The sequence below is a fragment of the Gossypium hirsutum genome, chromosome A05 (genome assembly GCF_007990345.1).
Source record: "Gossypium hirsutum isolate 1008001.06 chromosome A05, Gossypium_hirsutum_v2.1, whole genome shotgun sequence".
Lineage (NCBI taxonomy): Eukaryota > Viridiplantae > Streptophyta > Magnoliopsida > Malvales > Malvaceae > Gossypium > Gossypium hirsutum.
In genome coordinates this window covers 107,999,799-108,071,558 of record NC_053428.1, presented here as the reverse complement: position 1 = coordinate 108,071,558, position 71,760 = coordinate 107,999,799, and the positions used below count along the sequence as shown (strand labels likewise).

At 33.1% G+C, this 71,760-nt stretch overlaps 6 protein-coding genes and 2 long non-coding RNA genes across 9 annotated transcripts in view; 3 read left to right on the top strand and 5 right to left on the bottom strand.

Moving 5' to 3' along the window:
- Positions 1-4,580: 4,580 nt before the first annotated feature.
- LOC121229686 (glutamate--tRNA ligase, cytoplasmic) lies at positions 4,581-8,673 on the bottom strand. 2 transcript variants are annotated; one of them, XM_041114470.1, is made up of 7 exons: positions 8,368-8,673; positions 7,953-8,121; positions 7,755-7,851; positions 7,476-7,629; positions 5,963-7,065; positions 5,253-5,720; positions 4,581-5,037 (listed from the first exon to the last, which is right to left on the bottom strand). In XM_041114470.1, the coding sequence occupies exons 2-7, from the start codon at positions 8,093-8,095 to the stop codon at positions 4,819-4,821; spliced, it is 2,184 nt and encodes a 727-aa protein (XP_040970404.1). In that variant the 5' UTR covers positions 8,096-8,121; positions 8,368-8,673; the 3' UTR covers positions 4,581-4,818. The 2 variants fall into 2 exon arrangements, with proteins under 2 accessions (XP_040970404.1, XP_040970403.1); XM_041114469.1 differs by having other exon boundaries at positions 7,953-8,115.
- A 3,172-nt stretch (positions 8,674-11,845) lies between these two features.
- LOC107927569 (serine/threonine-protein kinase D6PKL2) lies at positions 11,846-16,016 on the bottom strand. The gene is made up of 2 exons (XM_016858660.2): positions 15,486-16,016; positions 11,846-12,820 (listed from the first exon to the last, which is right to left on the bottom strand). Exons 1-2 carry the CDS (start codon positions 15,968-15,970, stop codon positions 12,037-12,039), a joined length of 1,269 nt encoding a protein of 422 aa, XP_016714149.2. The 5' UTR covers positions 15,971-16,016; the 3' UTR covers positions 11,846-12,036.
- A 5,991-nt stretch (positions 16,017-22,007) lies between these two features.
- Positions 22,008-22,948, top strand: LOC121229685 (uncharacterized). Its single transcript, XR_005927606.1, has 2 exons — positions 22,008-22,175; positions 22,506-22,948. It is a non-coding gene; the product is annotated as an uncharacterized lncRNA (long non-coding RNA).
- A 7,598-nt stretch (positions 22,949-30,546) lies between these two features.
- On the top strand, positions 30,547-33,991 carry LOC121228993 (uncharacterized). The gene is made up of 4 exons (XM_041112056.1): positions 30,547-30,770; positions 33,129-33,202; positions 33,735-33,748; positions 33,848-33,991. Exons 1-4 carry the CDS (start codon positions 30,547-30,549, stop codon positions 33,989-33,991), a joined length of 456 nt encoding a protein of 151 aa, XP_040967990.1.
- Positions 33,992-34,482: 491 nt separating this feature from the next.
- On the bottom strand, positions 34,483-40,816 carry LOC107927538 (neutral/alkaline invertase 3, chloroplastic). The gene is made up of 7 exons (XM_016858626.2): positions 40,687-40,816; positions 39,605-40,401; positions 38,459-38,624; positions 38,152-38,363; positions 35,739-36,232; positions 35,609-35,657; positions 34,483-35,154 (listed from the first exon to the last, which is right to left on the bottom strand). Exons 2-7 carry the CDS (start codon positions 40,313-40,315, stop codon positions 34,840-34,842), a joined length of 1,947 nt encoding a protein of 648 aa, XP_016714115.2. The 5' UTR covers positions 40,316-40,401; positions 40,687-40,816; the 3' UTR covers positions 34,483-34,839.
- Positions 40,817-59,869: 19,053 nt separating this feature from the next.
- Positions 59,870-67,368, top strand: LOC107927541 (pleiotropic drug resistance protein 2). The gene is made up of 20 exons (XM_016858631.2): positions 59,870-60,522; positions 60,637-60,757; positions 60,859-60,947; positions 61,071-61,155; positions 61,277-61,567; positions 61,678-61,768; positions 62,045-62,945; positions 63,063-63,223; positions 63,418-63,521; positions 63,616-63,775; positions 63,860-63,994; positions 64,134-64,279; positions 64,401-64,733; positions 64,886-65,176; positions 65,257-65,340; positions 65,439-65,572; positions 65,655-65,882; positions 66,098-66,269; positions 66,359-66,613; positions 66,697-67,368. The coding sequence occupies exons 1-20, from the start codon at positions 60,110-60,112 to the stop codon at positions 66,964-66,966; spliced, it is 4,464 nt and encodes a 1,487-aa protein (XP_016714120.2). The 5' UTR covers positions 59,870-60,109; the 3' UTR covers positions 66,967-67,368.
- LOC121229684 (uncharacterized) lies at positions 67,256-68,203 on the bottom strand. Its single transcript, XR_005927605.1, has 2 exons — positions 67,775-68,203; positions 67,256-67,508 (listed from the first exon to the last, which is right to left on the bottom strand). It is a non-coding gene; the product is annotated as an uncharacterized lncRNA (long non-coding RNA).
- Positions 68,204-71,388: 3,185 nt separating this feature from the next.
- LOC107927578 (uncharacterized) overlaps positions 71,389-71,760 on the bottom strand; it is a 5,996-nt gene continuing 5,624 nt past the window's right edge. The window contains exon 3 of the mRNA XM_016858671.2: positions 71,389-71,760. This exon is cut by the window's right edge and continues 153 nt beyond it. Within this exon, the coding sequence (XP_016714160.2) occupies positions 71,564-71,760 (197 nt within the window). The 3' untranslated portion in view covers positions 71,389-71,563.

Genomic DNA, 71,760 nt, shown 5'->3' with positions numbered 1-71,760 from the left:
GCGTATATATAGTATGATAATCATATATTTAAAATCGAAATGTATATTTATGACGGTGCATGTTAAATTTATATGGCTTAAATATGATCTATAAACTCATGATTTTATAAAGTTTTGAGATGTAAAATTTGAAATTTATTTTGGAAGCCATAAATCAAAGATCCCGTGAGTATGAAATAGCAATATAAATGCTATTTAATGATTGGTTGGGATTAGTCTTCTGTAAATATGGGCGAGTTTGGACAGAATTTAAGCCCATATTTTGGTCTGGGTTGGACTTGGACAAACGTAAAGTATGTTAATATCATGCTTAGGTTTAGCCCGAACCTAACTCAACCCGATTTATGAACACCTCTAAATATATTGGACATATAAAATGTGTTTGGGGAAAAATTGAGCTCCAATTAGTGAACTTTGGGCTTGAAATTTTGTATGTGGGCTTGGGGGCCATTTTCATGATTTTTAAAGGAAACAAAAGGAAGAAAAAGAAACCCCCATCAGCCTACCTTTGCTGCTGCCCACTAGCATTCTTCTCCATGGAGTTCTCTTCATTTTTGTTCAATTTTCATGCTTTTCCATTGAAATTTCTTGGAGAATCTCATCACCCACATTAATTTCTCGTCATAGGCCATAAAAAAACTCTTTCATGAGCTAGAGCTCATCTTCAATCTTCAAATTTCAGCTAGGGTTTATGGTATTTCTAGTGTGAAAAAGTGAAAAGAGAAAGCTTCAACAAGAAAAGTTACGATGTATTCTACTTCATTAAGCTTAATATTTGAGAAACCTTTGGAAGCATATAAATATATAAATATATTAACTTTTTGTTGTTTTCATGAATATGGGATTATGTGATAATGGTGATAAATGGGATTTTCAAGCTAAATAAGGATGAAAAAAAGCGTTGGAAAGCTTGATTTGGTGTAAAAAGACATTCAAGAGATAAGTACTATTGGATACTCATACTTTACCTATACCATATAATGTATATTTGATGTAATGTCTTGAAAGTGGTTAAAATAAATAATAAGATGGGATAATGGCCTTAGTTATGGAATGTTGTACTAAGTAAGAATGAGAACTGATTGGATATAAGTGAATGTGTACAAATTATGATTTTAATAAGAATAATTATGTTATTACCATAACAAATTAATGATTAATATTTAATATGTTAATATACCATCTTGGTCAATGAAGGAAATTTGTTTGTGATAATATGTGCATGTTTTATAAATGAAAGTCTACATTAAAAATTGAATATAAAAGGGTTAAAAATAAATTTAGTATATGAATTTGTTCACTTCTTTCAAATTAGTATCTATAATTTTTTTATCCTAGATTAGTACTTAATTTTTTTTTCGTCTACTAGTTTGGTACATGAGCCCAACAGTGTTACGATTTTGCTAACGTAGCAACACTAACCACTCGTGTGCCGCCACATGTTGCACTCCTAATATCCCTTTGACCCGTGTTGACCCGACTCCTTGGAAAAAATAATTAAAGACCTCATTTATTAAAAAAAATACAAATAAATGTTTTCACCGATTACCAAATCGATTGAAAAAGAAATCTTTTTGATTGCTTAAAAACCTCTTGGGTTATCCTTGAAGATCAAAAGCCATATTTGATTTTACTTTATTGACATTGAATCCTTTCAATAGTCCCATTTCCATCGTTCGACATTTGTGCGAGTAAGGCTTTCGATTTCATCCTTCAGCCAAACCCTTCCGATTCTGAGAAATTCTTCACCATCTCATTGAAAGAAACCTTGTTTCATCATCGATTAGTCAGGCCTTTCGATTACCCAACAATATTACAAGTATTTGACTCAACCTTTTTGGTTTTTTTTTTCATCATCGATTATTGCATAACTTTTTATTGATTGAATAATTTTTTTTACCATATAGAAAGCATTTTTCATCTTTGTTGTGTTTTTTTGTTGTGTGTTTTTTAAAAATACAAATCTTTTGTTTTTGACCCATTCTCATAAAGTGACAATTTTTTTTAAGAACATTCAATTTTTTGGTTTACAGAAAGTTTAACAATTTTTCTTACTATAATTGATTTAGATATTTTATTGACAACTTTTTGTTTTTTAGATATTTTATTTGTATTATAATTGATTTCTAATTTTTGTTTTTGTTGCCATTCGTGTGTATGCAGAGAAGTCCATACTAAAAGGAATTTTTTTCGAGGGTTAAATAGATTGAGGCTGAAAGGTCATTTGGTTATGTATGTTTGTTATGTATATTACTGTTTATGTATGTATGTATGTATGTATGTATGTATGTATGTTTATCATTGTTTATAATATGTATGTATATTACAATTTATATTATATATGTGTAGTGTTTTATAATGTTTCAGGATAAATCTGTGGTGCATATGCATTTGGATGGAACTTTGTCACAAACCCTTGTGCATCTTATGTTGGAAGGAAAGTGCTGCAATGGGATTTCGACCCAAATTTTTTGTGTTATTACACTTTGTGTGAGATGGTAGTGGAAGCTGGATATAGAGTTGTGAGCAACTTTGTATATTGTGAGGGTGGGATAGATTTTAGTAAGGGATTGAGTTTTTGCTATAATAATTCATTATTCATAGCAATGATTAACCATATTAGAAAAAGAGGGTCCATATATGTATATGTTGAACACGAGGTAGACACACCTGATGTTGTTGATGATACCATGTTGTTGCTTGCCGCTACGGAAAAGGATGTAAACATATTGGGGTTGGCGAACCAAATTGTAATGAAAAATTAAATTTTAATGAGAAAGTTAATGGTAGGGCCAGGGAAACATTTACCGAGTTAGGTGTGAAATTTAATGTGGGACCAGATTTGGTTGGAAGTGATACATGTGCTTAAAGTGAGGAAAGTTCTTAAAGTAGTGGGATTAGTAATACAGACAGCTCATTGGACAGTGAAGAGGCTTTAAGGGTAGAATCTGAGGATGAAGAGGTGAGAAATATCAAGGCTTGATATAGAAAATATTAAGGAAAAAAAAATAAAAAAGAATGAGTAAATAAGGTTAACTTTGAGGGTCCAAAGGTAGGCGAAGGTAGTGAAAGGGAATAGAATAATTGTGAGGTTTCAAATCAATCAGGTGGAGGAATTGGTTATGTTGATTCATTAGATTTAGGGTCTTATGGAAGTGATTCAGATGGTGAGGTAGTCTGTTGGAGAAGTCGACATTTGTGTTTCGATCCTAATAACCTAATCCCACATTTAAAGCTTAGTATGTTGTTTAGGGGACCAAAAGAATTTAAGATTGCTTTAGCAAAATATGCAGTAAAAAAAGGGTTTGATATTGTCTATCTTAGGAATGCAAAGGGGAGGATTAGAGCTAGGTGTAGGAAAGATGGATGCCCTTTTAGAATATCTGCTGCTGTAGATAATAGTGATGGATTTTATAATATAAAAACCTTCATAAAAACCTATGGGTGTTCTACCACTTTTAAAAACAAAAGGGCACCTTACAAGTTTGTGGGGAACATTTCTTATGTAAAATTAGAGTGATTCCAAAACTGAAGTTAATTGATATGCAAAAACTAGCCAATGAAGAGTTGAAAGTTAATCTGAGTAAGGGTAAGCTATAAGTTTAGTAGACTATGCGATTATGCAAATGCACTTAAAAATATAAAAAAAATCAACTTAATATTTAAAGAAAATTAAAATAAACATGAAATAATATTTTCATATAAAAAAACATGTGCGAAACTTTATTTTATTTATTTTAATTTTCTTTAAATATTAATTATATAATGTTAACTTTTTATTTTTAATTAATAATAAAAAATAATTATGTTTAATTTTTTAATTAATATTAAAAAAGTGTCCCCACATTTTTATTATTGATTATTTTAATTTTCTTTAAATAATGTTATTTTTTTATTTTTTTACTATCATTAAATTGTATTTTTTTTTATTTTCCACTTTTGAGAGGGGCGAGACCCCTTTTTAAAATATATATTTTTAATTTTTAATTTTATTATATTTTTTAATAATTATGTAATTATTGAGGTAAAAGCAAAAAAACAAATATATGGAATACAAGCAAAAAAACATATCATTTTGGTAATTAATTTGTAACTATGTTTTTTTTTTCATAATTCTTATTATTATTGTATTATTTATATAAAAAACACAAATATAGAAAAATTATATAAAATTACATAGAATGAATATCTTTCTTATTAGTAATTGTATTACCAAAATACTAACATATTACCAGTCTTGTGGTTAACCACCATATTTGAGAGAGTGAGTGAGAAAAGAGAAAATTGTGTTATTTTTTGACATATATTTGAATGAGTATAGAGATAATGCTTCATATTTAATGTCAAGCCTATACCCATATCCAATCTAAAGAACATAAAACAATAAAGACACGTCTGGATATGTGTAACATAAAACAGGAACAAGAATTACAGGACGATGAGAGAAAGAGAACGTGGAAGTATCTGCAGGTAATACACCATCTGTATTAACATATCCAAGCTATGTTGGGCCTTATCCAGCCCAAGTCATATCTCTTAAAAACTAAGACCCTAGTTCAAATGTTTTTATCGCCTGTGTGTAATTGTGATCAATATAAGCTTTTATAAATACCATGTTGAACTGCAACGGAAAGTGGCACATTGCATGTTTCTCTAACAGGTGAGAGACAAATTTGTTCATAATGATCATAAAATAAACAGGAACCACAAAGTTACACCAAAAATTGTCATAAATACGCATGTCCAAGTATTAGCCAGAAAAGAATTGGAGGAACTTCCCCGCACTCTCCATATCAGAATAAAGATAGGGTAAAAGACCTACTTCAACAGGCTTTGTTGCCGCCCATCTGGAATTGCAATCAACACCACTGGTTTTGAAGGTCTAACAAAGGGAACATCACATCTGAAGTAGCCTTTCCTCTCCAGCTGCAATATCTCTCCTTGTTTCAAATTGCGGATGTTGGAATCTCCAATTGCTGCTGTCTCCTTTTTCGTACATGGGTTTAGTGCATCTAGGAAATCCTCCCCTTCTTCCAGCTGCATCCACCCCAAAAATAAAGTGGAAGAGAAAACAACCATGAGAGGATAATATAGTGAACAAATAATACAAGTCTGCAGTCGGTACTAATTTTCAATATGGAGGAGTACATGGGAACTATATACTAGTATTTAGCTTGTGCCAGAATTTACTAATAAAAAAGGACAAAATTGCACAAACAGTCGTAGATGTATGTTAAAAATTGGGAGCATACCTTCTTCTTCGTTATTAGATAATCAAACTCCACCAAGGAAAGGTTTACAAGTTCACTAGTTTCTGCAAGCCACGTGAGCTTCAATTTTGTTGTCTTGACAGATCCTTGAAGATGCAAAACACCTACCAACTGAGTTATGTTTCCATCCTGATCCTTGATTATTTCTTTCACGATGGCATTTCCCCAATCCATTAATGTTACCTCCTCATTCACTGAGATATACTCTGCATCAGCATAGTCTATCCATATCCTTTTAGTATAAGTGGTTGCTTTCTCTCCAGCACCATCATATTTCTTATGCCTTGGGATAATACGAACAAATGGCTCATCAGGACCATCAGTTAAGGTCAATAGTACCTTTCGTTCTTCAATTACTGCTGTATGCCTAGGACAAACAGGATCGATGATCTTCTTATTAATTGTCCAGAGTTTGTCCCATTCCATCAGGTTGAGATTTTTTGATGCCCCCTGGAACAAAAGGATGGAAAATATTAATCATTGAAATCAAAGCCTATGTTTAAGCAAACTATGACACTTTGATGAACATTCAGTCAAAATATGAATGATGCTATTAGAGTTAGAATGCTGATGCAAAATGGTATGAGAAGATGAGGCAGGTGCATTAGAGGCAGTATAAAATAGCCTATTTCAAGAAAATAATCAGTAACAGGCTTTGAATTGTGTTCAAGTTAACAACCATGCGAGCTTACCTGTTCCAAAATAAATTGTATCAAGGCTTCTATTTTCAGACCTCGACGAACAATTCCTTGGACAGTTGGGAAACGGGGATCATCCCATCCATCTACTTTACCCATTTGCACAAACCAGAGAAGCTTACGCTTACTGAGAAGTGTATAGACCATATTCAATCGACTAAACTCGTATATGTGCACCTTTCGCATTCCCATATCCTCTTGAATCCTATAGTACTGAGCATTGCGATCATGATACTCACTAGATCGTAGTGCATGTGTTATACCTTCTTCAGCATCAACAAATGGACAAGCAAAATCATATGTTGGATACAACTTGTACTTGGCTCCAATTCGATGGTGGGGAACAGGATTGCAGCGGTAGTAAACTGGATCCCTGAGAGATTTGTTTGGGTCTTGCATGTCCAGCTTCCCACGAAGACAGCACTGCAAACCTCTTTCAGAGCCAGCAATCATTTCCTTCCATAACTTTAAATTCTCCTCAACACTGTTGCTCCTACATTTTGATTCAATGCCATCCATCCTTTCTTTCTGCATTTGCTCACGTGGTGTATCATCCACATAGGCTTTCCCCTCCTTTATCAACTTTTCAGCCATATCCATTAACTTGGGGAAGTAATCGGAAGTATAGGTGATCATTTGATACTTGATGCCCAATGTCTCAACATCTTTTATAAGATTTTCTACAAATTCATTGCTTTCTTTGGTGGGATTGGTATCATCAAAGCGCAAGATTACTTCACCTTGGTACCGTTGAACAAAGTATTGATTTAATAAGGCTGCTTTAGAGTGCCCTATATGGAGATAACCACTAGGTTCAGGAGCAAATCTCAATCGCACCTTTCCCAATTCAGCACAAGGAAGATCTATTTCAGATGAGGGCCTGCTACCTAAGTTCACCTTATCAGAACTATTTCCATCTGCACTCTTTTGCTCTTTTGGTTTAGCTGCCACCTGCTTTCCCAATCCTTTTTTGCCAACATACAATGCAGTAACTTCATTCAAGGCATCGCTGTATTCTGCAGAAACAGAATTGTACCAGCGAACAAGGTTTGGGTACTTGCTTGACTTCCTCAAGCTTTCCCATCTTTGACCAGCTCCTACAAAGCATAGAACATTTGTTATATGCATACATGAGCAAAATGCACTTTTAGTCTATGATAGTTAGACTCTTCATTTTCACATAGGAATCAATATATGATGCTCCAAATTTATGGAAAGTAAAACTGATTATACCCGTGTTGGACACATTTGTTTCCAATATTCACCCCCAAGTCCGTGTAACATAGGTTTTAGTATAATAGATAAAATCCTTTATGAGCTAGTCAGTTAGGCCTCCTTTTAAATGAAAAATGAGAAGAGTTAAGAGCAGCAAATCATTTGCAGTTGGTGACTTGGTTGTCAGGGAAATATAGAGAAATAAGCTATGAGGCACGCATGATAAGGGGAAAAAGGTTGGATGGCTAATGGCATTGAAAAATAGCAAAAACAGATGAGTTTTGAAGTTTACCAGCAAGACCTGACCAGATAGCTATGTCAGCAATGGAGAAAGAATGAGAAACGAAAAATGTGCGTTTCTCCATATATACGTCCATGTAACTACAAGCATTCTCAAACTCAGAACCCAATAAAAGGGTAGGAGCATACTCCAGCCACTCATCAATCTGGGAAAGCAAAATACATATATTATTGTTAAGCACCACACACACAACTCGAAAGAACACTTGTTTCTTTTAAACTAAAAAGACAAGGAGAAAGCTGAAAAGATTCAGTGAAATGAAAGACATACTTGGGCAGCATGAAAAGCATCATCACCATAGAAGTTACGAACGGCAGCAACTCGACCGATGTAACGGAGAATTACATAATTTCCATGCAATTCAAGCCTATTTATTGGACATAGACAGACTGGATTAAATTTCATTTTAAAAAAATCCTAAACCCCAAAACAGAAATTAACACTAAGAAAAAAGATAAAAAAAAGTACCCATTTGATAAAGACAAGGTGAGAGATCCAGAGGTTGAAGTCTGAGTCGGTAAAGCAATTCCCGCAATCTTTGCGGCGGCAATGATGGAGAGTGGAGGGCTATCCGATGGAAATGATAATACCTTTATCCTTTCTTCCTCCATAGTTAAGCAAAAGACAACACCTGCAACTAAGAACAGTGAAAGCCTTGTACTTCATATTTCTAATAATCATAATATAATGATTCTATGGTGGACAAGAGATAAGCATCCAAGTTCATCCTTTTAATTTTCAATATATCAAGCTAAACACGCAAATCAACCAAGTAGAACAAAACAATTTCATCACAAACTTCAGATTTTATTATCGAAACGTTAATATAAAAAATTACTAACTAAAATTCCACAACGAATCGAAAAGTGCATGAAGAAATTACCAGATCAGATTGGTAAACGAAATCTACCAAACCCCTTGATTTTGGGCTATTTAATGAAGAGAGAGGTGGAGAATGAACGACGGAAAGGTGGAGGTAGGCGCCCACAGACTGCCTTGTCCAATGGCGGTTGCGGCGCCCAACGTCTATTGACGCTAAAGGAAGGGGAGCACGGAAGAAAGACGTGCAAACTCAGAAAATCGATCCAAGGAAAAACAAAATGACGGTGGTGGCGGCGGCGGTGACGAATTTGGGTCTTGACTGCAGAAAAGGCGGAACAAATGAAGAGCTTCTACGAAGAAATATTGCGCATTGGCTGGCTATCGCGTGCTTTTGTTTTAGGATAAATAAACTTTTAGCCCTTCAACTTAGCAAATTTTCTCAACTTGGTCTTTAAACTTTTTTTTAGTCCATTTAATTTTAGTATTTGATAGTTTTTTTTTTCAAAATTTGCTTAATGTCTGTAAAAGGGGCTTGATAAACAATTAACCATGGCCTTAAAAGGTAATTACACCAAGAGTTTAATGTCTTAGTGGATGGCCTTTGAATTCCCACTAATTATCCTAAGATGAAATCTTAGCCATTAGATGTTTTATAATTGTGCTTTTGATCTGATGGTAGAGCATTTTGAACTTCTTTATTTTGGAGTTTTCAGACCCACATATATGTTAGTGTCTTCTTAAGTATTACCTTGGGCTTGAAAATCCAAAAGTTAATTATAATTTGGTGTTTCTTAAGTACTATTTGACGGAGAAAATCTCGTCATGATGTCTATCTTATATTTTTCAAACTTTTTAATTTGGTCATGATTTAATTTCGAGCCAATTTTAGAACTTGTGTAAACTCGTACTAAGTTCGAGAAAGGTTTAAATTTGTAATTTGAATGACTTATATTATGATAGATAACTTGAATTATTTGTTAAAGGTTTGTAATTGTTCAATTTTGTATTGCAGCATTCTGTAGCTCAGTTCTGGCGATTGGGACGGGAGAGGAGTGTTACACGACTTGACTTAAAAAATGGGCTTAAAATTTTATCCAAGCTTGACCCAAATAAAAAATGTTAAATTGAGCTTGATTCGGTCCACTCGTATTAATTTTTTTTTAGTATTTTATATATAAAAACAAATTTTAAAAAATATAATGCGTCAAATACACTAAAAATATTGAAGTAAATATGTCTCAACAAATTGAAAATACTTTAAAAATAATAACAAAGTTAACAATAAAATAAGAGTTATACAATATCCAAACAATAATAACAAAATAGTAGCAAAACAACATGAAAAAGATTAGGCAAATTTGGGCCGAGCTCGAGCTAAAAAAGTTTACCTAAGGCCCAACCCGTTTAGAAAACGGATCTTATTTTTTGTTCAAGCCTATATTTCTATCCAAATCCTCCTACTTTTGAAACGAAACTTCAAACTTAAACTAATGACTCGACCCACTATGTAGGAGTAGGTTACATTCGTACGTACAGGAATTGTCAAACACTTGAATCAATTTGGATGAAGGTGGTGTTACTGATACCATCAAATGCCAAACCAAGGTTTCTTTTGGTTGATTGAAAATTTGTTAAATGAGCCCTGATATTTAAAATAGATGGGAATCCAATGGGATATTTTCTTTGCTGGTCCTTAAGCTATGGAAGCAAACAAACTATTTTATTAGGGACATATCTTGAGAATTTCTTATGATAATAACCAATGTGTTATGTCAAGATTGTATTTAGGCCTTCCTTTTATTATTTAAAATAATAATAAATAAAAATTCTTCTCAAATAGTAGCACTATTACTTTGTATCTGCTTTGTGAAAAGTGGCATTCGTATTAATTAATTGTTAGTAATTGAACCAACTTTCTACCTAACTTTTGTCCATGGAAGGCCGTAAAATTGCTTCCAATAAGGATGTTCTTCCCTATAGCCATAGCACTTTCTTTGTCAAGATATATCTCCTTTTTAGTATAACGAAGGATTTTTTTATGTCTATAAAGATCAATTTTTTTTAAGGATTTATAGTTGTCCTTTCTATTAATATCGTTTTCTTAAAAGTGTAGTATCGTTTGTTAGTATTATTACATTTATATATATACATCTTCCATTTATATTTTTTATTATAATAATTTAGTTTTGTTTATGCCTCATTTATTTCTTTAATAAAATCATACCATATTCTTTTTATAAGTGATAAATATTTGCATGCAACAGTAAATCGAACGAAGAAAGTTGTTTTACTCCTTAGTAGGAACAAGAGACAAAGAATTTATCTTTAAAAAGAGAGAAGAAAGAAAAACTTTGGGTGTTATCACTATGCTTAGTTTTCAACTATAAGAAATATTACAAGAGGAGAGTAAAATCTTAAGAGTAACGCGGCTTGAACTCAAACTACATCTAAAGCGATAAATAATTTGACTATCAGACTAACACACGGGTTCATTAAGAATAACATTAAAATGAGATTATGAAGGAGACCAAACATTTTGAACTTCGTGATGCTGTTAATTGCTTTAAATTTTCTTTTAACAATGACCACCAATGGAAGAGGATTATTCTTGCTCTCCTTAAGTTCTTTGGGTCTAAGAGTTTTGTTTCTGTATTTTTACATTTATTTGGAATGCCCACTGCGTTGGTGGTGTAGTAATTTGCACTAAGCCTTAACAATGGCCACTCTATTTTCCAATTAATACCGATAGAAGAGGACTTGTCTTGTTCACATGAAGTTCTCCCATTTCATTGGAATTTTTTTCCTACATGTTTGGGGCAATGTTACGGAATTAGAATTTCCATTTTGTAATCCGTGTGATATTAGACAATTATTTTTATTTCAAATTTGCTTAAGTCAATCCAGCAAAAGAATGGAAAAAAATCACAATAAAACAACACCTACAAAGTTTTTGAATAAATGCTCTCAATGTATATTCACTAACTTTGAATGGAATACAATGGGATGGTTATTAACGAGGCAGGAAAACTTTTATTTATAGTTGAGCTTCCCTAAATTCAATGGTACAATTTACTTCACATTGATAGTTGAGATTAATATCTATCTACAATTGATATTCTTTAAGGGATTTACACAATCCTCTAATACAAAATCAAATATTATAAGACTACAGATATGTTAAGATTACTTTCTATATTTTTCATTGCAACCCTAATTTTTCTTAAACGCTTACACTAGGTCACCGAGACTTCAAGTAGATGGGTTTCTCCACATATTCCATAAATTGAGTTAGTTCAAATAGATCGAATGACCCTCATTTAATCAATTGACCTTCATGAGTAGTTTTGTGCGCATTTATCACGGGTTTTAATTTGTGACCCGTGAAATAGAGATACCCAATGTGAACTATGGGCACCTACCCTAATATTATAATAAAATGGGTACATCCCATAGGGAAAAATTAATTAACAAATAAATTTGTATATAATTACAAATGTTTGAGCATAAAATAAACGAAACTTTTTGTTGAAAGAACAAAATAAACAGAAGTAGAGTGGTGTATTTGGGACTTTAACGTAATTGAAACAAATAGTATGATTGAATTTTCAGCAAATCCTTAATAGCCCAGACAAGGAAGCAAACAAGTGGAATCTTCTACATGCTTTGTTTCCCTATGAATAAAGTCTGCAATTTTGAATATTTAGAGTTTGAGAGGTTTGGGTCTTGGTCTCTAGTAATACTCAAATGAACTGTCTGTGCTATTATCCGTCGCCTCCGGTCGGGGAGTGTAAGGCGGTGGTGTACATCTCAATAGTGCCCAATTAACTCCATCAAAGAATTGGTGGTGCTTAATTGCCGTCGCACCCATGGTTGATCCCATTCGCCTACTCGGCTCCTTCATCAAGAGTTGTGTAATCAAGTCCTTAGCCGAGGCTGGAACCGATGGTTCCTTAGGGAACTCAAGTGCCCGAGCCACAATATTAGCTAGTGTTAACTCATGGTCAATCCCTTTAAATGGTGTTACACCATAGAACATTTCGAATATGAATATCCCTAGCGTCCACCAATCCACCGCGTTGCCATGACCCTCGCCTGATACGATCTCTGGGGCCAAGTACTCGTGGGTTCCCACGAAGGACATTGATCGAACATCGACCGGCTCCGCTACGATCTCGAAGGCACCACGATGCATGGAGTTTTTCCTACGTTTGCGTTTTTGTCTAGGATGGAAACATGAGACGACGGGAACTATGCAGCTTGGTAAAATGCATGAGGATTTGTCAAAAGGAGTCGCAGTTGATAAATTTGTTGACGATGATGATGTGTTTTGATCAGAAACGAGGTGAGCCGCCGATGCGGCTGATGTATTATCACTCCTTAAGGAAAGATCAAAATCGGTCAACATGATGTGACCGTCTGATCTTACTAGCACGTTCTCAGGCTTGAGGTCACGGTAGATAATTCCCATCATATGTAGGTATTCTAGAGCAACCACAACTTCGGATGCATAAAACCTGCTTAACATTAATAAAGGGTTAGTAAAAAATTGGAATGCCATGCGCAATAATAATGGTGCGTCAACAACACACTCAATGCTCAACCATGATTTAGGGATGGAAATATAAATAAAAATATATAAAATTATTAATTTTAAAATATAATACAGGCAGATTTAAAATGAGTTTCAATTAATCATTTATAAATATGGAGAGATTTGGGTAAAATTTTAGGCCTATATTTTGCACTTAACCAAGCTTGGGCAAACATATAGTGTACTAATATCATGCATAGGCCCGACTCAAAACCAACCCGACTTGACCCATGAACACTTCTAATTGTATTAATGCATCTTTACCATGCTCCATAACCAAATCAAGCATATATTATTTAAGTTATATGCATATGAATCTGGTAGGCTAATTGTTAATACTGATAAAATTATTTTATTAAATTTAGATTTATTACAATGTTATTTTTTTAGTTACATAATTATCAAGTGAGTATTTTTTTTTATTTCAATATGTCAAACTGACAAATTTAACAATATTAATAATTAGACTTGAATTTTAAATCCTGAAAAGTAAAAGAACTGTATTCCTGAAAATAAAAATACCAAGATTAAATTCTAAATTTATAAAAAATAAAAGCACCTATGACATATTTTAACCTCAATAATAACATATATTCTAAAGCTCTTGGTCAATGTTCAAAACTATTTAACCAATTGTCATTAAACAAAATAATCTAACAAAAATAATAATAATTATATATAGGTTAGTATTTGGTATATTGACATTGTATTGTTTATTACACAATATTTATTTTTTTAATATTTTACTATACCGTTACAAAAAACTTATCAACCCCATGACTCAGCTTGTGGAGTCTAAACATTTTGTCATACTTTAAATGATATTAATTCTAATTCTAATTTTATTGTTTATAATTGCAATTTGTATTTATAATTTATTAAAAAAATTAACCTAATATCTTTTTACAAGATTTGAAAAGAGATATTTTAATATCCGCTTAATATATAATTTGGTATTTGAATTTGACACTTCTTTAATATGGTACTTGTGACCATTTTGGGCCAAAAAATAACACAATGTTAACTTTTTAGTATTTAATTCGAGATTTTGAGTTGATTTGATTGAAAATTCATAATTAGTTAATAATATTAGTAATTAATTTTTATCAAATCTCCTGTAAACCCGAACACAAAATTAAACAAATTCACAATTAATACTAAATTTATTCTATTAACAAAATCATGAAAAATTCAAACCTAATAATATTAATAAATAACTTCAATCAAATTAACTCTAAAACCCGAATTAAATACTTAAATGTTAATATTATTACCTTTGAACACTAAAATATATAATTTTTGTCAAATATAAATAACAAATTAGATTAAAAAATAATATAAATATTATATTAAAAAAATATCAAACTCGAATTTCAAATGATTTTCGCAATATAACAAAAAAAATTAATATATAATCACTAAAATGCATTCTGAGTACCTTTATAAAATCTTCTCTTTCCTTTCTTGAAAATATAATTAGAAAAACTAATATAATTGAAAAAGAAAAAATGAAATGCAATTCTATAAAGGTAATTAGAAGAACATAAGGACAAAAAAAAATTTCATAAAACCCCAACATTTTACTAAGAAAAAGTTATCATTTTAATAAGAAAAAGTTATTATTTTAATTAGGATGAGTAAAACTTAATTCCATTTTAAAAAATAAAAAAAATCAGATTTCAGGTTATTTGAGTCAACTTGAATAAGTAATTTAAGTTTCAAGTTTGAGTCGAGTTAAATTTTACAATTTGAATAATAGATTGGTGTAGATACTCTTTTGGTTTCTATCAATTTTGAAAATGAAAAAATTAGTCTCTCTCAACAAAAATTATAAAAAAAAATTTAAAATATTTATAAAAATTCTAAAATCTATATTTTTAAAAAATTATAAAAATTCTAAAAAATATATAAATAAATTTAAAAGTTTAATTTTTTCTAAAATACTAATTTTGGGACCTAAATAAGTTAATTAATGATTCAAGTTTATCATACTAAATTATTTTTTTATTATTTTGTTTTGAATTTTTTTTCAAATATATATAGTTTTAAATTTATGTGCTCTAACTTGAAATTAATTATATTGTAATAAGATTTTAATTTGATATGTTTAATTTTTTTAGTTTAATTCGAACAATTTTGCTCTATTTGACTCGACTCGAATTTTATTATCTCTAATCAATTATAAAAATTTAAATCGAGATAATATGATAAAATATGACTTGTTAACTTAAAATTTATTTATTCGATTAGATCGAACACTCACCCTTAATTTTAACTAGTTAGGTTTTGTGCAAACATCTAACATAATTCAAGTGAAGTATTTTAAAATCATTTATATTTAGCCATGAATTTAAACGAGAAATTACTATTTAATAGTATAATTTTATGTATTATAAATAAATCAAATTTGAAAATTTTATTTTTCCTTTAAATATTATTTAAATGCATTTATTTTACGTAAATATAATTTAAGAAGAAATCACAATACCTCGACGATGGAGCCCACATGCAATGCACAGTGTGTAACAAATGGTAAACCCTCCTTCATGATGATAATTGATTAGACATAAATATAAATAAATGCATACCGGACAGCAGCCTCATGAAATCGTCTGTCGGGTTGTCGTTGACGGAGAACATGAAGGTCGCCGCCGGGGCAAAATTCAGTCAGCAGACAAGACCACCTTGGACAGTCTAAAGTGGCATATAAGGTTGGCAGAAAAGGATGGTCCAATGATTCCAATATTTCCCTCTCAATCCTTGCCCTACTTTCTTTCTTCCTGCTCACCAGCTCCTTTTTATCCATCACCTTGGCAGCCAAAACGCAACCACTGCTACCCCCCTTCACTTCCACAAGGTAAACGCTCCCTATGTCACCGCTGCCTAGGCGGTGAATGAACCGTAGGTCCTCTAAGGTCAGCGCGCTGGCACGTCGGATGGCATGCCAACAAGGGTCGCGTGGCACTAGGTTGGAGGCTTCGGAACCCGAGCTGGTGCTACGCTTGGTTTCGGGAACGGTGGTGGAAGTGGTGGTGAAGCTAAGGTTGTCAAGGTCATCGATGCATTGCTGCATGGTGGCAGAGAGACGCTTTTTCGGCCTCGGATGTGGGAAAAAGAGGGCGAGAAGGAGAGGATTTTTAAAAGGGAGGCATGGGCCGGCAACATCAAGATGAGCCACGTGGCAGAGTTTCTTATTGTATGCAGGGGCCCACTGAATCAATCTCCATTTATGTACTTCCATCATTGGATTATTTTTCTTTCCTTTTATAAATCCTTGAATTGAATGAATTATTATTATTGTACCTAAAAGTAAATATGGCTAATTTAGAAAAATAAATTGCATTCATCTCTAGGGGTGTTCATTCGGTTAACCGACCGGTTAACCGACCTGAAATTACTATAATCGAATTAACCGACCTTCCAAAAATTTTAACCGTTAACCGAACCGATTTTTTTTAAAAAAAATTTAACCGAACCGAAATTTTTTCGGTTAATAAGGTCGGTTAACTGAATTAACCGAAAATTATGTATTTTTTATTTTTGGTTAAAAATTACCCGAATTACCCGAATTACCGAAAAATACCCGAATTTTTTTTATTTTTTATTTTTAAATTTTAAAAAATTTATAAATTATTAAAGTAAATTGGGTTTTAGACTTTAGTAAATTGGGTTGTCTTTTAGTTTTAGTTTTATTGGATTGGGTAATTGGGTAAACTTTAGTTTTAGTTTTATTGGGTTGGATAATTGAGTTTGTGTTGGGTTGGATAATTTTATTTATTAATTTTTTCGGTTAACCGAAAATTTTCGGTTAACCGACCGGTTTCGAACCGAATTAACCGTTAACCGAAAAATCATAAAAAAATTAACCGACCCCCGACCGAAAAAATTCGGTTAACCGACCGATTAACCGAATTCGGTCGGTTAACCGAATTTTTTCGGTTTTACCCGAATTATGCACACCCCTATTCATCTCTAGCTGCTTTTTTTTCAATTTTTCATAACCTAAATCTTAAACGTTTTGTGTTATTTAATGTTGGATTTTATCGTTGGAGAAGTCAGAAAATTTTTTTGGGTCGAAATTAAATTATATATTTTTATGATAATAAAAATGTTATTTTATCATTTTAATAGTCTATATCTTTATAAATTTTAAAGGAATAGATCAAACTTTTATTATTTTGGGAGGCTAAAGTATAAATTTACCATTACTAATTTAAAATTCTATAAATTATAAAAGGGCTTAAATAAAAATTTTCTATTTTAAGGAGGATCGGGACCCCTATTAGTCCCTTGGCTTTGCCACTGATTTTATCTTATTTATAGGAATTATTAAATGTAATAATGGTTGGTTTTTTTTAGCAATGTAATTGAAAGATTTTAAGTCGATATAATACTTAAAATTACCCATAATTCATCCCAATTAGTAAGTAGGCGTACCTCAGCACCCTTGAATCTATGTTCTCCTGCATTGGCAAAAATGCCAATGCCAGCCGAACTAATTAAGACTCAACTGACTGTTACTTTTTTTGTCCACTTTGACATTTGAATTCAACTAAATCTATTTTGATTCCTAAACTTTAAAAAAAAATGTAACACTCCAAAATTATACTGCATTATCATTTAATATTTAAAAAATTTTCATGTAGTATAATATTAAAATATTATATTAAGTGTTCTAATAACTTAAGCGATAATTAAAGGGTAAACTACCGAAATATTCACTTTTTTTTACCTCAGGTTACATTTTAGTCACTTCTATTTGAAATGTTACGTTTTAGTTACTGAGCGTTAATTGCCGTTAACGATGTAATGGTAAACTGACGTGGCATGTTAAATCATCATTTTAAATGAAAATTTTAGGTTAAATTATACAATTGATCCTTATATTTTTTTTCGTTTTGAGCAAATTAATTTTTTTCTTTCATTGACCCAACCCTAAACCCAGTGGCAAATTTAGAGGGGGCTGGTAGTGGCCCCGGCCCCCTTAAAATGTAAAATTGCTATTTAAGTCCTTAATTTTTTTAAAAAATTTAAATTAGTAAAGATAAAATTACACTTTAGCCCTTCTAAAATTATAAAAATTTGATTTAATCCCTTAAAAATTATAAAGATATAGACTATAAAAAAATAAAATTTCATTCGTCCCCCTAAAAAATTGTTCTGACTTTGCCCCTGCCTAAACTCTAAAAAATAAATCTAAAATTTTGTATTAACTCGATCCGACCAATGATCATATCTAATTATAAGACACTGAAATATATAAAATTAGTTATAAATGTATTAATAGAACAAGGAAACATTTTTAATTATCCAACCTTGAAAAATAAGTTAAAAGAGGCATTTAGTCAAAGTTTTCCAAATCCCCATGTCATGTGTAGCTTTCAAATATGGGTGTCTACATGAGAATGCTAAAAACTAAATGACAGATTTAAATTTAAATTTAGTAAATAATAATGAAAAAGGGCAGTTGAAAGTGGCATATAATTATTGAATAAATTTTAAAACCAATATATGACTAAATCAATTTAATTATAAATAAGATATTTCAATCTCATTATATCCCAGACAAAAGTAATAAGACAAAAATGGCAGGATAAATACAACTATATATCTACTCCACCTTCAAATTTTTTTTTAATAATGATCGTTGTTATTATATTGGAGAAATATCAAAATTTATTTTCATTTTTTTTATAATCTAAAATTTAATTATCGAAAGGGGAGAAATTATTTTATAGACTCTTTCTATCACATTATATATGGTTTTTTTAATTATTTAATGACATTTCAAGAATTTTTCCTATGTCATTGACACATAAATTTGGTAATTTTTTTTACCTTGAACTCAAAATCCCAAACTTGAACAATGAACATTGAACCTTAAACTTGAACTCTGAATCTCAAACTCTAAACTTTAAACCCTTAATTTGATCTTTAAACCTCGAACTCAAACCTTGAAACCCAAGTTAAAGATTCAAGGTTCGAATTTGGGGTTCAAAGTTCAAAGTTTATGGTTTTGGGTTTGGGTTTCAAAGTAAAAAAAATTACAAAATTATGTGTTAATGACATAGAAAAAATTACTGAAATGTCATTACATAATTGGAAAGGGACCATTGGTGATGTGGTGAAAATGGTCCATAACATAATTTCTCGCATTATTGGAGGTGCTCATGGAAGTGGTTGGATCGGGCTCATACAAGGTATCTAGATCAAATTTCTAGCCTGAGCTCAGTCCGGCCTGAAAAATGGGCTTATTTTTTTCTAAGCTCGAACGAATTTAAGAAAGGTAAACTAGGGCGTGGCCTGCCTATATTTGATTTTTTAGATTAATTTTTATTTAACAATAATTTTTTTAAAAATATAATACATTGAATGCACTAAAAGAACGTTAAAATAAAAGTTTTCTAACACATTAAAAATGTATTAAAAAGTATTTATATTAAAAACACTACCATAAATATAATAAATGTTTTATTATATTAAAAATACGAATAAATATAATAAACGTTTGGTTGTATTAAATATAAATTTTAAAATTTTATATGGAAAGGTTTTCTTTTTTAAGATTTTGGGTAATGAGTTTAATTATTATTGGGTTAGTGATTTAATATAAATATATGTAATTATTATTTAACATATATAATTAATATAATTATTTTGCCCAATGCCTAACTCATATAGAAAGCATGTTTAAATTTTACCTGTTGTAACCATTTTCTTTGAAAATACGGGAATCGACTTTAGTTTTGAAAATGAAAGAACGGGAGCCGCCACCAATCCTTTTTAATGAGGTGTGATTGGCTCACCTTTAAATTAATCATTTTAATAAAAGTTAAGATTTATCAGAAAATGAGTCCGGGAGTCGGTTACGCACGAGGAAGGATTAGCACCCTCAATGCGCCCAAAATTGGTACCTAGTTGATTAATTAGTGTCTTAGTGTCGAAAATTGAGAACTTGAAAGACTTTGAAATACGATCCCTCTTTTGTAAAGTAAACATTGAAACGTTAAAGATATTCGCGTCTCGAGGCAACGATACGTCATATCCAGTGAGTTAGGATACGACATTTCGAACTTTTGAGAATGAGCTTGCCTTTTAAAATCGATGTATTTTAACTTCTTTTAAAAGGATATTCGGTTAGTTAGGGTGAACGAGGAAAATCGAAACCCAGTAAGTTAGGGTACGTTTCCTCAAATTTCCAAATACCGAACATTGCCTTTATTTGCAAAAGATCTTATTTCGAGGTATAAAAGTGTCATACCCGGTAAGTTAGGGCACCACACCTCGCACCTCTGAAAATAAGCATTTTTAAGACTTGTATCGTGATTTAAAAGGATATTCCGCTTATTTAGGTTAAATGAGAAGAATCGAAACCCAGTAAGTTAGGGCACGATTGTCTCGAATTACCGAGTACGAAATGTTGCTTTTAGGAAAGAATTATTTTATGGTATCGAGTAAAAAGTATAGTGTGATTTATAATGAAATATAAAAGCAAATGACAGTGCTAATACGTATAATAATAACTGCGACAGTGTCAATAACAATGATAGGAGCAATTATAAAAGATGAAAGCATGGCTAGCAATATAAAAATATGAAACGAAAGCATAAGGTAAGTGAAATGATCGAATACATAAAAAAATGACAAAATAAAATGACAATGATAACAAAAATGATAATAATGATATAAAAGTATATGTATATATGTAAGCACATACGTAATAATAAAAGTATAGGAATGTATATATATATATGGTAATAATAGTACGATATTAAAAGACACACAAAAAATGTATACATAATAATATTACATAATTTATATATATGTGTTAGTAATAATAATAATAATGATGATACGAATAATGAATGATTTAAGGTTTGAAAGAATTTACAAAGATATAAATAGGTGATGAAGCGGTAATAATGTGGGCAATGATATATATAAATAAAGTAAGTACGCAAAAATGTATATATTATTAGTTAGTATAGAAGCAACAGCGTATATATAAAAAATGTTATAAAAGCGATAATATAATAGTGATGGTAATGGAAGAAATAATAATAATAATGGTAACGATATAGAGATAATGATAATAATAAAGAAACGTTGCATAAATATATTAAAATTAAATATATGATAATATTGAATGTTTATACATAATATGTACGTGAAATACAAAATAAAGTATACACATAATGTATTAAAACATATACATGACCTACATAATATACATGATAGAACATAATATGATATTTACAACATATAAAACTATAATAAAATGATATACACGATATAATATTAATTTACATGGGCATAATATGAAGTATAACATATATATTAAAAGTATGTATATATGACACGAATGTATTTAACAAAACAATAATATCAAAAACTAATAATAATAATAAATAATAATATATAAATGTATACGTATATATATGTTAAAGATATATAATAAAACATATATTAATATTAATAATACACACAAATAGGGGCAACATATATATCACGTGGTATTAATATGTGTATAATATGGTGTTAAATGTGCATACATACAATATATATTAGGCATAATAATACATATATAAAACAACTATAAATATATATATTTAAGTATTAATCTAAACTAAAAATGTTTAAATAATAGTAAAATACGTTAATAATAATACGAAAATAGTGAATAGAATAATGAATAATATGTATAATGAAAAGGTGAAAATAATTCCAAAAACCACATTAATTCTCAAAAAAGGACTAAATCCGAAACAAACATGAAGTCCTGGGGCCGATCTTAAAATAAATATAAAGGAGGGGACCTTTTTGAATGCGCGCGTGACTACAGAGGGCCAAAAGGGAAATTTACCCGAACCCTTAAAATGACGTCGCTGGAAGGAGGACCGAATTGAAAACTCAATAAATTTTAGGGTCAAATTAAAGTTAAATAAAACTTAAATGTGAAGTCATGAAAAAGAGGAGGGGCCAAGAGCGCAAATAACCCCTCCGCCTCAAAAACACGCGGATCCCAAGGTACGTCGGGTCGGGTCTTCGGGTCGATGCTTAAACGACGCCGTTTCTGGGTTTTAAAGTGGCCGGGCAAAATGGTGCTTTTTGCCGGCCTATATAAGACATCTATTTTTTATTTTTTCATTTCTCCTCTCCTTTCTTTCAAAAAAATCGAATCCTCTCCCCCTATCTATCTTTGGCCTCGATCTCCGGCACTGGCTCAGTCGACAACCACTGTGCCCTCCGCTGTGCCGGCCACCGTGGAGATGGAAAAGGTATGTTTATTTTTTCTTCCCTTTTTTATATACTTCTTTTATGTGTATCTCTAATGTGTATATATATTAATGCCCGTCAATGATTTGAAAAAGAAAAAAAATAAGAAAAAAAAAGAAAAAAAATAATCACCTTAGGTTATTAAACTTTGCTTCTCGGTATTCCTGTTATTAATATTGCTGGGATCTCTTGTTCTGCTTTTTTTAAATTCTAATATTGCTTATCATTTCATCAAAAGTGCCGAAAAAAATGGTTTTTCATTCGGCTTTTAAATAGCCATTTACATGCCTTTGTTTTTTATATCGGTCTATTCTCCACATTTAATGTTGCAGGTGCAAGTGGGGCGGTGGCACAGTGGCGGTGCTTGCAGGCATCGGTGGTGGATGAGACAGGGAGGCAGCAGCTAGGGTTTATTGTTCTTTTCGTTTTAGGGTTTGAATTGGGCTGCTGTTGGGTTTTGGGTTTAGTAGGTTTTGGGGTTATTTGGGTCTTTAGTGGGCTTCTATTGGGTCTGGGTCTGGGTTAGATTTTAGTTGGGTTAGTTGGGCCCGTAAATTGGGCTTGTACATTACCCGAGCCCATTTTTTGTGTTTCATAGTTTTGTCCAAACCCTCTCAATTTTTGGATAGGGCATCAGGTCTAGACGGGTGGCATAGCCCATGAGCATGGCTAACCATTATTGGCCTTTTAGACTAGTTTAGGTTAGGAAATTGTCAATTTATTTAACAGTATTGTACGTATAAAGTTAACATTTTTTAAAGATTATTATACCATATATTATCATCCAATTTTTTACAAACAAATTAATTAATTATGGTTGATTGGGTTGATGTTACTCATCAATAAATTTACAATTCAATCAGGAAATTGTCAAATATTTCAATCGTTTTTCAAAATAACAAATATATAATAATAGTTTTTATTTTCTTTTTTATCCTTTTATATGAAATATAGAAAAATGTAAACGTGACCAGATTTGAATCTAAAAGTCATAAATTTTTTTTCTAAACCAAAACAATTTTATTAATAATGTCTAGCGACCATAATTTTTAATAATTTAATTTTAACATTTCAATCTAAACTTTATTTATTTTTTATACAAAATTTTTACCCAAGGTCTCAATTTTTAATTTTATAGATAGAAAAAAAAAGCACTAAAAAGTTACCAATTATTCAATTTTTCGATCTATAAATGAGTTTTTATGTAGAAAATCATAAAATATTAGAAGCACGAAGACAACTATGTTTCATTACATGACAACAATTGCCAAAACGTTTTGATGCTTCTAATATTTTATAATTTTGGCAATTGTTGTCCTGTAACGAAACATAATTATCTACTTCTTGGCTTTCCTTCTATTTAATTTTCTCTATTTGTTATTTCTCAATCATCTATTTGAGATTAAATATTCTTCAAATCTATGTTTGATTGTGTTTTAATTCAATTAACATAATTATTATAATAAATTTAAAAAATTAAATAGACGTTATAAATAAAAATAAATATTATATAAAAAACACGAATTTAATCATCAATTATTATACAAAATCAGTTGTTTTTATTGACCAAGTCTTCAATGCAGACAAAAGCAAAATTTTACACTTTTCAATCATACCCCAAACAGATTTGAATGTTCCAACATACCTTGAATGTTCTAGGCATGCCTCATTTGAAGAATGTGTTGCAAGCAGATGATCTCAAGACTAATCTAGTAAGTATTAGTCAACTTTGTGATCAAGGTATGATGGTTAATTTTACTAAGAACAAGTGCATTGTCACTAAAAATTTGATGAAGTGATCATTGGAAGAGGCCGTACCTTTGATAATTGATACTATAACACCCCCAACGCATGCTAGGCTAAGTCGAAGGCAGTACATTGATCACCGAAGTGACCCAATAAAGCCATTCTTTTGCTTGAGCTGGTTTGTATGAAAACCACTCTTTTTGTTTAGAAAAACATTCATTATTTAAACGAACTTTACGTATTTAATCAGTTACAAAATTATTAATGTGAAGTTTTCTTTTTGAGAAAAACGGTTAAAGTTTAAAAAGACTTTTCAAATCTTTACGTATTTTGCAAAGCAACGGAAAATAATAATAAGAATAATAGTTTTCTAAGCTACATAGCATGCAATTATCAGAGTATTAACTAAGTATCATGCTTAAAATTAATAAGATAAACAATCCCAAGCCTAAGATAAAGAAGCAAGAAATAGATAAAAATTACAACCCAAAAAACAATAAAGGAAAAATTTAATGGAAACTTTAAAATAATAATAAAAGAAAAACGAGCTGCTAGTCTGAGGTTCCTCTAATGTCATTCTGCGCCCTAGTTTTCTATGTTACCTGAGAAGTAAGAAAAGGGGGAGTGAGCTTATGACAGCTCAGTGTGAGTCTACAAACAATAAAGTATTCAATTTATAGCAACATAGCAATTAAGCATAATGTATGGAACATTTAATAAATCAGTGCATGTACAGATTATATTCATGATGCGATGCAATTATGAATTTTAAATTCCCACCCGTCCATCCTATCTGCCTTCAAGCATCACTCAACACTCTAAAACCCATATCGATAACTGACATCTCGGATTTTTTTCTGATGACAATGGTTGTTCACTTATCATCCGTGACAATGACTTTTCCTACAATAACTTACCATCCTGGTTGCCTGGTTTTGATGACATTTTAAACTATCATCCTGATTTACCCGATTTCGATGACATTGTCGCCTACTTCATGCAGTATTAACTTTCGGTGTGGACTTGATTTTCCACTTTCTCCTATGGAACTCCTCTATCCTCTATTCCAAATTTCATGTAACATGCACACAAATGCAATCAATAATTAATTACTATGCTTATCAAGCACATTCACCTTCCAATACAGTGTATGGATTTTCATACTAAAAATAATTGGCATGTATTTATGCAATTATTTCATATCAATTTCACATATGTAATTACTTTATGCGAACTAAAAACCATTTTCACATATATAATTTCTTCATACAAATTAACATGCTTAGTTCGACTACCACATACATATTAGGTTCACATGTATAGAGGGTTCACACATACAAGGTTTGCATATATAAGGTTCATACATATAGGGTTCACATAATATTTCATATAAGATTTGCATAAATATATACTAAAAGATCACATACTAAATCATATAAGATTTTGCATATAGGTTCCTTTATAGGGTTCGCACACTAAATCATAAAAGGTTCACACATATGATATCTGCACATATAGGGTTTGCACATACTATATCACATGAGGGTTTGTATAAAAGGTTCACAGACATATTCACTAAGGGATTGCCTACATGTACTAAGGGTTCGCATATATTCCCTTAAGGGTTTGCATATCATGTTCTAGGGGTTCGCAATATAGTTAGCATAAAGGTTCGCATAACAATTCATATAGGTTCATATAGTACTTCATCTAGGGTTTGCATAATAATTCATATAGGTTCGTATAATATTTCATCTAGGATTTACACATATAGGCTATAGTTCACTTATCAATTAATTACAGAGTTCGCATGTATAACAATTTATGTAAGGGTTCGCACCTGGGGTTTTCACATATCAACTATAGTTCGCCTAACAGAGTTTACATGTACAACAATTTATGTAAGGGTTCACATGACGGTTCATATAGATGTTCTCTTCATAGTTCACCTAGGGTTTGCATACATAAGGGTTCACATACATGGGCGCATATATGGGTGCATATATGGGTTCGGGGTTTGCATAACAAATTACCTTACTTTTTGCCACTTCAATTGTTTAATTATACATAATGATTTAAGTTTAGATCTCACACTTAATTGAAAACACAAAACCTTAAAGTGACAATTTACTAGGAGGGGGACAAATTTGAAAACCTTGAAATCTTTGGTTGAAAATTGATTTGGCAATGGAGAAGAAAAGAAAGAAATTTGGGAGTTTTTCTTGAAAAATTCTCTAAATAAAAATTCTAGTGTTTGAAAAGATTGGTTATTTATAAAACTCTTTTTCATAATTGAAATGGGATTAGGAATTAATTTTAGAATTAAGATTGATTTAAATTAAGGACTAAATTAAAAAAAAATTCGATTTGGGTTGGTTTGAAAATTCGATTCTTTATGGTGTAAAGTAAGAAAATAAGAATATTTTAGCTAAAGGTCTGCAAAGGGTTTCAAACTTGGGACTTAAAGGAAAGTTTAGGTTTTTTCTTTGAATCAATAGACTCATTCTTCACATAAGCCTTCAAGAAATTATTTTTAAAGGTGATGGTCAAACATGGAAATGAAAAAAAAAATCAGCAAATGAGTGTAATTTAGAAGGTTTAAACCTAGGACCTTAGCTTGCTTAATACCTTATCTATTGAAGTTGGCATGCATGCAGCAGATAAAGCAACCAAGGAGCAGACCATGCAACATAAGTTATGCGGATAAAGTATGAAGAAGTAGATCAAGCCGCACTTACAGCACATAAAATACATGCAACTACTGAAGTTGATGCTACTGTTCAATTTCAGTTTCATTTTGTTACTTTAAGTAATATTTTGTAACTTAGTTAAATTAGAACTAAGTAGGTAGTGTATTTAATGCATTCGATGTTGATAAGATCGATAGATCAACTTACCTAATTGTGCAAGTTGTGATTTGCAAGTTGCAATGTCAAGCGGTGCAAGTTACAATGAAGTCTAAAAATAGTAAATATGTTATTATAACTAAGTAGGTAGCATATTTAATGCATTCGATGTTGATAAGATCGATAAATCAGCTTACCTAATTGTGCAAGTTGTGATTTGCAAGTTGCAATGTCAAGCGGTGTAAGTTTCAATGAAGTCTAAAAATAGTAAATATGTTAAAGCTGACCAGCTTATGACTGGTATATGTATTGGCATTATGCCATCTTTTTTAATCAATGAATTTCAATAAAAATCATTCAAGAAAAATACTCTTTCAATTTTTGCTTTCTTTTACCAAGTAAAATTCTATTTGTTTATCCTGTAAATATCGAGCCTTTTGAAGTTCAATCTTCCTTCATTCTTTATTCGAATTTATTACGTTGTTGCTCAAGTTCTTGACTGAGCCTCATACTTCCTCCGGATAAATTGTTCAAAAACCCAACAATTGGTATCTAGAGCCTTATTCTTAGTGGACCTATCATTTTCAATCCTTAGAACCATGTCTTCATCAAGATTTTCACCAGCGCCGCCACCAGTGTTTAATAGAGAAGGTTAGCACATATGGGTAGTAAAAATGAAGACTTACCTACAAGCATTTGACCTATGTGAGGTTATCAACTCAGAAGCTGAACCAGCACCTCTAAGAGCTAACCCAACAGTGGCTCAGATAAGGCAGCATTCTGATAAAAGAACCAAAAGGCACAACGCCATGTCATGTATCCAGAACAGTGTGTCTGATGTGATTTTCACAAGAATCATGGCTTGTGACTCACCAAAGTAGGCTTGGGATAAGCTGAAATGAGGAGTTCCAAGAGACTGAAAAAACAATGCAGCAACAACTACTGAATTTAAGAAGGGACTTTGAAAACTTGAAGATAAAAGAGGAAGAAACAGTGAAGCAATACTCAGACAGAATCATGGCTGTAGTAAACAACATAAGGCTACTTGGAGAACAATTTAGTGAAGAAAGAATTGTGGAGAAGGTGATCTCAACCTTACCTGAAAGGTATGAGGCAAAGATCTCATCTCTTGAAGACTCGAGGGATCTGACCAACATTTCATTGACAGAGCTGATCAATGCTCTTTATGCTCAAGAGCAAAAGAGAGTAAATAGACTGGAGTAGCATCAAGAAGGTGCCTTCCAAGCCAAAACCAGACTAGCTATAAACTTTTCTGCCCACAAGGGGAAGAAAACCTGGAAAGATAAGCCTAGAACAGATGGTGCAAAAAAATATCCACCTTACCCACACTGCAAAAGGCTAAGTCATCCGAATGAAGTATGTTGGTTTAGGCCTGATGTGTAGTGTAAAATCTGTAAAAAGATAGGCCATGCAGACAAAGTTTGCAAAAACAAAGGCAAACAAAGGCAAAATCAACCTCAACAGCCAAGAGCTAAAGCTCGACTAGCAGAAGAAGGCAGTGACAAAGAAGAGCAGGTTTTTGCAATTTTTTGCTCAGTTGCCTAACGAAAAGCCATAAAAAGTTGGTTGATTGACAGTGGATGTACTAACCACATGACTCTAGATGTTGCTATCTTCAAGTCAATAGACAGAAGCTTCAAAACAAGGGTGAAAGTTGGAAATGGACACTTCATCAAAGCAGAAGGCAAAGGAGATGTGCTGATTGACACTTCTACAGGTACCAAACTTGTTTCAAATGTACTTTTGGTACCTGAAATAGATAGAAACCTGCTCAGTATAGCTCAGTTGCTAGAAAAGGGCTACTCTATGGTGTTTAAAGGTAAGAAGTGCCTAATCAATGATCCAAATGGATCCAAGCTCATAATAGTGACCATGGCTGACAAGAGCTTTATTGTGGATTGGAATAAGAGCTCAAACAGTGTCTACGCAGCTGTTCAAGATGAATCCAAGCTGTGGCACAAAAGACTTGACCATGTCAACTACAACTCAATAGCTCAGCTAACTAAAGAAGATTTGGTTGAAAACTTCACTAACTCAATTGAAAAAGAAAAATTTTGTAAAGTATGTCAGCTAGGAAAACAAGCTAGACTACCATTTCCTACAAACAAAGCCTGGAGAGCTTCTGAAAGACTGCAACTTGTACACACTGATGTGTGGGGTCCAATGAAGACTCAATATCTGAATGGCAGCAGTTATTTCATCTTATTCATTGATGATTGCTTGAGATATTGCTGGATTTATTTTTTGAAATAGAAATCAGAAGTGGCTTCAGTATTTTTGAAGTTTAAAGCTGCAGTAGAGACTGAAACAGGTTACAAGTTGAAGACATTGAGGTCTGATAATAGGACTGAGTATACTTCATCCGGGTTACATACGTTTTGTGATGAAGCAGGCATCAAACACCAACTTACTAACACTTATACATCTCAACAAAATGGTGTAAGTGAAAGAAAGAACAAAAGCTTGATGGATATAGCCAGGTGCCTAATGTTTGAAAGAAATTAGCCTAAGACATTTTGGGCAGAAGCAGTTAACACTGCAGTTTACCTCCAAAACAGGCTCCCAACCAAGGCTTTGGCTCAGAAAACTCCATTCAAGGCTTGGTTCGGGTTCAAACCATCACTGGCTCACCTAAAAGTCTTTGGATGTGTATGTTATGCTCATCTTCCAGCAGAAAAAAATAGACAAGCTTGCTAAGAAAGCTCAACCTGATATTCTGATGGGTTACAGAAGTATCAAGAAGGGTTATAGGATACTTGATCCTTCAACAAACAAGGTCTCTATGAGCAGAGATGTTGTATTCGATGAGAAGTCAAGTTGGAACTGGGATAAAAATGAACCAAAAACTGCTGCTGAAGATTTAGTGACAAATCAGACTGAATTTGATCAAAATGGTCCTGAAATAGACATTGATGATGAACCAGCCACAGGCACTAGACCATTGGCTGAGATTTATGAAAGAGCTCATGTGGCTCCTGTTGAACCAAGCTGTTTTGAAGAAGCTGAAGCTCATCAAGGCTGGAAACAGGCAATGGCTGATGAAATCAATATGATTGAGAAAAATCAGACCTGGCAGCTAGTTGAAAGACCACTTAACAGAAAAGTCATCGGAATGAAGTGGGTGGTTAGAGCCAAGCACAATGCTGATGGAAGCTTGAACAAACTGAAAGCAAGGCTGGTTGTAAAAAGGTTCAGCCAAAAGTATGGCATTGATTACTTTGAAACCTTTGCACCAGTGGCTAGGCTTAACACCATAAGGCTGCTAGTTGCCTTAGCAGCACAATTGCAATGGAAAATCCATCAGTTCGATGTGAAGTCAGCCTTTCTCAATGGTCTCTTTGAAGAAGAGATATATGTTGAGCAGCCTGAAGGCTTCAAAATTGTTGGTGAAGAATACAAGGTGTACAAACTGAAGAAAGCCTTGTATGGCTTGAAACAGGCTTCAAGAGCCTGGTATAGCAGGATCGATGGTTATCTAGCTAGCCTTGGATTTGAAAAAAGCGTCAGTGAACCTACATTGTATGTAAAAAAGCAAGGTAATGAAACTCAACTGATAGTGTCTCTATATGTTGATGATCTGTTAGCAACAGGAGGAGACCAAGCAATGCTGGTAGACTTCAAATGCAAAATGCAGCAAGTGTTTAAGATATTTGATTTGGGATAAATATCTTACTTCATTGGCATGGAAGTATCCCAAAATCAGCAAGGGATCTTCCTAAGTTAGAAGGCTTTTGCATTAAAAATTCTAAATAAATTCTCCATGCTGAATTGCAAAGCAACAAGTACACCAGTTGCCATTGGAGGGAAACTATCAAGCCAAGGCGATTTTGAGAAGGTTAGTGAATCAACCTATAGAAGTCTAGTTGGATGTTTGCTCTATTTAATTGCCTCTAGACCAGACATTATGTTTGCTGTAAGTTTGCTTTCAAGATTCATGCATTGCTGCAATGAAAAGCACTTCCAAACTGCCAAAAGAGTGCTCAGGTACATCAAAGGTACTAAGAGCTATGGAATGCTGTTTAGCAATGTTGAAAACATGAAATTATTGGCTATGCTGATAGTGATTAGGCTGGATCGATAGATGATATGAAGAGTACCTTACGGTATTTAGTCACTTTTGGTTCAACCATTTTTTACTGGAGTTCAAAGAAGTAAACTGTTGTTGCTCAATCAACTGCTGAAGCAGAGTATGTGGCAGCTGCAAGAGCTATCAACCAAGCTATTTGGCTAAGAAAAATAATGGTCGATTTAAATCAACACCAAAGGGAAGCAACAAAGATCAATTGTGACAACCAATCTGCTGTTGCAATTGCAAAAAATCCAGTATTCCATGGGAGAATGAAACACTTCAAGATCAAATTTCACTTTGTTATAGAGATGGAGCAAACTCAATAAGTGAAGCTAATTCATTGCAGTTCTGAAGAAAAACTTGCTGATATCCTAACAAAGCCCTTTAGTGTGTTAAGATTTGAATATTTAAGATCCAAAATGGGAGTTTGTAGCATGCAAGCGAAGGAAAAGTGTTGATGCATGCAACAGATAAAGCAACCAAGGAGCAGATCATGCAACATAAGTTGTGCAGATGAAGTATGAAGAAGCAGATCAAGCCGCACTTACAGCACATAAAGTACATGCAACTACGAAGTTGATGCTACTGTTCAATTTCAGTTTCATTTTGTTACTTTAAGTAATATTTTGTAACTTAGTTAAATTAGAACTAAGTAGGTAGCGTATTTAATGCATTCGGTGCTGATAAGATCGATAGATTAGCATACCTAATTGTGCACGTTGTGATTTGCAAGTTGCAATGTCAAGCGGTGCAAGTTACAATGAAGTCTAAAAATAGTAAATATGTTAAAGCTGACCAGCTTATGACTGGTATATGTATTGGCATTATGCCATCTTTTTTAATCAATGAATTTCAATAGAAATCATTCAAGAAAAATATTCTTTCAATTTTTGCTTTCTTTTACCAAGTAAAATTCTGTTTGTTTATCCTGCAAATATCAAGCCTTTTAAAGCTCAATCTTCCTTCATTCTTTATCCAGATTTATTACATTATTGCTCAAGTTCTTGACTGAGCTTCATACTTCCTCTGGATAAATTGTTCAAAAACCCAACATTATCATTAAGCGTGGCGGTCTATTCTTGTAACTACAATAATTTTTAAGGCATTTTAAGTTAGCTCACCCTATTCTTTTTTACTTTAAAATCTAATTATTTTTTTATCCCCATTTCTTCTAACCTCAATTTTTTGGGATGTGACAACTACAACATAGACATGGAATTGTGGCATGAGAAACTTGGTCATATTTATTTTTAAGGGATTGCAAAGGCAGTTAGATACGAAGTTGTTCGAGACATTCCTAAACTTATAAGGATCACCCTTAAAGTTTGCAGCAGTTGTGTGAAAGGCAAACAACACTGGGAAAAGCACAAAAAATTGACTCACATACATACCAAAGCTCCTCTTGAGCTCTTGCACATTGATCTATTTAGTCTTGTTCAAATAGAAAGCCTTGGAGGAAAAAGATATGTCCCTATTTGCTTTGATGACTAATCCAAGTTTACTTAGGTAAGGTTCTTTAAAGAGAAATCTGATGCATTTGATGAGTTTAAACAATTGTGCAAAGGCTTATGAATGAACAGGGAAAACTTATTGGAGTAATAAGAAGGATACGCAGTGATCATGAGTGTGTGTTTGAGAATGAAGAGTTTAGACAATTCTGTGATGATGAGGAGATAAAACACAAGTTCTTAGCTTTTAAAACGTTTAACAAAATGGGGTAGTAGAACGCAAGAATATAACCGTGAAGGAAACGACAAGAATTATGCTCAAAAGTAAGAACATTGAGTGCTAGGGAAGTCCTCACTTCCCTAGCATTAGAGCTGTTTATTGACAATTTTCATATTTGAGTATTGATAATTTATTGAAAGCTTTGAATGGTTATACTGAATATTTGAAAGATATCTAGCCCAATAATGAAGATCATATTACCTGAGAAACTCATACTGAAGATTAGATCGAATCAATTCACCCAAGTCAATCCCTTGGAACATGGACACTTGGATTATAACTCTATGTGATTAGTTGCAAAGAGTCCATGTTTTTATTATTTGCTATCATTATATTGTAAGTAGATTGTTTTATTACTATTTTAATGGGATTGTGACAGATCTTTTATGTTAGCAAGTCTCAACATAATCTATTTAAAGAATAAACTTGTAATGGTTATTGTACGAGAGTTTAAAAACTAATCTTGTTCAAGTAAGGAACTATTTTTAGAGTGCAAATTGATAGTAAAACTGTTTGTATTGTGATTTTACTTGTTGAGTTCACAGGGTTGAACTTATTGGTGAGAGTATTGATCTTCAAGGTTCAAAAGTGAGGAGAATTGCCATAGGGTGTGTGATAGGTTAGATTCCTTTCTTGTAACTGTTGAAGATAGTGAATATTTCTCACTGAGTTAAGCTCTGCAGACGTAGGGAAATCAAACTGCGTAAACAATTCCTATGTATTCTATTTGTTTACTGTTTTCTGATTTGGTGCCAAAGAAGTGCCAATTTTCCCATCACTCATTCCAAGCATTTAGTTTAAATTACTAACAACGGTTTACGAATTTCATATTTCAATCCTTCTTATTACCTCCCAATCATCATCTTTTTCTTCTTCCTCTCTTATGTCTTTCTCTTTTATCACACAATCAAATAACAATTAAACCTACTCTTTCAAATATCACCTTCTTTGGAAAACACAATTTACTTTTTTTTTTTAGTCTGACAATTGATTCATTAAATTGATGGTTCCAAACCTCCACCAAAGAACTTGACAATACACCAAATCCTAAATACATAACTTGGTACATCAAGGATCAAATGGTGTTAAGTTGGATCCTTAGATCTCTTTCTGAAACTATTCTCTCTATGTTGCTTAGTCTTATATTTCAGGTTCTCGAGCTCAAGTTCGTACTTAAAAAAAAAAAAAGCTCTTTATGCTTTCTCTTGAGACTATGACTCCATTTCCACTTTCATGGATTTTGCCAAAGCGTTTGTTTGATCAGCTTATTGTACTAGATGCTGCCATCTCTCAGGATGATCTTATTGATCATATGCGGTCTTGCCCATATTACATGCCTTTCACATGCACTATTGAAACAAGGTTAGTTTTCCATCCTCCTGCCATTGCTCACTATACTGCTGGCTAAAATGCTACTGGTGGCACACAATGCAAAGAACTTGGAAATAGACCTAAGGCTATCAATCTACTTACGATCATGGGTGTTCCACTCCCCCTAATACCAAGCCTTCCACCCTCACTTGTTACAATTTTTGAGGCTGAGACACACCTCCAAACAATATCCAAGTCCTAAATTCAATTACACCAATTACAACTCCGAATCAACAGCCAATTTCATCTCATCTTCGTCATTGCACCAACCGAACGGTGGATAGTTTTCATTAGAGCAACCCATAACTTGACTTCTGAATTGGAAAACTTGGACATTCACTTCGAATATTCAAACACTAACAAAGTGACTCTCACCAACAGTAAAAGTTTATATGTATTCAAGCACTAAACTTCTTTCCAGTTCTCCTTACTGAATTTGTTTTTCAAATAAATCACAAAATTTGCAAATTTGCAACATAAAATCTCGAAAAAGGATGCACAAAAATAATCAAAAGACACCGATGAAAATATAACAGAAAACATGAACACCATTGTTACGATGATGTATATATATAGATGTAAATATTCTATGATTTACAAATAAATCCTTGGTAGATTCACTATATACATAACAGTAGGACAAACGAAGCGTTCCGATAGTCGATGGGAGTATTGACAATACATTTGAATACTATCTAGTGTCCTAAGAGAAACAATCTTTACATATAAATATTATGATAAATGTATAGGGTTATTGTATTAATTAGGCTTTACCTAATCAAATAAATAAAAATATAAGGATCTTTGAACAGCCAATTATGAATTATGGCCATTAGAGACGATAAAATGTAACAAAAATCAGGTATGAACACAAATACTCGGAACTCATACTATGTATGTCTTGGGACCACGTTTTCTTCTTGGGTTCCCACAGACCAAGCTAGAGAAGGCATCGACAAGTTCAGAATCCTCTTCGGTTGTCAGCATTTTAGCTGCATTTGGGTCTGCAAGCAGAAGTTTTGCCACCAGAAATCCTGCAATAGACCAGGTCTGAAACAGGCGTGCTTGTTTTCCGATGAACCTTGCTTTTTTAGTGTCATAGTATTCGGGCCATTTGTCACTTGAAATACGTTTCTCAGCAACCGCAACAGCTTTTGCCGCAATTTCTGGTCTATTCATCTTTATGCATGCAACTGTGAGCTGCTCGATAGGGATTTATATTTAAGCATTTCATACTTTGATTGCCAAGCTTATGCTCCAAAGCAACATCTTCGATAAGCAAATTATAAGATATGCATGGTTAAGGAATGCAAATGTCCACCACATCTACAATATTTTGGATATTCATCTAAAATCTAAAAATATGGATATATTTATGAATATGCAAACGTCCTCCATCTACAATTTTCACGTATGGATTTGTACGGTTAAAGAATGCAACTGTCATCAGCATCAACCCCCCCCCCCCGGTCTTCAGATATTCATAAAAAATTACTTAGGCAAGTGTAAGCAACCCAGATTAGCAGGCCCTTTCAATCATTAAGAGCAAAATCTAGAGCAAACATCCTTAAAATCTAGAGATTCCAAAGGCAAACCTAATATCCAGCAATTAACAATGCAATTTAGATAAATTAAAGGATGCCACCATGCTAACCTGCCATAGTAAAGTCGGCCAAGAACCAGCATTGTGATAGGACCAAGGCCTACATTAAAAACAAATAACTAAAATACTAATATCAAACTAAAATAAGAAAACTTATTATATTTAAGGTTAGATATATTACGTGTTCTTGGGATCACAGCCTGTAATGATTTGCCACTCCCGACCTTCAAGAGCAGGATAACAGATCTTAAATGGCATTTCAGCCACCAAATCTGCCCATTTAGCTTCAATAAGATCTAATATAGCATGTGACTGGTTAGTTGTTGCAAGACCACTGACAATAGCCCAAAAATTTCCTAGAGAAAAGAATCTGAAGTCCATGTGAGCTGGTTGTAAGTTGCCAATCAGGTAACCTCCTTTATGAGGCATCCACTCAACCAACCAAGGAGAAATTTGATCCGGATAAATATTGAACTTATTAACAGCATCAAACGAATACTCTTCGGTCTTGTAACGGTAAATCTCATTAATTTTTACCAAATCAATCCAATAATATTCTCTGATATGAAATGACAAAGCAATCAGACGATTATTCAGTGCTCGAGTAAGATCATCTGATCCATCCTCTGGAGTAAGCATTTCTCGTGCACTTAATAATGCTGAAAAGAAAAGTGACTAAACGCATGCAAAAAAAAAAAAGTTCACAAGGTCAGCTTCAGACTTTTTGCAAAATAAACATGGCCACTAGACTTAAAATCCTTATGCATGAAACATATAACAAACTATATCAATAAACTCAACCCCCTTGTTGCATCAATCAAAGAAAAGCCATGTATATGGTAATTCTTCAAACAAAATCTTGAAGGACATGTTTCTCAAAATAACAGAATGAGAATGCCATCAAATTTGACAAGGTTGATGAGATTGCTCACTGCAAAACAGACCGTCAATTTCTGTTTCTTATCTTTGTACCTCATTTCCCTATCCATATATGCAAGTTCCATAAATTACGAAATAGGTGGAAAAGATCACGATTCAAGTCATTTACTTCATAGATTTTCCTCTCTATACGTTTGAGAGTGAGCATAACATACCATGAAAACTAATTAACCGCAAATTTTCTTTGGCATAACTATAAATTGTCCCTCAAACTATGCAAATTATATCATTTTGGTCCTTATTCTTTTACTTGGGTCAATTTGGCTCATACTATTAGTTCTGGTCAATTTAGTCCCCATGCTATTATTTTCAGTCAATTTAGCTTTAGTTGATGAAGCTATTAGACTTTTGTCAATTTTTTATAAATATTTTGCCTAATTCTGGTTAATTTCTGGCAAAATAGCCTAAACTAATGAAATTGTTATTCACATGCTTGCAACTTGCAAGTGACCAATTTCTATTAAATTCATACAATTTTGACAAAAATGACGGAATGACGGTCAAATTGACCGATATATATATATATATGGTCTAAGTAACTTAGGCTGCATACTTCTAGAGCCAAATTTATACTTATGTCTTTTTCATTTTTATCATACCAATCAGACGATTATTCAGTGCTCGAGTAAGATCATCTGATCCATCCTCTGGAGTAAGCATTTCTCGTGCACTTAATAATGCTGAAAAGAAAAGTGACTAAACGCATGCAAAAAAAAAAAAGTTCACAAGGTCAGCTTCAGACTTTTTGCAAAATAAACATGGCCACTAGACTTAAAATCCTTATGCATGAAACATATAACAAACTATATCAATAAACTCAACCCCCTTGTTGCATCAATCAAAGAAAAGCCATGTATATGGTAATTCTTCAAACAAAATCTTGAAGGACATGTTTCTCAAAATAACAGAATGAGAATGCCATCAAATTTGACAAGGTTGATGAGATTGCTCACTGCAAAACAGACCGTCAATTTCTGTTTCTTATCTTTGTACCTCATTTCCCTATCCATATATGCAAGTTCCATAAATTACGAAATAGGTGGAAAAGATCACGATTCAAGTCATTTACTTCATAGATTTTCCTCTCTATACGTTTGAGAGTGAGCATAACATACCATGAAAACTAATTAACCGCAAATTTTCTTTGGCATAACTATAAATTGTCCCTCAAACTATGCAAATTATATCATTTTGGTCCTTATTCTTTTACTTGGGTCAATTTGGCTCATACTATTAGTTCTGGTCAATTTAGTCCCCATGCTATTATTTTCAGTCAATTTAGCTTTAGTTGATGAAGCTATTAGACTTTTGTCAATTTTTTATAAATATTTTGCCTAATTCTGGTTAATTTCTGGCAAAATAGCCTAAACTAATGAAATTGTTATTCACATGCTTGCAACTTGCAAGTGACCAATTTCTATTAAATTCATACAATTTTGACAAAAATGACGGAATGACGGTCAAATTGACCGATATATATATATATATGGTCTAAGTAACTTAGGCTGCATACTTCTAGAGCCAAATTTATACTTATGTCTTTTTCATTTTTATCATACCCTTAATCTCTTTTAGGAAGAAAAATACAACTAGCAAAGGCAACAACCAAATAAAGCTTCTGTTATTGATCTTTGCAATCAGATATTATCATTAACCTGAATTTCCAGGGGGTGTCCATGAATTCCCATGCGTCGATCTATCATACAAGAACCATCTGTAACCAATAACGTAGGGAACATATCAAAACCATCAGCAAGACATAGTCGCAGAATCATCCTGATTCCAGTTTGAACATCAATTCTATCCTGAAGCGAAAGATCACCAGAGCATTTTCCATATGCCCGTAATAATATAATCCACCACAATCCTGCAAAATGAAAATGGTAGTTACAAAAGAATTCCGAACCCATTCCAATGCATAAATAGAAAATAGAGACCCTCTTTCAGACTAAAATTTTGTACCAGAGTCAACAGGAGCAACACGACCAATAGCTGCCTCTCCAAAGTCAGGATCCAATACCTCCACGGTTGCCGAATCATCACCATCAAGAGGAGTTGAACGCACTTTAAAACTTGCAGGCATCAATCCCTGGCCAGGGCTATGACAGTCCATTGTTTTTTCCCAACTCTGCAATATGAGTAAACATAAAATATCAAATAGCAAAAGAAAAAGCAGGACGCTTATATAACTGTAGGACATACAGTTTAAACCATTTTATATGCAATTTTTCCCAATTCCATAGATCCAGATGCATTACCAGAAAAGCACGTGCACAAATGAAAAGGAAATCTAATCCGTCTTATCAATTCGATGTTATTGACATAGAAGAGTAGTTGCAGGTGGACATGTGAAACCAACAATTTAAATTAGTTATCATTACAAAGAACAGTTCATTGAGCTACATAGATAACATTTTCCATACTATATTTAAGACCGTATCCAAATTCCAAAGCACGATCATTTGAGAAGAGTCCTTTAAATCTATCGAATATGCTATCTGTTAAAAGATTCCACAATCATAGTTGTTGACATATTTAAATCCACGGTCATACTCATTTTAATTATTTCTAGAATGTATCAGTTGTCTACTATAAAGGTAATCAGCAGGGTGACAAAGCATTCAGATGTAAACCACTTGAGGATGTTTACCAGCAATGACTATGTCACTATTAAGGAAAGTGAAATTATTGATGAATTATTCATCATGAAAATTTAATTTTTTATTATTAAAAAACCCAGTTTTTGCACTGACAGAGTAGCTCGAAATTACTGTTTTGTTCTTTAACCTAAATAGCATAGTAAAAATGCCTCTAGATATAAGTTCAATGTCAACAAAATAACAGAACTTTTCCAAATAATCAACTTAAAGAGAAAAAAATGAACATGTGAAAAATAGCGGCCATAATATCAGGTGTTGGCTGACCTAGGACCATAACTTGCTAGCACAATCGTCATTTTGCTCCCATATATACGCAGCTAAGATGCATAGTCTTATTTGTATAGGATACAAGTGAGGGAAAAAATAATTAAAACATTGAGAGATCTACAAAAACAAAAAATACCATCAGAAATTGTCTATGTGATCATACCATTGCAAGTGAATTTACCTGTAACTGAAGCGTATGGAGTATGAAGTTCTTAACAATGTCATACTCTCCTTTTAATAGAAGTGCAATACCAGAAGGTATAAAATCACGAATAAAGACTTGATCATAATTCAACACACCGGAATCAGTGGGATCATTGGCAGCGATTGTTCCAATAGGGCTGCCACAATAGTAAACCATAGAATCTCGTAATAGTGACCATGCTTCATCCTCAATGGAATCTATGCCAGACTTGTAAAAGGTAGTTGTGCCTGTTCCAGCTGATGCCAACATTTCTTTTTCCCTCTTCAACAGCTCAGAATCCTCAAACTCCAACTTTTTTGGCGAGTTCATTGAACCACTAAGATTTGATTCATTCGCATTATCCACAAACGGAGCCCCATTTCCTTCATCCATACCTACTCCACTCCCATGGTCAGCCTGCTGGCATTTGAAGCCAAGAAGCCCCAATCTGTTAATTGCTGCATTACGATCGAAACCACCAACTAATCGCCTATAGTTATAACTTCCAATATGGTATCTAATCATACTCGAACACTTGAGAGATTTGAAATACCTTGAGCCTTTTTTCTTCACAGATTTAAAGTGGCATTTAGAATACAATGCTAAATCCGAACTGCTAGAACCCAGATCACTACTTAAAAGCCGAGGGGCAGCCCCAGATAAAACTTGCAGAACAACCTCAGAAGTTGCCATTGATACGATGCTCATCAATTTAAGCCACTTTATTAAAATTAAATTCCTTGCAATCAATCAAACAAATACAGAAGCTTCACTCCAATCCAAGATACCTATACCTTGAATTAACATAAATAAATAAATAGGAAGAAGAAGAAAATTAACCAAAGCCATAGAAACAACACATTAAACCACAGATCAAATAGAAACTTAAAGCAAAAGGACACATAAATTTACGACAACCCACGACCAAAATTCCAATAAAATTATCAATACCTACATGCAAAAAAGACGTGTCTCTTCAATGCATTCAAAACAATCACAAGAAAATGGAAACCTGTGCATGCAAACAACAAAACCCAGATAGAATTATACACCAAAGAAATTAAATGAAGAAAGCTAACCTTATTAGGTCTACCTTACAAATGAATGTTTGGAAGAGAAGAAAAATCCGAGAGAAGTTAATATAGTTTTTCCTTTTTAGAACAAAATTTAAAAGAAAATAATTGTATCCGCACAATCACTTTCAAAGGTTAATATTAAGATACTTATTTTTATAGAAATATTTATAAATAAATAATCTATTTTGTGTACGTACGTAGGACACACAAATTCAAATAATAATCTATTCTTAGACCTTCTCTGTTGGGTATCTGTTGGGTTTAAGAAGTAATTTATTCGGAGAAAGTATGAAGCTCTGTTTTAGCTGGAGTAATAAGGTAATTATTCCGAATAAAGAATGAAAGAAAATTGAGATTAAAAGAATTGAGAGTTGCAAGAGAAGCAAACGGAAGCAGAAAGGATGGAGAAAATTGAGAGAACAACTTAACTATTTTCATTACTTAATTCATCAATATGTGATGTACATATATAGTACAATTACATTTGTGAAACAATAAAAATAACTTGTGAAAGTGAACAAACATTAAATACAATCTAATAATAACCTAGGACCTGTTTAACTGGTAAGTACTTGACCAACTTTATCCAGTCAAAAAGTTTCTGTCAAATCATATACAGGTCAATTGTTACACAAAAGTACTTCATCCGGATAACATCACGTACATTTGTATGCTACTGTATTTCATCCAGGTAACGTACATACTGCTGCTCGTTGCCATCTTTTATCACTCCTCCTTAGCTACAAGACAGCAGATTCCAACTTTCTTTTTCAAATACTTAAACCTGGTGGCAGCTAAAGGCTTGGTCAAAATGTCTGCTAATTGAACTTTTGAGCAGCAATGGACCAAGATGATCTCATTTGACAACTCTCCCTCTCTCACAAAATGGTATTTGATCTTGAAATGCTTAGTCTTGCCATGAAACACAGGTTCTTGGCACTTGCAACAACTGACTGATTGCCAACTTTAATCTATGTTGCTTCTGGTTGACCAGCATTCAAGTCATCCAACAGCTTTCTAAGCCAAATTGCTTGATTAATAGTAGTAGCAGCTGCAATATACTCAGCCTCTGCAGTGGATTGAGCTACTATCTGTTGTTTCTTAGAACTCCAGCTAAAAACACCTGAACCTAAAGTGAAGAAATAGCCTGATGTGCTCTTTATATCATCAACTGAGTCAGCCCAATCACTATCTGAATAGCCAGCCAGCCTCTACTCTTCAGCTCTCTCAAACTTCACACCAAAGCTTAAGGTTCCTTTGACATACCTTAAGACCCTTTTAACAGCTTTAAAATGTGCAACATTGCAGCAATGCATGAACCTCAAAAGAAGGCCAACTGCATATATGATGTCTGGCCTTGTTGCTGTCAAATAGAGTAGGCAACCAACCAAACTCCTATATTTCTTTTCATCTACTCGATCATGCTCACTGGTGCTTGACAGTTTCTCTCCTAGTGCAACAAGAGTGCTAGCAGGCTTGCACTTTAACATGCTGAATTTGCTTAGAACCTTTAATACAAAGGCTTGCTTACTCATGAAAATGCCATCCTCATTCTGATTTACTTCCATACCAAGGAAGTAGGTTATTAAACCTAAATCAGTCATCTCGAATACATCTTGCATCTGCTTCTTGAAATCTTCAATCAGCTCAGCCCTGCAACCAGTAACCAATAAGTCATCCACATAAAGTGAGACTATCAATAAGGTTTCTTTCTCAGCCTTTTTCACATAGAATGTAGGTTTACTTATACTCTTCTCGAATCCCAGCCTTGACAGGTATGCATCAGTCCTGTCATACCAGGCCCTTGGAGCCTGTTTTAGTCCATACAAGGTCTTATTGAGCTTATAAACCTTGTGTTCACCACCAAGGACCTTAAAACCTTTAGGCTATTTTATGAAAATTTCTTCCTTTAGAAATCTATTTAGAAATGCTGCTTTGACATCCAATTGATGCACCTTCCATTGTTTCTGAGTAGCTAAGGCAAACAACAGACTTATGGTATCCAACCTTGCAATAGGTGCAAAGGTTTCAAAAAAATCAACTCCTTGCTGTTGGCTGTATCCCTTCACAACTAGCCTAGCCTTATGCTTGTTCAGTGACCCATCTGCATTGTTCTTGGTCCTGAACACCTACTTGACACCAATAACCTTTCTGTTTGCTGGTCTATCAACTTGCTCCCATGTGTCATTCTTATGGATCATCCTCAATTCAGCTTCCATAGCTTCTTGCCAGCAGCTCTCTCTTGCTGCTTCATAATAATAGGAAGGCTCAACCATGGTCATAACACACCTTTCATAAATGTCTGCTAGTGTCCTAGTGCCTCTAACTGATTCTTCATCAAAGTTTTCATCAGCTGGCCCTTTTTCAGCTGGTTTCAAACTGTTGTCTAGTTGATCTTCTTCACTCAAACTTACATCTGCATCACTTCAATTCCAAACTTTTTCTTCATCAAACCTAACATCCTTACTTACCAAAATCTTTTTTGTTGAGGGATCATACACCTTATAGGCTTTCTTAGTGCTGTTGTAACTAACAAAGATCCTAGGCACAGATCTTTTGTCAAGTTTGGTTCTCTTTTCAGCTGGAATGGGAGTATAGCAGATACAACTAAACCTTCACGTGTGAAACAGTTGGCTTGAGTCCATGCCAAGCTTCAAAATGAGTCTTTTCCTTCACAGCACTAGTTGGCAACTTGTTCAGCTGGTACACTAAGGTATTAACAGCCTCAGCCCAAAATTTGCTTGGCAGCTTGCTCTCAAATAGTAGACATCTGGCCATATCAAGCACAGTTCTATTCTTCCTCTCACATACTCCATTTTGCTGAGGAGTATAGACTGTTGTTAGCTAATGATGAATCCCAGCTTGTTCACACAGTTTCTAGAACCTTTCAGACAAGTACTCAGTCTCATTGTCAGTTCTTAAAGCCTTAATCTTGCAACCAGATTGATTCTCAACTAGTGCCTTAAATTTGCTAAAGGCTTCAAACACTTCAAACTTCTTCTTCAAGAAATAAACCCAACAAAACATGGTCAGATCATCAATAAACAGTACAAAATATCTGCTGTCATTCAAGGAAGGAGTCTTCATTGGCCCACAGATATCAGAATGGACCAACTCAAGTTTGTCTCGAGCCCTCCATGCCTTATTGACTGGAAAAGGCATTCTATCCTGCTTACCAAGCTGGCAAACTTCACAAACAGTGTCTTTAGCTTCTATTTTTTACATATCTTCAAATAAGTTCAACTTATACAACTGATCAAGTGACTTGTAATTAACATGGCCTAATCTTCTGCGCCATAGGCCAGCATTATCAGCAAGACTGGTATAAGCCTTTTTCTCAAGTTGGTTTACATCAAGCATAAAGCACCTGTCTGCCATTGCTACTGTGACCAACTCCTGACCATAACAATCTTCAACAATGCATGAGTCATTCTTAAAAACAAGTGAGTAACCTCTTTCCACAAGCTGACCAACACTGAGCAAATTCTTATCTATGTCAAGCACATAAAGTACATTTGAAATCACTTTGTTACGTAACTTTGTGTTGATCACCACATTGCCTTTACCTTTGGCTTCTATCAGGTCCCCATTGCCAATCCTGATTTTTGAGGCAAAGCTTCTGTCCAGCTCCTTGAACAGCCTTTCATCGACTGACATATGGTATGTGTGCAGCCACTATCCACTAGCTAGTTACATCTAACTTTGCTTGAGGTTGTAAAGTAGGAGGCTGTAAAAATATGCTCCTCTTAAGCTTGAAGGTCCTTAGTAGCCTGAGCCTGCATTTGCTGCTGAGCTTGTGCCTTCCCTTTAATTTTGCACACCCTCTCAACATGTTCAAACAGTTTACAGCTCCTACACTGAACATCTGGTCTGTGCCAACAGTTCTTCTCCAAATTTGAAGTCTTCTTACAGTGAATACATAGTGGAAACCTTTTTTTCCCTGCATCTCTCCTTGATTTCTCCCTTCTATCGACCCAAGGTTTCTTCTCTTTTCTGCTAGAACCTGAGCCTTCCTTGGCTTTTGCTTGGAAAGTTCCTTCAGGATGCTCTTCCTTCCAGTTGGCCGTTCTTTGCCTAAGTGCATATAGGGAATTTACCAACTCAGACAATGAGATGGCTGATAAGTCTCTCGAGTCCTCCAATAAAGAAATCTTTGTCTCAACTTTTTCAGGGAGTAATGACCTTTTCAACAACTCTGCTCTCACTGAAATCATCACCAAGGAGCCTAATATTGTTGATTATGGCCATTATCCTATCAGAGTACTGCTTAATGGTCTCTAACTCTCTCATCTTCAAGTTCTCAAAAGCCCTCCTAAGGTTGTTAAGTTGTTGCTACCTTGTCTTGTCTGACCCCATAAACTCCTCCTTTAGCTTCTCTCATGTTGCTTTGGTGAGTCACAAGCCATTATCCGAGTGAAGATCACATCAGATACTCTATTTTACAAATAAGCCATAGCTTTGTGCTTCTTGACACACTCTTCACTATGTTGTCTAATCTGAACAATGGTGGGATTGACCCTCAATGGAAGTGGCTCAGCATGATTCTTAATCACATTCCACAAATCATGTGCTTGAAGGTATGTCTTCATCTTAACTACCCAAATATGGTAGTTTTCTCCAGCAAACACATGCGGTGGTGGTGGTGTGGAGCTCATCCTTGCAGTAACCAAACAAACCAACAAAAAATAGCTTTTGCTTCATTTCTCTCAAACACAAGTCACTCACAAACAAAACACAACCAAGGCCCTCAAAGATGACAGACTCTTAATACCATTTGTTGGGGTTAAGAAGTAATTTATCCGGAGAAAGTATGAAGCTCTATTTTAGCTAGAGCAACAAGGCAATAATTCCGGATAAAGAATGAAATAAATTTAAGATTCAAAGAATTGAGAGTTGTAAAAGAAACAATCAGAAGCAGAAATGATGGAGAAAATTGAGAGAACAACTTAACTATTCTCATTACTTAATTCATCGATATATGTTGTACATATATAGTACAATTACATTTGTAGAACAATAAAAATAACTTGTGAAAGTGAAAAAAATCAAATACAATCTTATAATAACTTAGAACCTGTATAAAACTGATAAGTACTTGACTAACTTTATCCAGTCAAAAAGTTTCTGTCAAGTCATATATAGGTTGCTTGTTACACTAAAGTACTTCTTTCGGATAACATCACGTACATTTGTATGTTGCTGTATTTCATTCGGGTAACGTATATATTGCTATTTGCTGCCACCTTTTAACATTCTCTTTTTCCTTTTTTTTGGTATATTTATACATTCATCCACCTTAGTAAAGTTAACCTGCCATTTATCTGCCTGGGTAGGTCTTTTCATATTGAGCTTATCGACATGATACTCCTCAAATGAGTGTTGGAAGTGGCCCATTCTTCATTTGTCCCTACATTCATGTGTATCACTCTTCTTACCTGTTGTTTGCCCTCGTCTTTATCGTGTCTACCAAAGCTTGACCTAGGTTAGCCTCCTTTCTGGCAGGGTCTTGACCCACAAACTGTTTAAGTTGACCTTGCTTGACAGCTTCCTTTATAATATCTTTCAATGAGATATGATATTCAATTTTTTGTTCTATATCGTCATAAAAATAACATCTATTCATTCATCAACCTCAAAATTGGTTGGGCTTTATTGGTAGTGGTGTTTCTAGAATATTTTGATCTTGGAATTGACTTAAAATTTATGTGCGACGAATTCAACAAAGTATATCTAGTAAGCGTATTATACAACCCTTATCGTCTTTGTTCATCATATGACTCAAAACGAGATAAAACATTTCTTGGTGAATTAGGAGAGCGAGAATGGTGTTGCACCTTAAGTTTACTCACAAGCAGGGGTGTGTCCTATGTTGATTCCTATTGGAAGGTCATTCGCGAGAAGGGTGGTCTAACCTCTAGCGGTATGAACTGTAATACCCAAAATGAAACTCTATGTTGGATAAGTTCATCTCTTCTTTCTCAACATATTTCTGAACCTTGTCTTTCAAACTAGTTAGATGCTGAAGCTTGTTCTTTGTGAGCACATATTTTAAATGCTTGTGACTTACTCCTACTATAATAGCGCCCACAATCCACTGATCTGTCAAATCCTTGGTACTCATGGTTGCAGTATTAAAATGTTTAATATAATCACGCAAGGGCTCGCCAAGTTTCTGCTTGACATCCAAAAGATTATTGGGTGTTTTCAAAATCATTCTGTATATGCAAATGTGACCTAAAAATTGGTCGTCCGACTGCTTAAAGCTATGAATGGAACCTTCAAAGAGAGGCAAGTACCATTTTCACATTTCTTCTCAAAGTAGTGGCAAAGGCCTTGCACTTACGGACATAAGAAGCTCTCAAAACATTCATGTAATCAGTTTTACTACATCAAGTGTTCAATTGGCCTTTATCCCACCTTATAAGTTTCACTGGGGATTTCAAAGTTCTCTAGTAAATCCACGAATGCTATGTTAGGAGCAAGAGGATTGTTGGAGAAGTATACCCCATCCATGTCCTCAACATCAAAGCTTAAAGTTGGATACCTCACCTCAATGCATCCATTTCTTTATGCCAGACTTGAGGTTACTATTATGGAAAGATTAGGTGTGGCTAGTTGATAAATGATAAAAACTAACATATTTTAATCTCGTTCTTAATGCATTTTTGGATGATTATTTATATAAATTGGTGAATTTGATGCTCCTAATCCTTTGAATTTATGTTCCTATACTTAGGTGAGCATTTGGAAGCTAAAAAACGAAAATTAGACAAAAAGAGCAGATTTCAGGAGCCACACGGGTTGGGCATTCCCACACAGGCTGGACACACGGCCGTGTGAGCCATACGGGCTGGACACACGGCCATGTTCCAAACCGTGTCGATTTCACAACTTGCTTCCCAAAACACGCGAAAAAACGTAATTTTTAGGCTTTCTAAGCACTCTAAAGTCTATAAATACCAAATATAAGAAGAAATATGTGAGTCATTAGAGAATATTGAAGAAAATAACTCAAAGAACACCATTGGAGCCAACTCTGAAGCAGATTTCCATCAAGATCGAATATTTCCTTTTAATTTGTTTTGAAGTTTTTATGAGTTTCTTTGTTTCTTATGATTTTTTTTTACTTTGAGATGCTTTTATTTAGAATTATGAACTAATTCCCTAGATACCTAGGGAAGATAAAACCTATGATGAATTCTATTATTTAATTTCTATTTTACGCGATAAATACTTTATTCTTGTTCTCAGTTATGTGTGATTATTTCTTATTTTAATATTTCTGGAATATTAATTCATGTTTATTGTGCTTAAATCAGAGGAGAAAAAGTTCATGTTTAAGAGTAGATCTAGCATAATTGAGTCGAGTTGCAGCAATCCTAGAAATAGGACAACATAAATCTACCAGATTAGAGTCAAATCTAGTAAGGGAATCCATAGATTGAGTTAATGCGATAATAGGGTTTTTAATTAGAAAGAAATTTCAATTAATCAACCTAGAGTCAGTTGCTTTTACTCTCGAAAAATATATTAGCATAATTTAAGAATTTTTACGGATCAAGATACCAAGTGAACAAATCGTTTAATTCAAATTCATAATAATAAATGAAAGTGGATTCTTTCATGGGTACTGTCTCTCTCATTAGTTATTATTCAATTATTTTCCTATTTTATTCTCTGTTGAGTTCTTAGTTAAATTAATTTAGAAATATTAGTTTAAAACTCATCACTCGAATTTGTCGGCTAAATAATTAGAAAACAATAATTACTAATGCTTTTAGTTCTCGTGGATAGAATATCTCTACTCACCATAGCTATACTATTTATTGATAGGTGCACTTGCCTTTGTCATATTTTTAGTTAGTTTCGTGACTATCACTAGTATCTTGGGTGTTTGTTTTAGTCTTGGCCTTGCACGTTAAAGTGAATAGTTAGTCTTATCTTGCTATTGTTAAAATTGATAAGGGGTTGGCCTGCTTTCGATTCTCTTTATCATTTCAATATTCTAATTAAAATACTCTTGATATTGTCGGCATTTTTGTTCTTGCCTCAAATATTGTTGTATCATTTGCTCTTTCAGATCTCTTATTTATTCTTGTAGCTCTATGAGCTGCTAGAAGAGTTGGGGTTCTAGCCAACTTGTTTATTAGAGGTTGTTACTAGTCATATATTTGGTGGTGAGGGGAATGAATTGTGGTACTCAAGATGTTGGCAATACCAATTTTCATACTCGTCATTGTAAGAGTTGTAAGGGTGTATAACTAACTGAGGGTTGTTGGCTTGGTTGATCTAAAAAGTTTGTGTGGTGGGATTAGTAGTAGTAGTAGGGATTCTTGGGATGTTTCTATCTAGGCGGTAATAAAACTAATGATTCAGCAAAACAACTACAATTAGATTGGTGTGGACTTGATAAAGTTTCATGTAACAAAGAGGCTCAACACTTATCTTTGAAGATGTAGGTTGGAATCACTCCACATGTCAACCATGCATGTGTTCGTAAGGACCAAATTTGGTAAGGTATCATTCGTAGACGAAATTGTGATTGGCAAAAGCAAGGTTGGGTTTTTATGACAATAATAAAATAAATTCATTTTTTTATACTAATCTAACTGAAATTAAGGGTATAACCAAAATAACTTACCCGAATTTGATCGGTTCAATTTATTGATTTTTTCTTTTTCTTTTTTTTACCTGGTTTAATTAATACAAATAGTCCAAAACAAATAAAAAATAACCAAACATAGCAAAGGAGAGTTGAACTTGAAAGTGTGCTCTTGTCAGGTCACCTATCATCAAGAACATTGAACTTGAAAGTGCATTGGTCGTTGGGTCATCTAGTCTGGGTTGTCAGGTAGAAAACAAAAGAGAAAGATGATGATGGTGCCATACAAATGACAGTGGTGCATGGGTAGCTTAGTGGACATTGGATAGGTGTGTTCACGTGTACTTCGGTAGTAGGTGACTATCAAGGTCTTGAGGAGGGGTTGGTGCAAATAGAAATAGCTTTAGCTTTTGGGAGATGGATTTAGGAGAAATAAAACCCCGATTTAGGATTTTAGTTTTATGGATTTTTTAAGATTAAATTATTTATGTATATATAATAGAACTAGAAGAATAATACAAAGATTAAGAGAGAAAGAAATATAAAGAAATGAAAGGATGATTCAACTTTTATTTGGATGCAATAAACTTTTACATGTCCTCTATTTATAAGGTTTCAAGTACCATAAGTTACAAAGCATTAAAGTTACAAAGCATTAAGGACCAACATTAAGGTACCTTATAAATTATTTTGGGGTTACAAAATAATGAATTTATGGGTTATGGACATCCATTTATTAATGGATTTACAACATTCACCCTTAGATGTCCATCAATGAAAATGTCTCGTAAACAAAAAAAATTTATTGGAAAAAATCCTATGGGATAAAAACATAATAAAAGAAAAGAGTACATAATCTATTATTACAAGCTACCTCGTTAAAAACCTTTACCAGGAAAACTTAATAAGACAATACATTGGTTAAAGGAAAATAGTACAGTGTGTTTTAGACTCCCCTTAATGGCAACATCACGTTACATCTTTGAGTCGATGCATTCCTATCTTGTGTAATAGTCTTTCAAACGTTGAAGTTGACAATACTTTGATAAAAAGATCTACTAAATTATCACTAGAATAAATTTGATGAACTTCTATATCACATTTTTCTCAAAATCATGAGTGAAGAATAATTTTGGTGAAACATGTTTCGTTTTATCACCTTTAATGTAACCACTCTTCAATTAAGCTATATATGCTGCATTATCTTTGTATAAGATAGTTGACATCTTTTCCTATAAAAGAAAATTACATATCTTATGGATATGTTGGGTCAATAACTTTAGCCAAACACACTCTCGGCTTGTTTCATGCATTGCAATTATTTTTGCATGATTTAAAAGGCGGTAACTAATGTCTGCTTTGTTGAACGCCATGATATGGCAGTACCTCCACATGTAAATAAATATCCCGTTTGAGATCGACCTTTATGTGGATTCGATAAATATCCAGCATTAGCATAGTCGACTAATAGAGATTTTGAATCATTTGAATAAAATAACCCCATATCAATAATCCCTCTGAGATATCTAAATACATGTTTAATTCTATTATAATGTCTATGTATTGGAGAATAACTAAATATTGCTAACAAGTTTACAGCGAAAGCTATCAGGTCTTGTGTTGTTTGCAAGATACATCAATACCCTTATGAAACTTAGATATGGTACTTTAGGACCAAGAAATTCTTCATCAGTCTCACAAAGACGAAACTGATCTTTATTCAAATCTAACGATTGTACAACCACTGAGGTACTCAATAGATGTGCTTTATCCATGTAAAATTTCTTTAAGATCTTTTCCGTCTAAGTTGGCTGATGAGCATGAATTCCATCATTTAAATACTCGATCTGTAGGCCAAGACAAAATTTTGTTTTTCCAAGATCTTTCATCTCAATTTATTTCTTTAAACAATTTACTGCATTTTCAATAATATATAAATCATCAACATAAACAGAAACTATCATAAAATCTGATCCAAACCTTTTTTATAAAGATACATGGATAAATTGGATCGTTTTTATAACATTCTTTTAACAAATATTCACTAAGACGGTTGTACTACATACGTCTAGATTGTTTAATCCATATAAACTTTTTTTTAATATGATCGAGCAATTTTCCCAAGAAACTCTATATCCTTATAGGATTTTAAATCCTTCAAAGTTTTCATATAAATTTCACTATCAAGTGTATCACATAAATAGGCTGTAATAAAATCCATTTGACGCATGCCAATTTTTTTACGTATTTCTAGATTAATAATATATTTAAACGTGATTACATCCACTATAGGAGAATATGTCTTTTCATAATCAATGTCGGGCCTTTGCGAATATTCTTATGCTACAAGTCATGTTTTATATTTTACGACTTCATTTTTTCCAATTTTTTCGCACAAATACCAATTTATATCTTACCGGATGTACATATTTAAGTGTTGGATTACAAGTTAAAAAATATCATATTTAGAAAGTGAATTAAATTTTGCTTAAATTGTATCTTTCCATTTTGACCAATCTTTTCTATTTCTATGTTCCTCAACAGATTTGGGCTTAGGATCCTCATTTCTTTTGTTATTCCAATAGCAACATTATAAGCAAAAATGTTGTCAACAACTATTTCTTTTTTTTAGTTCCATATTTTCTTGTATTAACATAACTTATCGAGATCTCTTTATTTTCACCTTCAGGTACTTGAATCTCTTCTTGGGTTTTGTAATTAGTTATGTCATGAGTCTCTTCAAGAACCCCCTACCTCCACAATATAACTCTCTTGAAGATTTTCTCCTCTCTTTTTACGAGGACTTTTATCTTTGAAACCAATCAATCTTTGCTTCAACTATGCATCACTTTTATTTACTTTAATAAATTGTCCTACTGGGACCTCAATTCAAATTAAAACATTAACTAGTATATAACATTTGGTTATACTAATTAGGCCAGTAAAATGAATTATTTGCTGAACTTCTTATTCACATTACTTTGTATAAGGATCTTAGATACTGATAATTCATTCCAAGTATTTTATTCATCCAACTTTTTATTCTCTCCCCTAATGTTGGGAAAACTATCACATAATGATTAACAACTTATGTCGTAACTAAACCTCTAATTAATCACTCAAAAATATTTATTAATATAAAGAGACTCATATCAACGTAAATTCCCAATCTCCTATGAGAATCCATCTTTATGTAGTTGGAACATATACACACATACAAAAATTTAAAAATAGGAAATATTTAACTCCTAATCAAAAGTCAATTGTAATGGGGGATTATTTATAATATATTGACTTGATGTGTATAAGTGTTGTAGCACGTAAATCAATATAATCTCATATTGAAATATGAAGCTTTGTTCTTATAAGTACTGGTTTAGTTATTAATTAGAGGCATTCAATCAATAATTTCTCTAAACCATTATGCGTACAAATAACAAGCTTTACAAAAAAAAATCAACTCATATACAACAATCAATAAAAGCCTGAGATATGAACTTGTCAACATTAGCAAGATGAATTGTCTTAATTGCAAAATCTAAAATTAATTATTTAAACAAGCAATCTCGCAAACGACATGTTGCGAGTTGATATCATATATGTGATTATTCTGTAGATGCATCTACCAAAATCATATAATATCAAAATCATCTACAGGATGGATGAATAGACCTACATTCATTTAAGAAATGCAAGATATTAAATGTCAATTTTAGCTAGTGAGTTTCTAATAATCAATTTTTATTGAGAACAAGCAACACATGAGAATTCTTTTAAATTAAAGAATCTTCTGGTTCTTTAATGAATGTTCATATGAATTCCTAATTAATTTTCACATTATATATGATCCAGGATGGTCTAACTGGTCACAACAAGTAGTAAATGTTTTTGTATCAGTAAACTTTTGGTTTACTTTAACATGTTTTTCAATTGTACTAATAATTTCAATATAAATTGTGTCAATTGATAATTTTATTGTCATTCCTTTTATTTTGTGTCCTTATGTAAGCAATATTATGACATTTACTTCTAAAAATGTCTAAATTAATACGAAGTCCATAATGTCATTAAGTAAATGTCTAAATTAATACGAAGTCCATAATGTCATTAACTCAATAAAAGAAATATAATTTGCAAACAATTATATGCAATATTCACTTCAGAGAATATGTCAAAATCTCCTAGTTGACTTTAATGATCAAAAGTGATTACAAAATTTATTATATTTATTGCAGACATTCACTCAAGGAATGTGCAAAAAATAATTTAGATAAATGTAAGCATATATCATATTTCATACCAATAAGATTATACAGATATCATCTGCTTCAAGGAATGATTAATTAGTATAAATCATTAATCATTCTGTTCTAAGAATGAACATTTAGTACATTTCAAATCATTCATATTCTTTTTATCTTTTTGTCAATAATGGCATTATGTTCCATTTTCATAATTGTTATTGTTGAATATTGGCAATATCCCACATTAGGAAAAGATAGAAATGGAGGGGGTTTGGTTTGTTATATATAGAACCCCTCCCCCTTTGGTTGTATCATCCCAAAATCTTCTCCTTTGTAATATTTCTAGAGGAAATATTAATTTGGTAGTGTCCGAGGACGTAAGCTAAATTGGCCGAACCTCGTTAAAACTCTGGTATTTTATTTCTTATTTGTTTGCTTTTATTTAATAGCTTTATGTTGGTTATATTTATTTAGTTATTATTGCTATAAATATCTAAGTGAGTTCTGTCTAGTTGTTGGGTTTTAAGCGGGACCATTGTGACCCCTCCAATTTAACTGGGAATTTTCTTAGTATAATTGTTGGCATAATAATTATCTAAATATTTCTGATAATATTGTTATTAATATTATCGTCGCTTCCGCAACAATTGGTATCAGAGCCAAGGTTTTGTAATATACTCTGTGTTTGCAGCTTAGTCTGATCTTACACATCAGAAACATTTCCTAAAGCTTGTGGGTATTCTGCATTTGGTGGCTATTAAGTAGAAGCTATGGCAAAAATGACAGAAGAAAAACCATCCATATCAACAACTTCCACTTCGTACATTTTGCCGAGGATTGGAACTGCAAATACGAGATTTGTAGTGGAAATTTTTGATGGAACAGGTCATTTTGGCATGTGGCAAAGTGAGCTTCTAGATGCCCTCTTTCAACAGGGTCTAGATATTGCCATTGAGGAAGAAAAACCAGAAGGGGTTGATGATAAAGAATGGAAGACCATCAACCGATTGGCATGTGGTACAATTCGATCATGTCTTTCCAGAGAGCAGAAGTATACATTCAGTAAAGAGACTTCTGCAAGTAAATTGTGGAAAGCATTGGAGGAGAAATTTCTGAAGAAGAACAGTCAAAATAAGTTACATATGAAGAAAAGACTGTTTCGTTTCAGTTATGTTCCTGGTACCACGATGAACGAGCACATTACCAATTTTAATCAGCTGGTGGCTGATTTGTTGAATTTGGATGTGACTTTTGAAGACGAAGACTTGGCGTTAATGTTGTTGGGATCGCTTCCTGAGGAGTTTGAGTACCTTGAAACTACTCTACTTCATGGAAAATCGGAAGTAACTTTCAATGAAGTAACTGCTGCATTGTATAGCTATGAACTACGCCGAAAGGATAAGTTGAAAGGTTCAGGTGAAGCAGCAGTGGAAGCATTGGTAACAAGAGGTCGTCAGCAAAGTCAGTCTAATGGGAAGAGAAGAAAGTCCAAAGGTCGAGCTGTTGCCAAAGATGAATGTTCTTTTTGCAAAGAAAAAGGACATTGGAAGAAAGATTGTCCAAAATTGAAGAAAAAAGGGAAGACTCCGCAAGATGCAAATGTTGCAGAATGCAATAGTGAAGCAGAGTCAGACTTTTCTCTTAGTATGACATCTTCAACATTATATGTAGATGAGTGGATCATGGATTCTGGTTGTTCCTATCATATGTGTCCCATTCGGGAATGGTTCTTTGAATTTCAAAAACTAGATGAAGGGGTTGTTTACATGGGTAATGATAACACATGTAAAATAGCCGGGATAGGTTCAATTAAACTGAGGAGTCATGATGGATCTACTAGAATTTTGCGGGATGTACGATATGTCCCAAAGTTGAAGAAGAATCTCATCTCTTTGGGGTCGTTAGAATCTAAAGGCCTAGTTGTGACAATACGAGATGGAGTTCTTAAAGCAACTTCAGGAGCATTGGTGATGTTGAAAGGCATAAGAAAGAACAATCTGTATTACTACCAAGGTAGTACAGTGGTCGGGACAACAGCAGCAGCAATTACGAGTACCAAGAAGGACGCTGAGGCAACACAGCTGTGGCATATGCGTTTGGGCCATGCTGGTGAAAAATCCTTGCAAACTCTAGCCAAGCAAGGATTATTGAAAGGTACAAAGACTTGCAAACTTGAATTTTGCGAGCATTGTGTTCTGGGAAAACAACGAAGGGTGAAATTTGGCACTGGGATTCACAATACTAAAGGTATTCTGGATTATGTGCATTCTGATGTATGGGGACCGTCCAAGACTCCATCACTTGGAGGAAGACGTTATTTTGTCACCTTTATTGATGATTTTTCCAGACGAGTTTGGGTGTTTCCTATGAAGAACAAAGATGAGGTGCTTGAAGTTTTCCTTAAGTGGAAAACTAAAGTTGAAAATCAGACAGGAAGGAAGATTAAGGTTCTCCGATCAGACAACGGTGGAGAATATAAAAGCGATCCTTTCCTGAAGATATGCCAAGATTGTGGCATAGTAAGGCACTTCACCGTAGGTGGAACACCGCAACAGAATGGGGTGGCAGAGCGTATGAATCGAACGCTTGTGGAGAAAGTTCGATGTATGTTATCTAATGCTGGATTAGATAGAAAGTTTTGGACTGAGGCTGTGACGTACGCTCAACATCTCATCAATCATTTGCCATCATCTGCTATAAATGGCAAGACTCCTTTGGAGAAATGGTATGGAAAACCTGCTACTGATTATGACACCTTGCGCATTTTTGGTTCTATTGCATATTATCATGTGAAAGAATCAAAGTTAGATCCAAGAGCAAAGAAGGCTCTATTCATGGGCTTCAATGCTGGTGTTAAGGGATATCGTTTGTGGTGTCTAGAGGCAAAGAAGACGATAATCAGTAGGGATGTTACCTTTCATGAATCTGCCATGTTGAATAAGGTAAATCCAGAAGGAGTGAGTAGTACTTCGCAGCAGGTGGAGTGTACTCCGCAGCAGGTGGAGTTTGAGCAGAGTGTGGTAATTCCAGCAAAAGGTACCACTAGTGATTCTTCATTGGCAGATGCAGAGTCAGATGAGGAAGAGGTTTCTACCCAAGAACCTCAACAGCAATCAGAGCCAATTGCAGTCAGAAGGCAGAGACGAGAAATTCAGAAACCAGCTCGTTTCACTGACATGGTAGCTTATGCACTTCCAGTTGTTGATAATATTCCATCCACTTACACCAAAGCCATTCAGAGTTTAGAGAATAATAGATGGTTAGGTGCAATGGAAGAGGAAATGCAATCTCTAGAGAAAAACAAGACGTGGAAGCTGGCACAACTACCAAAAGGGAAGAAGGCGATTGGTTGCAAATTTGAAGACACTATTGAAGTTAGTGTTATGAGAAGATGTTCGAAGATGTGGAATATCGCCAAGGTGGAGATTTGTTGAATATTGGCAATATCCCACATTAGGAAAAGATAGAAATGGAGGGGGTTTGGTTTGTTATATATAGAACCCCTCCCCCTTTGGTTGTATCATCCCAAAATCTTCTCCTTTGTAATATTTCTAGAGGAAATATTAATTTGGTAGTGTCCGAGGACGTAAGCTAAATTGGCCGAACCTCGTTAAAACTCTGGTATTTTATTTCTTATTTGTTTGCTTTTATTTAATAGCTTTATGTTGGTTATATTTATTTAGTTATTATTGCTATAAATATCTAAGTGAGTTCTGTCTAGTTGTTGGGTTTTAAGCGGGACCATTGTGACCCCTCCAATTTAACTGGGAATTTTCTTAGTATAATTGTTGGCATAATAATTATCTAAATATTTCTGATAATATTGTTATTAATATTATCGTCGCTTCCGCAACAGTTATGTACTGCTACATTTACTTCAGTGAATAGAACAGAACCAGTGGAATAAATAACTCGTCATTTTGTTTAGTCATAAGAAGACACGAGATCAATTCAAAATACTTTTAAAATCATTTTCACAAGAGTTTTGCATCATCAATTAACTAGAAAGAAATAGTCAAGTCATGCATGGAGTTTATTGTAAATCAAATGTATGGATAAAACTGACATCTAAAATACTAAACCTGATCTAATGCTAGTGTTAGCAAAAATTTCATAAACCATTGTAGACATGAATGAAATTTACTTCAAAATTATACATTTCATGTTCACTAAAATCTTTCCACTTATAATTGCTCATCAATTGCTAAATGGAATAATATAAAATGCATAAAAAGTGAATACTATCAACCAAGATCATTCAAGAATTAAAAATTTGGTTGTAATTAAACTTGAAATTCTAAAATAGAATTAGCCCAAAAATCAATTAAAGCATTCCTCAAAATTTGTCACTAAAAGAACTTAAACAAATATGTTTGATGTGAAATCTTCTTTGATTGTTCGGTGTGAAAAAATCTTTATTTTATTAATATATGTAATAACTTTAATAATTGTTGATTAAGAGAATTTTAAACAATATCAAAGTTCAAATTGAAACCATCAAATAAACATATAAAACAACTAGTTTAATGATGATTATGAATTGGTGCAAGGTCACATATTATGCTAAACCTTAAGCCTTGATTAATAATGGTGATCGATAATATTATGGATTGTGATTTACAAATCTATCAATTTATAAAATTAAAATTAATTTATTATCATTCAGACATAATCATCAAGCAATTATCAAATAATATAAATTAAGAATAAAAAACATATTTTTTATGAACAAAAATTTAAGTAACATATAGGCATGTGATATGATAAGTAAATTTACCTCAATTTATTATCTTCTGTGAAAGTTTCAATAGCATACAACTGCAAGCAATTTATAAAATTTGACACATTATTTTTGACACAATCCTTAATATATAGAAATAGACCAAATTAAACAAAACCATCATAGTTAATCAAGAATTTAAAAAAATAATAATAAATAAAAACTTCCTACAAATTGTTGTATTATGTGTATAAAGCTTTAAATGTAAAATCATGGAAGGTAAGTCCAATCTTCAATACATAAGATATTTTTTTTTCTTCTGAGCATGCTTGTGTTGATAACATGTAATAAAATTAAAAGAAGAGATTAAGATAGAAAAAAAGATTCAACTTTTACTTGGATACAATAAACTTGTACATGTCATCTATTTATAGGACTTTAAATACCATAAGTTACAAAGCATTAAGGACCAATATTAAGGTACCCTATAAATAATTTAGGGATTACAAGATAATAAAAAAGTTACAAAATAGGTTAAATTTAAGGGGTTATAAACATATATTTATTAATGGATTTACAACAATACATACATTAAAATTATAATTAAATTAATTATTAAATTCGACTTGGCTTTGATTTTTTTTTATATTTGGGTAGTGCTTTTAGTTTATTTTTATTTTTTGAGTTAGGTACTTGGGCTACATTTATATTGAGTTGGATATTATTCAATAAAATTATTTTTGAATGTTTAAAAAAATTAACTAATTCAGTTATTTCAGTTTAAGTTATTAAAATCGAGATTGAACTGAATTAATCATTTAAATTAACATAATTAATCAAAAAAATTTATTTATTTAATATTATTAATTCGGTTTAATTTATTTAATCAATATTTTACACACCTTTAATATTTTAGGGAAGTATGTATGACAGTAACAACCAGAAACAATTAAATCAAAACATTTGAAAAAGAAAAGAATCCATCTTGAATTAACTTCTAAATCAGTCCAATAAATATTTAGAGAATGTAATTGCTGTTTAATGGTAGCCAAAATTTGGAATATTGTTTGGAATGATTGGTGAGGACATCAGATGTAGATTAGAATCTTCCTGAGATATATAAAATTAATTCTATTTTAATAAATATTTTATTAAATTTATTAAAATAATCATAAACATATATAACATTTTAAGTTATTTAGATACGGATATTATGTTAATGTTTACGTCATAAAATTTTAACTTAAATTACAAAAGTAACTAAAGTTAGGTCGATTGATTCTTAACATGATTGGTATGAATATTGTTATTAATATAAGAGGTCGTGAGTTTGAGTGCACTGAAATCATTCTCCTATTTATAAATTGAGAAAGAATGTGAGAAATCCGGAATATATATGAAAAACTTAGAAAAGTTGTTTTCTTGATAATATTTCTCTCTCTATATAATTTTATAATACCACACATTGTATTTAATATGGTAATCACACATATTAGGTTTTGTTTTTTTTATCAATACTGAATAATGCTATTGTTTCTTATGGGCCGTCGAAGATTCCTTTAAAGAAACATCCTATGTATATATATATATATATGAAAATAGTAGATAATATTGTAAGAGTTGGAAGTTGACAAAAGTGAGGATAATTTGATGAACTTGTTTCAACTTTCTTCAAACTCTGGAATACCCTTTTCTGTCACTACAACACTCTCTTTGTAAACCATCTTCACCTACATAAACCATGCCCACACCCACTCACTTTCCATCATCATTCACTCCAAACCTAAGCTGCCCTCCCTTCTGTCTTTCATATGCTTCTTGTTTTGATAGTGTTGCAGTAAAAAGAGGCTAGCATTGGGAATGGCATCAGCACTGGCTGGAGATGATCTTGCGAGGTCGATGAGCAACCGGTCAATGAGCAAGAGGTCAATGAGCCGGAGGATGAGTTTGGCCCCGTCGGGAAGCCAACGAGGCTGGGCTTCAGCTAGTATAAGGGAGGCATGGAATAGCCAAACCGATGTGTTCCAAAAAAGTGGCAGGGAAGAAGATGAGGAAGAGCTGAAATGGGCGGCCATTGAAAGGCTGCCTACATATGATCGTCTCAGGAAAGGGATGCTGAAGCATGTTTTGGAAGAAGGGAAAGTTGGATATGAACAAGTTGATATCGATAACCTTGACGTGCAAGACAAGAAGAATCTTATGGAAAGTGTGCTAAGGGTTGTTGAAGAGGATAATGAGAGGTTTCTTCTTAGGCTCAGGGAGAGAACCGACAGGTGCCTACTTTCTATACATACATGCATACCATCCTCCTTTTCTTTTCGGGATTTACGTTCTTGTTTTCAGTAACTTTAATTAAATATGTAACCTTAATCTTTTTTATTGAAAAGGGTGGGAATTGATGTTCCAAAGATTGAAGTTCGGTTCGAGCATTTATCCATTGAAGGGGATGCTTATCTTGGAACCAGAGCCCTTCCAACTTTGCTGAATTCAACCTTGAACACAATTGAGGTGATTTCTCTTGGATAATCTTTTTTTTTTCTTTTTGGAAGAAATATTATATATACATATATATTAAGTGCTCAGTTTTGGTTTGCATTTTGATAAAATAGGGAGTTCTTGGATTAATCAAGCTTTTCCCTTCCAAGAAAAGAGAGGTCAATATACTCCGAGATGTCAGTGGAATAGTGAAACCATCAAGGTATTACTTTCATTTCCGAGGATTATCAATTAATAGTTCATGACTCTCTAAGAATGAAGTTTCTATTAACTTCAATTTTCCTGGAAATTTTTAAAACTCATTTTCTTCATCTTATACAAATAGGATGACACTGCTTTTAGGACCTCCAGGGTCTGGAAAAACTACATTGCTGCAGGCACTTGCTGGGAAGACCGACACCGATTTAAGGGTCTGTATAATCAAATTATGTAGTTTATTATTATTATTATTATTATTATTATTATTATTAATAACATGACTTGAAACGTTTGGTTAAGTTTACTGATGAACAATGTTCAATCCTTGAATAGGTATCAGGAAAAATTACTTATTGTGGTCATGAATTTCATGAATTCATCCCTCAAAGGACAAGTGCTTATATAAGTCAACATGACCTTCACCATGGTGAGATGACAGTTAGGGAGACACTGGATTTCTCAGGACGGTGCTTGGGGGTTGGAACTCGATATGAACTCTTGGCAGAGTTGTCAAGGAGGGAGAAACAAGCAGGCATCAAACCAGATCCTGAAATTGATGCATTCATGAAAGCTACTGCAATGGTTGGCCAAAAGACTAGTCTTGGAACTGATTATGTGCTCAAGGTTTGGTCATTGTTGCCTCCATATCTCTTTCTGGTTTTATTCTTTAGATTTCCTGTTCAGCAGTAGTCTCATTTCTCACGCTTGGCTTTTTAACTGTGATGTGGTTATAGATTCTTGGACTGGATATCTGTTCTGATATCATGGTGGGTGATGATATGAGAAGGGGCATATCTGGTGGACAGAAGAAACGTGTAACTACAGGTAAACTAGTTATAGAAAAGAAGTGAACAGACTTGGAACCGGGGCTTAACCCTAGTTGGTTCATGTAGCCATCCTTAAAGGGAGGCATTCACTATGTCTGAGATTCAAGTCTCAGCATTTGCAACCTCCTCCAGTAAAGCAATTTTAAGTACACCATGACATCAACCATGTTTTGACTTCGTGTTTCCTCATCATTTGAAGCGTTTAATCGATTGGAAAGTTTACCATTTAACTTTTTAAGAACAACCTAAAAAGAGCTAGTTATGCAATATGCAGGTGAAATGTTGGTTGGACCTGCAAAAGCTCTTTTCATGGATGAGATTTCAACCGGTCTTGATAGTTCTACAACTTTTCAGATTGTAAAGTTTATGAAGCAGATGGTTCATATCATGGATGTAACTATGATTATTTCTCTTCTGCAACCTGCACCAGAAACCTATGACCTTTTCGATGACATTATCTTGCTTTCTGAGGGTAAGATAGTGTACCAAGGACCAAGAGAGAATGTTCTTGAATTCTTTGAAAGTGTGGGATTCAAATGTCCAGAAAGGAAAGGAGTGGCAGATTTCTTACAAGAAGTGACTTCCAAAAAGGACCAACAGCAGTATTGGTGTAGAAAGGACGAACCTTATCGACATATATCTGTACCAGAGTTCGTGGAGCATTTCAACTCTTTCCACATTGGTCAAAAGCTTGATGATGAACTTAGAGTTCCATATGATAAGTCTAAAACTCATCCAGCAGCTTTGGTGAAAGAAAGATATGGAATCTCAAACTGGGAACTTTTCAAGGCTTGTTTTGCAAGAGAGTGGCTATTGATGAAGCGTAACTCTTTCGTATACATATTCAAGACCACCCAAATTACCATTATGTCTGTCATTGCTTTCACAGTGTTTTTCAGGACAAAAATGAAAGCTGGTCTAATTGAAAATGGTGTGAAATTTTATGGTGCACTGTTCTTCAGTCTCATTAATGTAATGTTTAACGGGATGGCTGAGCTTGCACTAACCATATTTAGGCTTCCAGTATTCTTCAAACAAAGGGATTTCATGTTTTATCCAGCATGGGCCTTTGCCTTGCCAATTTGGGTCCTTAGAATTCCCCTTTCTTTACTAGAGTCAGGGATATGGATCATCCTAACTTATTACACTATTGGTTTTGCTCCAGGTGCCAGTAGGTATGAGAAAGAACATATACTTCTACACTTGATTGCATTTAGCCATTTTTTCCTCCTCTGAGTTTCCTTAGTCTATAACTGTATGCAATAACATGTCCTTATTGTATAATGTTTTAGGTTTTTCCGTCAATTCCTAGCGTTCTTTGGCATTCACCAGATGGCACTGTCTCTCTTCCGCTTCATCGCTGCAGTTGGAAGAACACAAGTTGTAGCAAACACACTTGGTACCTTTACCCTGCTGGTGGTTTTTGTCCTTGGTGGATTTGTTGTCGCTAAAAGTAACTAACTGATTTTTGTCTATACATTGATTACATTTTTCTTTTCTAGTTGAAATGTACCGTCTTTGAACATATCTGGTCCAATACAATTGTTTATGGTTCCATGAATGGTAATGACATAAATGGATGCTTAGGTTCCTCATCATTATTGTTATTTATCACTCTCAGGCAACTTCTCTAATCTCTTTCTGCAGATGACATCAAGTCATGGATGATTTGGGGCTATTACATCTCTCCGATGTCATATGGACAAAATGCCATTGTCATCAATGAATTTCTTGACAAAAGATGGAGTATTGTAAGATCTCTTAAGAATAGGCAGATAACTCTTAATTATCATACAAAATGTTCCTCAGATTATCTTGATATTTTCCTTGCTTTTGATATTGCAGCCTATGCCATTTAATCAATCCATCTCAGTAGGGAAGGCTCTTCTCCAATCCAGAGGCATGTATACAGAAGAGTTCTGGTATTGGATTTGTGTTGCAGCACTCCTTGGATTTTCTCTGCTTTTTAATCTCTTGTTTATTGTCGCATTAACATATTTGAATCGTAAGCTACTGAACTCATGCTAATGTCCATTCTGATTAGCAAAGAACAATCTGATTTTGAAAGAAAATTGAAAATGAAATGCAGCTCTGGGAGATTCCAAATCTGTTATTTTGGATGAGGGTGATGAGAATAAGAACAAGAAGCAATCATCTTCCGACGGGCAGCATAATTTGAAATCCATAGAAATGAGTTCACCATCAGCTGCTTCAATCTTTGAAGGTTTGACTTGTTTTAACTTGATACTTGAGCCAATTGCGTATGAAAAATACAATTGTTGGATCATCCTAGCATGTCAATAGCACTCGAGCTTACAAGTTAAAATCGTACATGTCTTTTTCTTGTGCTGAAATGCTTGCAGGATTGGATATGGCAATGAAGAATACTCTTGACAACTCAATTCTTAGCGCTTCAGACCAAGCATCTACAAAGAAAGGAATGGTGTTACCTTTCCAACCCTTGTCACTTGCATTTGATCATGTCAGTTACTTCGTTGACATGCCTGCTGTGAGTCACTTCTCCTTATTTCTACTTACTCTCAGCAATTTCACCTTAAAATGAAAAGAATATATATATAGATTTCATTCAAAAGAAGAAAATAGTTATTTTTCATTGATATCAACTTCAGGAAATGAAAGGCCAAGGAATTGAAGAGACTCGTCTTCAATTACTGCGAGATGTAAGTGGTGCTTTTAGACCTGGTGTCTTAACAGCATTAGTTGGGGTTAGTGGAGCAGGAAAGACCACCTTGATGGATGTGCTAGCAGGAAGAAAAACCGGTGGGTATATTGAAGGAAGTATCAGCATTTCTGGATATCCGAAGAACCAAGAAACTTTTGCTCGGGTTAGCGGTTATTGTGAACAAAATGATATCCATTCCCCACATGTTACTGTCTATGAATCGCTTGTGTACTCTGCTTGGCTTCGTCTTGCAAAGGAGGTTAACGCAGAAACACGAAAGGCAAGTTTTCTTTCTATACTCATCATGAAATGTGTACAATCTTTTAATCTTTTCTGTTCTTATATGTCAACTGAAAGGATATTCTATGTGTAGATGAAGTTTAAAGTTGAAATTTACCAAGTTCATCTTTCTATTTGATAATTGTGCAACAGATGTTTGTTGAAGAAGTAATGGATCTGGTAGAGCTTAATCCTCTCAAGAATTCTCTAGTTGGCCTTCCCGGAGTTGATGGCCTGTCAACTGAACAACGAAAAAGGCTCACAATAGCTGTAGAGTTGGTTGCGAATCCATCGATCATCTTCATGGATGAACCAACATCAGGCCTTGATGCTAGAGCAGCAGCCATCGTAATGCGAACTGTGAGAAATACAGTGGATACAGGGAGAACTGTGGTTTGCACAATTCACCAACCAAGCATAGACATATTTGAAGCTTTCGACGAGGTATTTGTTGGAAATTTTCCTTCATTTGTTTTTATAATTCCAATGCACTTGCTTAAGAGACTTCCGTTTTTTGTTTGCAGCTATTCTTGATGAAGAGAGGAGGGCAAGTCATTTATGCTGGACCACTTGGTTGCCATTCTCACAAACTTGTAGAATACTTTGAAGTGAGAATCTTTTCTCTCACACACCTCATATATGATGAAAATGGTGTTTGAACTCTTCGAGGCCTTTGTCACAACTTATGTTTAATAAATTTGTGCAGGCCGTGCCAGGAGTTCCTAAGATCCAAGAAGGCTACAATCCTGCAACATGGATGTTGGAAATCAGTTCCACTGCTGTTGAGGCTCAGCTTGACGTCGATTTTGCTGAAATTTATGCCATTTCTGAACTTTATAGGTAACTAAATTGAAACGACTATCCTTTTCTGCCTGTATCTTCCTCCACATTTTCCTCTCAACTGAGGTCTGTCATTTACTAGGAAAAATGAGGAACTTATCAAAGATCTATGCACCCCAGTGCCTGGAACTAAGGACCTTCACTTCCCAACTACATACTCTCAAGACTTCTTTACTCAATGCAAAGCCTGCTTTTGGAAGCAGTACCACTCATATTGGAGGAATCCCCAATACAACGCCATCCGATTCTTCATGACCTTTTTTGTTGGTATCATATTTGGAGTAATTTTCTGGGACAAAGGAAATAAGATGTAAGTCCAAAAGTTTATTATTATGGTAATTAACAAACTACAGTTTAACACTAGAAAAATACTAACAGATAATGAGGATATTCTCTCCTTACACAGTATTTTGAAAATGACCTTTGACTAAACTTTGCCATCAAAGAACTCATCTCTGACTATTGTTATGTATTACCTTATTGAATTTCTTTTTATGATAATTTTGCAAACTGTTAATTGAACAGACACAAGCAGCAAGATCTGATGAATCTGCTGGGAGCAATGTACTCTGCGGTCCTTTTCCTCGGAGCCACCAACACTTCGGCAGTGCAATCCGTTGTAGCAATCGAAAGAACAGTCTTCTATCGTGAAAGGGCAGCAGGAATGTATTCACCATTGCCTTATGCATTTGCTCAGGTAAAAAAAGAAGCTGAAATCATAGTGTAGATTCCTCAAATACACAATAAGTAGCTGATATAAACTACATATTGTGTTATATGTTGCAGGTGGCAATTGAGGCAATATATGTTTCAATACAAACATTGGTATACAGTATACTACTTTACACAATGATAGGATTCCAAATGGAAGTTGGAAGGTTTTTCATGTTCTACTTCTTCATATTGATGTGCTTCATGTATTTCACACTCTATGGGATGATGCTTGTAGCTCTTACTCCTAACCATCAATTTGCTGCCATTATCATGTCCTTTTTCCTAAGCTTTTGGAACCTCTTCTCTGGTTTCCTCATCCCTAGGACGGTACGTGTTCAAACATGGAAACAATCATTTAAGCGCTATATAAACAAAATATATCTCAACCCCATGATTGAAAATGCATGCAGGAAATTCCAATATGGTGGAGGTGGTACTACTGGGCATCTCCAGTTGCATGGACAATCTATGGGCTAGTCACATCCCAAGTCGGTGACAAATCAGACATGGTTGTAACAACTGGAGAAATTCCAATAGCAATAAAAGATTTCCTCGAGAAAAGCCTAGGGTTTGACTATAGCTTCCTTCCAGCAGTTGTTGCAGCCCATATTGGTTGGGTTCTTCTCTTCTTGTTTGTGTTTGCCTATGGTATCAAGTTCCTTAACTTCCAAAGGAGATGAGAAGATGCCACTACTTTATTTTATTTTCAATAAATGTGCCAAGAGGGAATTTAATGTCTCTTGTTTTTGCATTTTTTATACAAAATTGTGTGTATCTTTTAACGGTTGGGGTACTCATAATTTGCAATCAAGTCCATTCATCTATTATTATTAACATCTATATGTGTTGTTGATTTCTTCAATAATAATTTTTAATGTAATGTGATTTTAAATATTATATTTTTAACTACAGCAGTAAATAGTATTTTTTATTTAAATTATTGAATATAATTAAAATATACCGTACTAATTTATCAATTCAAATATTATTGTTGGACCTAATTTTTTGTCCGGCCCAAAACTTATTAAAACCCAAATACAAAACAAAGCACAAGCCCACATAAAACCTAGCCCAAATACCAATAAAACAAAAAAATGAAAACACTAGCAGCTAACATCCTCAACCGCCGCAACAGTGGAGGTTCCCAAGCACCGCACGTCGCGCGTCCCTCCGCGTCGTGCGCCCCTCTACTAGGCCACATCAGAGACGTGCTCGACTGAACCTACAAACAAGCAAGAAATTGTTGTAAAAAAAAGGCTATAAAAGCCTTCGAAAACATTGTAAAAGGATTTTTTTTTTGCTCATTATATAAGTACACTAGCAGAAATTATAGAGAAATCGGAAGTAAATCAAAAATCTGGTTTAAGGTTTGAAAGGTGATTTTTCATTCTTCCTGTAACTTTTTTTTGATTCGTATTTCTTTTTTTTTTTCTTTTTTGTTTTGTTTATAGACTGATTTTAAGTAAAAAGAAAGAAAGGAGGGCTTACCTGGTCTTGATCCGTGAACCGACGGTGGGGTAGAGGTGCATGGCACCGCAAGCTAGGTTGAATTCCTAGCAAAAATGGAGAGGGAGCAGGGAAGAAGAAGCATTCTGCTTTTTAAAAAATGGCAAATGCTATTCAATAGCTTTTAATGGCAGGGGCCCACGCGTTTTGCCCTTAAAGGGTCAATTTGCGTACTAAATCCCTGTGCATTTTCTTGCTGCCCAAATCTGCTTCACTTTTGTTTTTGAATTTCGCCCAGCAATTTTGTGCAGCTTTTAATTTGGTCCATATTAAATGCTGGGTTCAGGAATTTAGGTAAATTATATTTTTAAGCCCCTTGTTTCACACGCGCTCTAATGTTGTTCTCTCTTCCCCTTTTATTTATGTTTTACCCTAGAACTCCCGTTTTGATTCCAATTAAGCCTTTTTTTTTTTATCTCAAACACTTTTATCACAAAATTAATTTTTTTGGTATTATTATTATTAACCTATTATTACTATTTTTTTTACTATCATTTTTTAGCTATTTTCCTATTATTTATTATATTATTTTTATTATATTATTTTTTATACTTATTATATCATTTTTATTATTTTTTTATATTTATTTTCATTTAATTTAATCAATTTGAGTTATGTTTCACATTATTATATTATTTATTTATTTATATATTTGTTGTATGCTTAGTATATGTATATATATTTAAAGTAAAACTAATTATTTTATGTAAATTGTCATTATATTTATTACATTGTTTGTTATATTATTTTTGTTTTTACTAATAATCATTTTTTTGTACTATTTATTTTTAATTTTTTTTTATATTTTATTAAAAGTTAATAATTTTAAATATAGTTTATTATACGTATTATATTTTATTTATCATTTTTTTTACCGTTTACTACTATTATTTTACTATTATTATTTATAATTTTTATATGTATATATTTTCCGCTAAAGTTTTTTAATATTATTATTAATAGACCTACTATATTATTTATATTATTTTTATATACCATAGTTTTTTTATCGAATATTTTTATACTAAATTATTATTATTTATTATTTTTCACTTTCACTATTTTAGCATTGTTATTTTAACTTTACTATTATCACTATATATATACATCATCATTCGACATATTATTTTCACTTCTATTATGCATTTTCGTATCGTTAATATCTTTATTGCTATGTTTGTTATGATATTATATTTATTACTATTGTTATAGTTATTGTTGATTTTCCTTATATTTACTATATTCTGGGTATTAATATATATACTGTCAAGTTTATTATTATATTGCTATTTTCATATTGCATGTTATCATTTTTTTGTTAAGTTTCAACCACCCCAAATTCATTTTTATTCAAAGATTATCCTCGATTGTTTTCAAAATAAAGACAATATTCGATATTTAGGATCCTCGGGGGGATTGTACTCTAACTTACTGGGTTCCAATTTTCCTCGTTGAACCTAAATAATTGAGTACCCTTCTTAAATCTAATTGTATGAGGTTCAATTAAAAACCTATTCTTGAAATTCGGGACGTTGCACCCTAACTTACTGGGTGTGGCATCGCGTCATATTGAGGATAGTGATTTCCAAAATCAAGGCAACCTTCGGTATTTGGGAGTTCTGAGAGATTGAGCTCTAACTTACTGAGTTCTAATTTTTTATGAGTCCTGGAGGACCAAATATCCTTCTCTTGAACCTTCATACATGAATTTTAAAAATCGAAAACCAACTTAGTCGCGAAGGTCTGAAATGTTAAACCCTATCTTACTGGATATGGCATTTTCCCCCTTCGAGATGAGTAGGCCTTTACATTTTACCCAATTTATTCCGTTTTTCTTTTAAATAAAAGGATCGTACTCTAAAGTCTTTTCAAATTTTGACACCAAGACATTAACTAATCAAATAGGTGCCAATTTTTGGGCGTTACGAGGGTGCTAATCCTTCCTCGTACGTAACCGAATCCCGAGCCCATTTTCTCAAACTTAGCAGACCAAAAAAAATTATTGTTTTAATAGGCCCAAATGTTTTGTTAAAACGATCATTTTTAGGGTGGCCCAATCACACCTCAAAAAGGATTGGTGGCGACTCTATATTTTTAAAGTCGATCCACGTTTTTCAAAACTTAAAAATGGTTTCGACAATTATAATAGAAAATTTTCAAATAATAATTAAAATAATTTTAACATATTCAACATACAATATAGTTTTACTTTATATAATTAATACAAAGTAACATTATTTAAAACAATAGCGGATTAAAATAATTAATTCTAATATATTAATTAAGTAATAATTAAGATGCATAAAATACATCAATAAAATTAGCCAACCTTTTTATAAATCAAAATTTTTTAACTAATAATTGTAATTTGAATTATAATGATCGCAACTTCTGTTTTACTTTTAACTTTTTTTATTTTATTTTATAACGTGAATTTAGTAATATGACGAAAAATAAAATGTATTCTCGTCAGCTGAAAAGTAATTGAGAATAATTAAACATCCTTACATCCTTAAATACTTTTTATTTACGTGAGGTAATTGAGAATGGTAATATTTTGTATCTCTTAATCTCCAATCACGCATGTTAATTTTAACCTCGTCACTTTAAATTTTGAACATTCTTTAAATTGTGGTGGTTTATTAAAATTCTTCCCCAAGTAAGTCTATTAGGATTGTCTAATTAGTTTTGGATTGGAGTTTAGGTTTAAATGTTAACCCTACTTGTCATTCTTTTTTCATGTGTTAGCTATATAATTATAAACAAAAAAGGTATAAAAATTGAGAAAAATGTTGAAAGCAAAAGCATATCAAACAAGTCAACTGATAATAAGACTTTAATATCAAGTTTGTAATTGACACCAAATCTAATCCTTCATTGCCCTCTATTTTTAAAAAAAAAAAACATATCAGATTGATTAAATCTTAGCTCGATTAACATTGACATTATTATCAGTGTAAGAGGACGCGGATTCGAGTGTACTAAAGTGTATTAGTCTCCTATTTAAGGGTTGTAAAGAAATTATGAGTAGTTCTAAACATTGTGTCAAAAAACACAGATATAATAAAAACCTATAATAAAATTAATGTTAAAAAAAAAACATATCAAACATTAGTATCATATTTATTACACCATTTTTGCATTAATTAAACAGATAACATTATAGCAGCAAAGAGTGACGTACAAAATAGGACTTCTTTCCTTACACAAACAATTACTTTTTAATGTAATGATAGCTTTATTTTTTTTTTTAAGAAAGTAATGAACCTAGTGGTAAGTTTTTTAGGGGAGTAGATTTTAAAGGTGTTTTCTAAAAAATATATATAGTTTAAGTATTTCATTTAAATACATTATATTGACAAAAATATTCTTAAAATATGATTCATTTAAAAAAAATATTCATTATTTGCTCATAACCTAATCAACGGTTTTATAATTTAATCTTGAATTCTGAAATTACAGTTCAATTTTACTGAATTAGACAAAAGTAATAATAAAATTAAAATATTTCTATGAATACGAAAATTCAACAAAATTGAAAAACCAATCAGACCCCAACATCATTTTTGGGCAATCGAATTTAAGAAGATAGACAATTAGAGAAAAATACAACAATCTTACATATATATATATATATGTTTTGATATTAATAGTGTTGGGATACAATACAAAACTGGCAGAAAATAAGGTTTAATGAAATGGCTTTGTTTTAGAAGAGATATTAACTAAAATATTCCTTCAGAGAGATATATGTATGTATATTATGAAAAGCTACCTTTCATCAGTTTTGACAGGATCATTAGCCAAGTCCAGGATCTCCTTCTTGCTCTTTACCACACTCCATTTCCTGTTATGAAAATCAAGTTTGTCCAAGTCCTCTGATACTCCCATATATCCATACAGCAGTTGTTCCTCCCCCTCACCGGGTTTTCCCATTTCCTCATCCCCCTTATTTTTTGATGTAAATT

What these genes read in the sequence shown, in the direction of transcription:
- LOC107927541 (XM_016858631.2), top strand. Translation starts at nt 60,110, where the DNA reads ATGGCATCAGCACTGGCTGGAGATGATCTTGCGAGGTCGATGAGCAAC. An exon ending in TGGATTTGTTGTCGCTAAAA is followed by an intron (nt 63,224 to 63,417) that starts GTAACTAACTGA and finishes CTCTTTCTGCAG; the next exon opens with ATGACATCAAGTCATGGATG. An exon ending in TTGACAAAAGATGGAGTATT is followed by an intron (nt 63,522 to 63,615) that starts GTAAGATCTCTT and finishes TTGATATTGCAG; the next exon opens with CCTATGCCATTTAATCAATC.
- LOC121228993 (XM_041112056.1), top strand. Translation starts at nt 30,547, where the DNA reads ATGCTGAATTGCAAAGCAACAAGTACACCAGTTGCCATTGGAGGGAAA. An exon ending in ACTGCCAAAAGAGTGCTCAG is followed by an intron (nt 30,771 to 33,128) that starts GTACATCAAAGG and finishes TTGAGTTCACAG; the next exon opens with GGTTGAACTTATTGGTGAGA.
- LOC121229686 (XM_041114470.1), bottom strand. Translation starts at nt 8,095, where the DNA reads ATGGAGGAAGAAAGGATAAAGGTATTATCATTTCCATCGGATAGCCCT. An exon ending in ACCTTGTCTTTATCAAATGG is followed by an intron (nt 7,852 to 7,952) that starts GTACTTTTTTTT and finishes TCCAATAAATAG; the next exon opens with GCTTGAATTGCATGGAAATT. An exon ending in TATCTGGTCAGGTCTTGCTG is followed by an intron (nt 7,066 to 7,475) that starts GTAAACTTCAAA and finishes TATGCTTTGTAG; the next exon opens with GAGCTGGTCAAAGATGGGAA.
- LOC107927538 (XM_016858626.2), bottom strand. Translation starts at nt 40,315, where the DNA reads ATGAGCATCGTATCAATGGCAACTTCTGAGGTTGTTCTGCAAGTTTTA. An exon ending in GGCTGTGATCCCAAGAACAC is followed by an intron (nt 35,658 to 35,738) that starts GTAATATATCTA and finishes TTTTTAATGTAG; the next exon opens with GCCTTGGTCCTATCACAATG. An exon ending in GGCCGACTTTACTATGGCAG is followed by an intron (nt 35,155 to 35,608) that starts GTTAGCATGGTG and finishes CCTATCGAGCAG; the next exon opens with CTCACAGTTGCATGCATAAA.
- LOC107927569 (XM_016858660.2), bottom strand. Translation starts at nt 15,970, where the DNA reads ATGCAGCAATGCATCGATGACCTTGACAACCTTAGCTTCACCACCACT. An exon ending in TTTCATGAGGCTGCTGTCCG is followed by an intron (nt 12,821 to 15,485) that starts GTATGCATTTAT and finishes AATGTTAAGCAG; the next exon opens with GTTTTATGCATCCGAAGTTG.